Source organism: Nymphaea colorata, chromosome 11 (assembly GCF_008831285.2).
Source record: "Nymphaea colorata isolate Beijing-Zhang1983 chromosome 11, ASM883128v2, whole genome shotgun sequence".
NCBI lineage: Eukaryota > Viridiplantae > Streptophyta > Magnoliopsida > Nymphaeales > Nymphaeaceae > Nymphaea > Nymphaea colorata.
The window spans coordinates 6,201,179-6,273,267 of record NC_045148.1 but is presented as its reverse complement, the minus strand read 5'-3'; the positions used below and the strand labels follow the sequence as shown (position 1 = coordinate 6,273,267).

Here is a 72,089-nt window from a genome sequence, read left to right as displayed (position 1 = left end):
TACTTCGGGAGTTTGATTGAAGGGGATGAAATCACTTGAACAATTGAGTCATCCTTACCTAACATTCAAAGACGGTGATGCATCACCCAAGGGACCAGAAGACAGCACCTTATTTAGGCACTACCCACTACTCGGTCGAAATTGTATTATACTGTTTGCTCAACGTTCATTACATTGTCATTGTCAGCACATAGTTTTGTCATAACGCCTTGGTGAACTTTGATAGAGGGTGAGGTATGTCCATTATATATTTACTGAGCATAGGTACCGTGTCGGCCCACTTATCAAGCTTGTAAAACTTTACGAGTCATTTTTCAACATTCATTTGCCTTTATCTTCTTTCGAGCGATTCTTCTATCAACTTTTTAATCTTCAAAATATTGGCATTGAAGATGGTTTGTCATGTAGTTGCGAGTTCTGCTACTATTCTGGCTTTACTTATGGAACCGTTCGCAAGTTTTTATGAGTTATCTTTGCAAAGATCCGTGTGACTTTATAATCTGTTGAGTGTTCTTCCATCAACTTTTTTTCACTTTTGTTTCTTTTTTAGCACTTTTGTCTTTTTCCAACTCTGAGCATAATGCATCGTCCAGATGGTATTCATGTGTAGGTTGCTTACTTCCTTGGAATTTACAGGACTTTTTGAAGATGCAACTGAATTTTCTCTGATGACTGGAATTACAAGGAACCATTGTCACAGATATCGTTCTCTGGTAAGGTTTTTCTCGCACATTTTTTGGTAAAGATATTTTTTTGGGAACATTTCTCAGAAATATTGGGAAAATGAAAAAATTAAACATTAGGTAAAAACAAAATAAATGAGAAACTAACAAGAAAACATTAAAAAACAAAAGAAAATGATAAAACTAATGTTTTAAGTTTTTAACGATGAGGACAACAAATAATTTCATTTAAGTTTAAATATGAATCCATGATCAGAAAAAGGGGAAAATCGCAATAAATTTATTTTAGTTTTTCTCTTTTTTTAATATCATGATATTTTAAAGCATATCACGATATATGTAGCAATGAAGAAAACAAAAAGAAAAATAGCAAAAAAGCTCAAGGCGGAGACTCAAGGGCAGTGACCCTACTATTCTCTATAAGATACCCTACCATTCTCTTTAAATCTTATAGCAGACCCAACTTTTGTCAATAATCATCTTGACATGAGAATTCTTTTGGAGATTTTCTGTTCTTTTTACTTTCTTTGATGCGAGCAAAGTTGTCATGGTGGATTACAGCTTGAACTACCCTTGCGCGGATGGCTTCTCTTATGGTAGTAAACCTTCAAGCGCCATCCCCGTGATCTATGCATTTGCCTACTTTCGACACAAATGCGTGTGAGCCTCTCTGAGTCTTTCTAGGTGGCTGATCTTTTCTAGTGCATTGACCTCTTAAAGAATGGAAACAGAAATTTTAGATTTTTCTTGCCTTTCTTTTCGATGCATAAGCAATCTCGAATTAGGCAGATCTGACCAGATTATGCCCACAGAAATGCATGTGTTTTAACTATTGAGATCTTGACTTTGTGTAACTAAAAAGATTTTACTCCTCGAGAAGGTTGGCACAACGGTTGGGCCAAAAGCCAGTAGGTGGTCAGTTATTGTTTTGAACTCCCGTGGATCTTGACTTTCTGTAATTGAATAGGTTTTAATCCCCAAAAGGGTTGGCACAACATTCAAACCAGGGGTTGGTAGGCACTAGGTTCTCATTTTGAACTCTTGTGATGTGAATTTTTTGTGCTGGAAAAGGGTGACATCGAAATGCAAGTTGAAAACATGGATATGAAGGTTGAAGGATAGTGGGGGGGCATCATTTTGAGACATAGAAAGCAGCCCTCGACTTTAAGGGGAATTTTTTTTTTTTTTTGAGGGATAGGTATGTTTTGAGAGGATTAGGGTTTCGACAAGGGGTGGAGTCAGAAATTTTTCACGAGACAGGTTGAATTAAAGTTTTTAAGTTTTAATGGCCAAAATATCATTTTTCAAGATTTTTATATAAAACAAGTGAAATTATTGAAAATTTATATGTAAATTTTAAAAAGAAAAAATTGAGGTGGGGCCGAGGCCCAAGTGGGCCCTACCTTAGCTCCGCCCCTGGTTTCGACGTGGGATTTCCTTTTGCTCACCGGAAAACTAAAAAGGTTTTAATTCATGCCGTGCAAAAAGCTCTTGTTGGCATCATTCTTCCTTTTGCCTGTAAAGAAGGAAAAAAAGGGGTTGACGTGCTACAATGGCTTCTTCTTATGTTCTCTTCCTAAGGGAAGATTACTCGACAATGGTATTCTCCCTACGTCCTTGTGAAACAAGTGAATCCCTGCTATTTTCTTATGCCCCAAAGGAAAAAGGAGGATCTTTCCCTTTTTTTAATTAAACTTACGCCAAAAAAAAAACCTTTTTCTCAAATTAAAGCGCTTGCTGCTGACCTCCTTTTATATTTAAATTGGCACTGAATCAAAACCCTCAAGTAGTGCGAATTGGAAAGTGAAGTAATGATAAGATATACATAGTGCTGCAAATATTTAAGCCCCACAGTATTCTTTAGCTCAGTTTAACTTTCCACTGCCTCGTCCTTCATCATCGAATCCACTAAAAATGGTTCTTAATCCACTTGTTAAGAGTTGAAAAACACAATATCTTACTCAAAACAGGTGGCCTGCAATATTTTAAACCACAGAATATGGGTTTATCAATAACTAACTTGGCCTTCTTAAGTGGTTCTATTCTTCAACTATCATATCCAATACTGCCATCACTGTCATATTGGCGGGCCCTGTACACTCTCCATACAAAATTAAAGATAATCTTGAGAAAGGATACCACAACCTGGTGGTGAGCCTACTCCATCCATTGGGAACAATCAATCTTAACTGGTAGCTAGGATTACCCTCATAAACAGAAACAAAAGTAGAAATGACAGTAATTAAGATGCAAAACTTACGAGTCTACATATACTTGCAGAGATTCGTCGAGGCCTGCCAGTTGTTCTATCAGATCGATGAGTTTCTTGTTCAGATGTAATCCCTGGCAGAGATTAGATCATGTTCGATTTGAGTAGTAGTCTTAAAGAGGGTGAAATATAGTGAGGATGAATGGAAAACCACAAGCAAAAGGTTCAGAACAAGTGTTTGCCAATCTGATAAAGGACCGGTTTAGTTGGAATTCCCAGATGACCATATTCGGAAGATCAGGATTGGTTCATCGTCAGCTGTAGCTTGAAAAGAATATCAGAAGAATATTTGATTTAGCTAATCCAAGAATGACAGATCTCTGGTAGATCTCATTAAACTGAGAAAGATGCATCCAAAGTTGACTGTTAAATTGGGAAAAAGGCGTCACTTGATGGGCAATCAAGCTGCTGAGTAAGTATTGAAACAGGTGCAACGCAGTGTAACTCGAAAAAGAACAGCACTTTTTATTTTCTCTCTTTGTTCTCTCTGTCGTTGAATCTAAATCCAAACATGAAATCAACTACATAGTTTCAACCAATCTCAGGAACTGACAGACACTACTTGGATCCACTACATTCTTGTCTATTGATCAAGTCCAATCTCGGATCTTGCAAGAATCATCCCCTTGAATCGCCAAATTAAATGCAGAACACACAAAAAAAGATCTTATAACATCCAACACCAATGGTCCTGTCATGAAAGTGCCCAAAAGAATTTTGTGACCTAAAACATTGCATTTGGACATTAGAAAAAGCACGATCCAAAAGTAAATATATATTATATAGTCCTAGAAATCAACCATATTATTATTATCATCGTTATTATTAATGGAAGCAGAAGAAGGGCATGTGGGCATGGTGGCACACGTACAGATTGTTCTTTCAACTAAAATAATGAATAATGGATTCTCCAATCATGCCGCCATTCTTTATGGTGTGGATTCCACATTTGTCCACCACCCCCCACCTTCCACTACCGCAGATGGGGCCGCTCCTCCTCCTTCCTTTAATGTCGTCTTCATTATTATGTATACCATATGGTGTGCAGATAAAAGCAGTGAATCTGAGAGATTTCTGAGGAGGAATCATATTCCCTGTTGACTTGTGTGCAGGAAAAAATGATGTTCTTTTCAGTGTTCTCCGTAAGCCGTGAGGCTTTTGCTTTCTTCACAATGATTGGCCTTCATTTCATTAATTAGGAGTGCCGCAGAAAGGACGGGGAGCCCCTGTGAAATTAATTCGTATGCAGATGCCTTCTCTCTCTCTCTCTCTCTCTCTTTCTTTCTCTCTCTCTAGCTCTGTAGTTTTGCCTTGTACCTGTTTCGAGTTTGATCGAGGAAGAGAATCAGATTGGTAGTGTTCATTAGATTTAACGAGCGAGTGAACCTACAAAATTCTGCTGGTTTCACAGTGTTCTTTACCAAGAAACTCTTTAGTAATGCTCCTTCAATGTTTACACTTCACAACATTCGATTGGCTAATCAACCAAACCCTTTCTTGCCTTTCAACCAATCTAAATCCATGTAAATCTCTCTTGCTTTCTCTCCCCACTTGCATGAGCCTTTGGTATTCAGTTCCTGTCAAGGATCTATTTAAACAGAACAATCAGGCACTTTCAAAGGATGCTTTGAATATAACTATAAATGAACCATGAAAGTAATAAAGACTGTTGGAGGGAGACTTAAAAGGTTGGCAAAAAACACAGAAAAAAGAGAATTGATCACTAGACTGCAATTAAATCGATTACATTCGAGGCGTTCTAAGGGCTTGTTTTCGTTTGGTGCTTTACCAAGAAATTGTTGAGTTAGCCAAAAAGGGAAAAAATGTCTAATTTCTTTTTCATTTAAAAAGAAATAAACACAAAATGGCATTGAGAAAAAGAGAAAGATGGAGGCGACAAATTTAGTTCGGGGTCTTCGTCTCCCCTATCTCCACTAAGAAAGTATAAGCATTTCCTTGGTTGTGCCTTTTTTGGTTCTAATATGTGACAAAAAGAAAAAGCGTGATTGCCTTTTCCCAATAGGACGGGGAAGCACGACAAAATACAATGGAGGTTGGGAAAGCCAAGAAGCCATTATATACATTTATGTATACTGAATATTAGTGAATAAGATGAGTATTTCATTCTATCACGCCCAACTTTTTGTTTTCTTACCGTATAGTGCTTTCAGTGCTTCGGTGTGGCCCTCTCGCCGTGCTTCAATTTAAGCGTTGGAGACTCCTTTATGGCAGCATAAAGAGTTGATGCCCCCACCCGATCCATCGTGCCAACTCTCTTAGGAGCAAATGCTATGTAGACTAATTATTTGTTGATTTATCAACTTATGATGATTTACAAAGTGTTGTGTATAAAATTACTTTTCTAAAGAACATAGATGTCATCTACTCTTTGACTTAAAAAATAATTCCATATAGAATTTTATAAGCCCTTAGTTCATTTGATGAGCTTTGTAAGCAGTTCGCTAATTTGATGGGACGAAATCATTTGTTTGTCCAACAAAGGAAATGAATAATGCCATTTTAACTCGTATTCTAAGAGACAATCTACTCCTTCAAATATTCATTTGAAAGTTTATATATATATATATATATATATATATATATATATATATATTACTTTCAACTTTAATGGAATAGGAGTGATCACCAGCGCATTTTTGCTTTAAAAAAAAAGATCAACCAAGCAGACTAGGCCTATTTGCAAGTCCGCCCCTGCATGTCAAACTTATTTAGTGACTCATAAATCATCATTTGTTGAAGAAGCTGAAGCCCCTCCTCCCTTTCTACTCCGGGGTTGAGGTTAGGGTGAAATTAGGGTTACTACATTTAACTTGAAAATAGCGTCTGCTACCGTCTGCAATTCAAAGGAGTAGCGGCCATGCAAGTTGAACTAAGGATTAGGCTTTCACCAGCCTACCAGCCCGACTAGCTATACTACTCTCTCATATCATAAAAGACATATAGCTCTTTTTACAATTATGAATTTCATGAAGGTTTAAGATAAGGCTTTCCTTATGCTTTGAAAAAAAAACAATAGATTTGTAAGTCTAGACTATACTCTATGTAGAAATTGATATTCTTATTCTCTTTAGCTTTTATCACTTGTTTAAAAAAAAACTATTCTTCTGGTTAGAAATTTTTGGCGGAAAGCAATGCTTTGCATAAACTAAAGGACAATACCGTAGAATGCCAGCTTTATAAAGCCACTAACTTTTCATATTTAAATATGCATGTAAACTATTAAATTTATGTTTTACAATATATTTATCGTTAACTAACAATGAGGAACAATTGCATAAAATGTGAATGGTAATAAAGACTCAAATTTTTTTTCCTGAGAAAGAAAATTTGTTGGATGATCTTTAGTTGTAAATTAATGATGAACTTTTCCTGGACTGTAGCGTCTCTTCATGAATGCAATGTAACACATACACATACTAATCGGTAAAGAAAAGAGAGTTAGAGGTAAGTCGAGAGATAAAACTTCAATACAAATAACTCGAACAACTTTCTTCATTCTCTCATCATGCATCCATCAGTTCAATACAAAAGTTTGTCAGGCATATTTGATGGTGTGAGAAGAAAAAAAAAGTATTATTAGGTATGCTTGATTGAGAGAGAGAGAGAGAGAGAGAAGAGGGAGATGAATGGATGAATTGCAGACCATTTAAGTTGAGGACAGAAACTAGAGGCCATAAATTTTTGTTAAGAAATTAAAAATTTGAACATCTTGATATGTCTATAAACACAAAGCTAGTATAAATTTTCGTACACTTTAATTGAACTTCTTCATATTTCTAATGTTGTAAAAGCAATTAGTTTTTTTATTAATGAAAACCACATTTAAAATCAAAGAATGATTAACATCATATGTTTTTTCTGTCAAGTCACTCCTTATGTTCATAAAGTTAGATTATAAAAGCAAGTACTTCAAAAAAGCAATGTTAAACGGTTCGACTTTTGCCCCATCTAAGCGGTCATATATATATATATAAAAGAAGGAAAAGATAAATGAACAGTGATTGATGGACCCATGCCAACTTAATACCTACTCATTAAAAAGAGAGAGAGAATGTCATTAAAGGGTGAGGAGAGAAATCATACCATTCAAGAATATATTAGCATCAATTGGGCGCTATTTACTTACTATATATATATATATATATAAACACTGTGAATCTGATTCAATGTTCATCCTATATTACATATATATTTTCAAACAAACAATAGTTTTTAGAATAATTTCACATGAAACACTTGCTAGATATTTTTTATATCTGCTCTATTTTTTTTAAGCATGTTCATGGTAAAAGATTGTTACCGTCCAATACATCTACCCCCAAAAGTCAAAAGAGATTCCAGAAACACTGTGTTATATCATGAATTTCTCTCATTCTTGTAGACACATGCATGCTCTGTGGATTTGGGACATGACACTTGGTTGCCTGAGCAACAATAGAAAAGAAAAAATTAAATAGTTGTAAGTCGAAATGTCTAATCAAACTCAAGTGGTATACGGAAGATGAAGTTATCTTCCTTCTCAATCTGCGTCCGATCAAGAACCCTCTCTTTCTCTTTCTCTCTTCAGGGCACCGGCACAAGCAACACAAACCAGAAAACGACACTCAAAAACTTTTCTAGATGCCTAAACTTGACTTAGTTTCCCACCTTCACGACTTTGGTTCCTCCTAATCTGTCAAAATTGAAATATAAAACGGTGTTGGATCCAAGGATTCTTTCTGGATCCCAATGCACAATTAGCATTCAGAATTCCAGACCAGAGTATGCCAAGTTGGGGCGTAAAATGGTGCTAGATCCAAAGAAGTACGTATTTGATCCAACCAAGGCCATGTATTGCCAGCCATCTTTAGTCGGTTTATGGTGGGGATTGGGTTATTATATGAAATATCACGTAGCAAATTTAAGCTACGAAGACTGCATCTTCGTTCGTTGCAAGTGGGATCAGATCTGGATCCGGTGATCCAATTTTTCCGGTCAAACAGCGGACAGGGGAGCAGCTAGCCGTGTCTGGTGGGACGAGGCTTGACCCTGGTTTGGGGGAAGAAATCCAGGAGGAAGTTGCGAAGAATAAAAGAAAGAAAGAACTTGGTTAACTTACTGCTTGATTTGCAACCACGCTGGGTGTGGGCCCAACTGGATCTGAAATTTGGTAGCCTTGGATATGAGATCTGAGGCAGATTTTAAATCCTCTTTAACTTAAACCCACAGCTAAGTAGATTGATTAACCTGTCTCAAATCTGTGTTACATTGTGAAGACCACGGGATTTATGGTTTAAGGAGAAGAGGTCTGACCATTGACTCATGGTTTTAAAAACTGTGGTGGCTTGGATTTGAGATATGAGGCTATCAAATATAAGGGTTTGTGGTTTGGATTCTGTGGCTGCTGTCACTTTCTAGCATGTTATGTCTCAGGTCTTTGTAACAGTGCAAGCACGTATTTGAGTGTCATGGGCTCACTTTCTTCAGCCTATGCGGCCAGGCGATAGCTCGTCCGTCATCAGCCTAAAGGGCCAAAAGGTTGCGCAGATAACTTGAAAATAGCGAGTGCATGCGGAAATCAAATATTCCAAAGAAATGGAGGGATGTTCTTGCAATGGGCATAGATTGCATTTATCACAAAACCGATGTAAGCAATATTTGGTTTCCATGCGCACTCACTATTTTCAAGTTATCTACGCAACCTTTTGCCCCTTTAAGCTGACAGCGGACGAGCTATTCGCTGCGCCGCACAGGCTGAAGACAGTGAGCCCGTCATAGGTCTATCTAGACCTCGATGCAAGCTAGAACCTTAGAAAGAGTTTTTACTAAAGGTGGTTTCCCATACATAAAGGGGAAAAAAAAAACAACTATAAGAACTCACTTTGTTTAATGATCAAACTCTAGAATCCTGAAATGATTGGCATCAGTTTCTTAATCAAAGGTTTTCTTTGTTTAAGCATGCAGGGAATCTAAGACAGAAAACTAGTCCGCTTTGCCATTAAGCCACCTAAGATTTAATTGAAATTACAAAATCTCACAGTTTAGAAAGTTCTCATCATCCAACCACTTCTTTCATAACATGTATAACTAAATTGCAGCAACTAAATGTGAAGTATTCAAAAAATGAGTCTGCTTTTTAAAGCAAGTGTGTTCTATGAAATATCCCTCACATTAACACTTACTACTCAGAGTTACATCAAATCAGTTTCCAAACCTAACCGGCTATGAATATCTAAAAATTGACAAATTCAATCATGGGGGAACTAGACCAACGATGGCGTGAAGAATTATATGTCAACAATGACTAACATAAGATCAAGGTCATTGACAATAACTCATGATTCATGTGACTGCTATGGACCTACCCCTATAGCAATTGTTGTGATCCATTCAAAGGAAAGATGCATATTCATGTGAACTTTGGTTGGATGTAGGTAGGACCCATTAAATTTGTTTTTGAGCTGAAAGATGCATTTAAATATCATACTGTTGACCATTGAATAATATATATGAGGAAATAAGTGGTATGACTAAGACAACTTTGGTGCTTCTGAATTCAAAAGATAAAAAAAAACAGGCTTGTTTGTCACCTACTGTGAAGGGGGAGGGTTGGATTCTGCCAAACTTATGTTGCCTAAATCTTGGGGCGTGTTTGGATGCTATTGGCCTGAAAACCCGTGTGTACTGAATCCGATGTTGGACCCGCGGACCGGTCTATCTTTGTCACGCTACCAACCCGAAAAAGCTCTTTTACCGCCTCTAGGGCCTATAATTTGCCACCATGGATGCGAGAAAGGGAAAATCTTTCACACGAGAAGTGTGATGAAAAGCATGGAGAAGAAGAGGTGAGAAAAAGCAGGGCCACAACTCGCGAACTCACGGCATATTCAGCCCCTCTTCTCATGCCATTGTTTCTCGATTGAACTTTTCTTGGCAGCTCAGTGCTTTTTTATTGGTCGGCATTGGCGCGTGTCGGTTCTTGATCCGCCAATGGGTGGCCCTCGAATCATGTGCCACCACCTGGTTCAAATGCACCATAATTTAGGCATAATTAAGTAAGATATAAAGTCACTAGGCCGTGTTTGAATTCATAGAATCTGACTACAGAAGATCCTTTGCTTTCTAGTCCAATCCCCTATACAACTTTAAGATTCTTAGATTTTGTGGGCGTTCAAACCAGGATCTTAGATCTGAGGCCCTCGGAGGTCGGATCAAGTCTTGGATCCATACTTTTTTTTTTTGTTTATCTCGGTTCTATTGTTGAATATCTTAGAAAATCATGTTGTTTTTGTCCGGATCGTACCTATTCAACCAACCAGTTAAGATCTAAGCCCAACTTTGTCAACTATGCTTAACAAAAACAAATTACTGCCAAAAACGGTAGCGGAGCTATAGTGGGGCTGGTGTCGGCCAGTGCCTACACCAGGCCTTGAAAAATCTAGACCTGGTTTTGGGAGAGTTCGACTCAAAGTGCCCCTCGGCCAAAAAATATTCTCCGCTGCCGGTGCCCCGAACCGTCTAGGTCAAAAATGTACTGTTTGGATCGATCCATGCCCAATTCATACAACCATTCAAGCAAGCAAGAACACCAATCATACTGATAGGGTCTGTTCTTGAGAAAGTCTATAATGGCAGTTTGTCTCTTCTTCAAGAAAGAGAAGAACGAAAAGAAAAACTTGCAGACGAGGCGTTGAACAAGAGAAAATTAATAGGTCCCCCCTTTGCTTTAGCCCATTTAAGGCAAGAAAACGAAAGAGCAGGCCATGCACGTCTTCAACAAAGGCTGCCATGGCCAGCAAGGCCTTCTCCGCAAACGTATGGAGTAACTGAATTGGCGTATATGGAAGATAGTCTCTGTCTTTTTGCAGTACTTTCATATATTAATGTCCCCTTTCCATATTTATTAGGGACGGTAAGTTGGAAAAGGAAAATTAATACACACCATATTTGAACTCCTATAGTCATAGAAAAAACGTTTTTTTTTTTGAAAAAACTGCGAACAAAATATGGTAAATTAAATGGTCGTTTAAAACTAAAAAACGCATTTTTGAAAAAAACGTTAAAAAGCGAAAAAACGTGTTTTTAACTCGTTTTTTTGCATTTTTTCACTTTTTTTGCATTTTTTCATTTTTTTTTTCAGTTCTTTAATTGCCAAACAGACTTATTTTTTATTTGTTGCAAATCTACTTATCTTTTAATATCCTTGTTATTAGATTTTCACTTATTTTATTTTATTTTATTTTTAATTTTTTAAAATATCAAAAAATTTATCATATTTTTCCTGTTTGTTACAAAAGCGTCATATTATACACAAGAAAAATGTCGTTGTTTAAAACTTTAAGACTTTATTTGTGCCTATGATTTGAAGTATACTTAGCTAGTGTGATATGCATCCATATTTTTTGGTCTAAAAGTTGCAAAAAATAGAGATAACGTGCTTGTGTTATTTTTTTTTTCATTGTTACCATGGTGAGGCTTTTTAAGAACCATAGCAAAGGCACTGGAGTGATGGATGTAGCCAGGGCCGGAGGAAGGGGGTGGGCCGCCATGGCCCCACCCCAATTATTGGAAAAAATATATATATTGAAAAAAGTAAAAAATTTTAATTGTGCAATATATTTTTTAGATTCGGGTTTTAGTTTGACCCTACTACTTGCATCGGAGGTTGGACTGTTTGGCCCATGATATGCTTGTTTAACATCTTCAAATTGGTGGGTTTGGACTTAGTTTCTTGAAAAATAAGAAGAAAAGGAACGCCGAAAAATGGATCGAAATGGCGGTTGGACATTGATGGGATTAGCATGTGAGACTAGGTGGATTTCACTTCCCCTAATAGTAGCCCCGTGGGCATAGTATAGGTGGTGAGCTTGAAGGGTATTTAGACACACATTCTTAGTTTAATTCACATTAATGTTACTTCTCTCGACTGCAAATGGTGTCATGTGCGACACTTAAGTTAAAAAATGTACCATAAAGTCACCCAAGTCTCGAAGCAGCAGTTAACCCTGGAGACAAGAATGGCTTTCGCCTCTCTCGTACCACTTCCCCCATAATGCCTGTTGTTGGATAGGTGAACTTGGATAAATTACTCAATTACTAGATCTACATTAGATTTAGGATGAGACTAAGCCTAGATTTTGCCTATACCAAGACACTCAAAGCTATATGACTACCCCAGATTTTAGATTTGAAGGTTTTGGTTTTAAATCTATTGTTGTGACAAACTCTAGATTTTGAAAACCACGAATTTGAGATCTTCAACATCCATTGAATTTATGCATCTCAAGTCAAAAGGAAGAAGGGTCTGACTTGAGATCTGACTCTAATATTCAACAATTGCTAATATTCAACAATTGAAACTCAGAATGTCTATTCATGCATATTCTTGTCAGGTATCAAACGTTTATAATCTTAAAAAATTAATTAAAATATTACGTTTCGTGTAAACTTAAGGTAATCAATATTCTCCTAATAAAACTGAGCTCATAATTCCTTTTTTTCTTTTCTTTTGACTGAGGCTTGCCAATGATTGTAAGGAAGTATTTTTTATCCTCTTTCTTTTCCATCGACAGGCAAAATTTTAAAAAAGGAAACAAGTTTGTTGGCATAAGGTTAAAAGTGTTTTTGTACATGAAAAATGTATACGCATAACTTTTGCTTTTAGGTTGAAGACCATGGCAGCTTTTTCTTGATATTGTCCTTATAAAAACTTACCCGCCATTTTTTTAATTAAAGAAAAGGAAACTTTACCTGCAAGATACTTTGTCTATCGACAGGTTTTGACGTAACTTTTACCTTGCAAGACACTTTTTCATTAATGATGTCTTATCAACTTGACAATAGTTGCGTGTCCACGGAGGCAATAATTATCCTCGAAGCTTTCAAGCTATTAAAAGTAAATGAAAGTGCTTTAAGGCCTAACTTAGCTACACAATTGAACTCTATAAAGCTTATTAACGTATGTAACCTGGGTGCTTCGTTTCACCTGCGTCGACACGATGCGGGTGCTGGTGCGAGTGCGCACCTAAATTGGCCAACAAGAGTCGGGTGCGGTCAGACGCACCTGACTAAAATTGTCTTTTTCAAACTCGCACCCGACTCTCGTTTGACCCAAGTCGAGTGCGGTTAAAGGCGAGAAAGTCTAATTTGATCCAATTTTTAGGTTTTTTTTTTTAAAATTTTTAACTCTTCCCTCTTCTTCCACCTTTTCCTCTTCCTCCCTTCTTCTTCTTCTTCCCTCTTCCTCGACCTTCAAGCTTCATCCCTCTTCCTCCCTTGTTCTTCTTCTTTTTCTTCTTCTTCCCTCTTCCTCAACCTTCAAGCTTCATCCATCTTCGTCCATTCTTCTTCTTCTTCCATCTTCCTCGACCTTCATCCCTTCTTAATCTGAATCCCTCTTCTATACATCACATTTGGTGGTCGATGGAGCCGGCGAAGTCGTCGATTGCAGCCTCCCCTGCAGGGTGACCTCCATTCGATAAATTGTAATTTTGATATCGACAAATTGCAATTTTGATCTTGTTATTTAATAATTTCATGGTTTATAGACAATTTTTTGTCATATGCATTATATACATATTATTGTTATTATTATAATTTAATAATAATAATAATAATAATAAAATACTCTCGCCGCACTGCCGCACCTAAATTTTTTGAAATGTGCCGCGCCGGCACAAACACCCCCATCCATCCCGCACTCAGGTGACATAGTTATTAACTAAATCACATAAGTGTGGTTCTCATATTCGTTTCGCGTTATTTATACATCAAAACGGGTACTTGGATATAGTTGGATATTCTTTGAATTAAAATTAATCTAAACTACTTACATTTACTTGGTTTACTTTGCTCCTCACTCATCTTTCATTATGTTTTTTAGAGTTATTGGTCATTGACATGTACTTTTCTTATTTTTATCACTATTTTATTGAAATATTTTTTTTTCATCATGAAATTTTTATAGTATTTAGTATATATATACATATATTTTCTGCTATACCCATATACCCACATTTTTAAAGTTAGTGCACATAGTACCTGCATCTTTGTAACCATATTGAATTTATATCCGCACCCATGGGTGGTTAGGTGTCTGCAAGGCACGGACCCAGGTCTAGAATGGGCACTGTGCGGTATAAGATCTCATGGGTTGGCATGATCAGTGGCCCACATCAATCACATAGTAGCTCTAGCTCCACTAGCACTCCCACTCTTGTAACTTAACTTATAATTGCTGGTGTCACATTTGTGTTCATTTGACCACTCTAAGTCAAACAAGCACTTAGGACGTTCCAAAATTTGAATAACCAAAATTCGGCACCTTTCATTATCGCCTTCTACTTCGTTGTAGTCTAAACATCTACTACCAGAATTTGTCGCAAAGAACGTGGATGCATTGCGTCTACTAGATACAAATACGGTCATAAACGCTTGCATTTTTTGAAAATTAGGTACCGAGACCAAGTCCTTTTATACTAATAAATAAATAATTCTTTTGCCTGATCTGCTCATTATTGAAGTTTTCTTGGACTTTTTAAATTAAAGTGTACGGCGAAAGGAATTGGGAGATTTGTAAAAACCTTCGTTCCTTGGATGAATGCTCTCGTTTTGCAAAAAACTTGAAATCTTTGTTCTTCAAGCGGTTAACTGCCATTATGCTTAGAAATAAGAAAAATAAACGAAGTAAAAATTAGACATAAATTCACAAAAACCCAATAGTATATTTTGCTTTTGGAACTTTGATATGGTATTCCATAAGAAACGATATGGGCTACTGCCCATGACAATTGAGCGTGGTCAGGTATATGAAGAAATGACATAAATATCGATGCACAAGTTGAAGCATAGTAAAAGCAATAACTAAAACACCAAAACAAAGAAGTAAGTAGAAACTTCAAATTTCTTACTAAAACACCAAAACAAAGAATTAAGTAAAAACTTCAAATTTCTTGTGGGTTTGTGGTTCCCCCACTCACCCACCAACAAACACTAAAACTAGGTAAGCAAAGCATCCGCATGAATTACTAAGACCTATCATAAATAGGTTTATGCTTAAAATTGAAAATTTGGGCTTAAAATTGAATATCTTCAAGTTGAGAAAAATTACTAGGATGTATCACCAATAGATTTACACTTAAAATTGAATATCTTCAAGTTGACAAAAGTTAAAAAGTTCAATGTCCAAGATGCATATGCTGCTTAAAATAATTTATTAGGAATACGCTTAGTTGAAACTTGCTTATTTTATCAAAGTAACGGGAACAAATGCAAATATCCACTTAAAATACACTTTTTTTAGGATTTTCGGATTTTCCTTGTTTTAAGAAATAAAAAGAAAATAACATGAGTAACATAGAGAAACTCGAAAAAAAAGTTCATGTTCATCGAGGAGTCAGACTGCGATACTTTCAAAATCTAATGGATTTTTTTTTAATTTGTGCTTTTCTCGAGAAACCTTTGAACATCTAATAATAAATACCTAGAAAATTGCAGTAAAAAAAGATTACGTGAAGGGCATCCTATTATTAGTGAAGAAGACAGCCACTGGTTGCGTAAGCTGTCAACAAAGGAAGTCAAGAACGTCTTGATCACAGGCAAATGTTGTTGAACCATTTGTTTTTTCTCCCTTCCTCTTAAGTCTTGAATTCAGTGAATCTTCACGACCCAGGTGATAAAAAGTAGTCAACATGCTTTTTTCTATCAAATTCGGTACGTCTCTTTCCATCACGATTATTTTTGGCACTTTTTATTTGTTTTCTTATAAAACTAATCGTGCAAAAGATTCCAAATCTTCAAACAAAATTACCATTTTTTAAATGTAACTGAGATTTTATAGAAGTTTAAGAATTTTTAGCACTCATCTTTAATGTATAGAAAATAAGTTTTTTATGTTGATTTATATAGTTTGAAGCATGAGAATATGTACCTCAATATTAGTTCGTTTTCCAAACTGAAAAGACTCAGTGATTGAACAACCAGTTTAGCATTCAATTTATGTTGCTAATAACGTGTTTGACGCAGTGCGATCTTTAAGTTTAATCAAGAACATGTTCCTAATTAGAAAAGTTTTGAATATTTGAATTTGATTGATAAAATGTGATATTTTAAAAACAACAGAATAACGAATCACCACTAGTTATATATGCACCTTTTCTCTTCTCTTTTCTTTTTCTTTTTAATATTTAATATAGGTTATGTCCTCTCCTTGTCTTTTTTCGTTCACAATTAAAGATTGAAGGCGTGCCATTAATTAGAAATCAAGTTAAGAATGCATAGATATTTGAACGACGGCTTTTTCCAATATTAGAATATAAAAAATTATATATACTCATTCTAATTAAACAACAGTTTATTGTACCATAAATATTACCCGTTAAATTTAGTACTTTGGACCTCTCACTAGCCATTACAAAGTACTTGTGAATGCATGTGTGCTCGCGCCCGTGCTCTTGCGTTATGATGGAAGGAAGACGAAGCTTCTTTCTCTCTCTACAGGAGGGACAGTGGGTGTCGACATTGCTGTAAGCATGTGAAGGAGGAGGAGCGTGGTCCCAAAAGGAGGTGCAGAACAGAAGAAGAAGAAGAAGACGACGATCTCTCTTTCCATGTATAAAAAACGCCTTCCTCTTCCTGTTTTCTTTGCATGACCTTTCTTTGACCACCACTCTCCCCCCTCCTCTGTTTCTCTCTCTAGCCGGCAGAAACCCGTGGCGTCCGCCGACTGCAGCGCTACCCAGCGGCTTGCTTCCACATCTCCTTTTGGTTGACCTTCTGCTCTCACTCACTCACTCATTCACTCACTACATGAAATAGAGAGGCGGGATACCTGTGATAAAAATATTAAAAGGTGCGAGAGAGAAAAGGAAAAAGAAGAAGAAAATCGTCCTACCCATGATGCCAATCTTCTTTCCTGCCTAGGGTTTAGCGGTAGGGGTTGGTCCCTTACCCTCCTCCTCATGCTGGCCTCATTGTTGTTGCTTCTTTAACCACCACTCTTTCATTTACTGAAGAACAGGGAAAGCTGAAAACCCAGAAAGAAAAAGAGCAGATATTTTCACCCCCTTCCCTCTCCTTCTGCTTTTTATCCTCTGTACTTCTTGCTTTTCCATGATGAGTGACAAAGAAGAAGCGAAGAAAAGGACCCCTTTTTGTTTCAAAATTTTGAACTTCGTGCACTCCTCCTCTTTTGTGTCCACCATTGCTTCTGTTTGAAGAAATTGAGAGTCGATTCTTTGGTTCTCTTGTAGGCCTAGAAGAGTGAATCATAAAAGAGCTGAGGTTTTCGCAGAGGATGAGTTCCTCTTCTTCTGCTTCTTCTTATCGGATGTTCAGTTCTCTTTGTTGCTTTTCTTCTTCTTCTTCTTCTTCTTCTTCTTCTTCTTCTTCTTCTTCTTCTCCTCCTCCTCTCTAGAGTGGTGGTTGAAAGCTATTGCTTTTTTTTTTTTTTTTACGTTTCAGCTTGTTTTTGGTGGGTGGGTTTCGGGTTTTAATGAAGATGTGGACTGGTGTTTGGAGATGGGTGGTGGTGCTTCTCCTCTGCTCTTTGAGGACTGTAATGGTTTCTGGCGGAAACTGCAATGAAAACGATTCGAAGGCACTATTGGAGTTCGCAGGAAACATGACGAACAGCCGGATTTTGTCGAATTGGATCGCAGGATCGGATTGTTGCAGTTGGGAAGGTGTCTATTGCGCAGTCGAGGCGACTGCGAACTCCAGCAGGGTGGAGAGGCTGGTGTTGAGGGGGAGAGGCCTGAGTGGGACTATCTCATCATCACTGGGGCGATTGAATCGCCTGACTCATCTCGACCTTTCGGTGAACTTGCTAGGAGGTGAGGTGCCGCCGGAGATTTCAAACTTGGCAGAGTTGGAGTTCCTTGATCTCAGCTACAATGAGCTAAAGGGTTCCTTCTTCGGTTCCGCTGTAGGTGGCCTGGAGTCTGTCAGATGGATTAACATTTCCAGTAATCTCTTCAATGGTAGTCTCATTGATTCAACTCCCTTGTATCCGAAGCTCATCAGCTTTAATATCAGCAACAATTCATTCAGTGGGCCTATTGAAACCAACATTTGCAGTCGGTCAGCTGCTCTTCGTGATCTTGATTTCTCGAATAATCGTTTCGAAGGCAAGGTTCCAGAAGGCCTTGTCAATTGCACCTCTCTTATTCGGTTGCTCTTGAGCTCGAATTTCCTCTATGGCGAGCTCCCTGGCGATTTATTTAGCTTGTCAACATTGGAGGAATTGTCGATCCATAGTAACGACTTTTCTGGTGGTTTAAGCGACGGAATTGGCAATTTTGCGAGGCTTCGCTCATTGGAGATCTTCTCTAACCAATTCACTGGCCTTCTGCCTGATGTATTTGGAAATCTTACCAAACTAGAGCAGTTGATCGCGCATTCAAATCTGTTCTCTGGTCGATTACCGCTTTCTCTCGGCCTCTGTTCTTCAATGAGGACGCTTGACTTGCGGAATAATTCTCTTACAGGGATCATTGACGTCGACTTCACAGGTATGAGTCAACTCAGGTCCCTTGATCTGGCTACAAATAAGTTTGATGGTAGGCTTCCAACTAGCTTGTCGAACTGCAAAGAGTTGAAAACTTTGAGCATAGCCAAAAACAGTTTCTATGGCGAGGTTCCTGAAGAATTCGGGATGCTTCAATCTCTTTCTATTCTGTCCTTGTCCAACAATAGCTTCACAAACATCTCCAAGACGTTGAGGGTGCTGCAGAATTGCAGTAACCTAACTACTCTCATCCTGGCAAAAAATTTCAAAGAAGAAATGTTCCCTGATGATATAGAAGGATTTGAGAGACTAGTCGTTTTAGCAGTTGGGAATTGTGGCCTTCGAGGACGGGTGCCTGCATGGTTGCTTAAGTGCAGGAAATTGCAGGTATTGGATCTGTCTTGGAATGATTTCAATGGAGACATTCCCTCATGGATTGGTGAATTTGAGCACCTATTTTACTTGGATCTCTCGAACAATTCTCTTACAGGAGAAATACCCATAAGTTTAATACAACTTAGGAGCCTTGCTGGGACCTCTTCATCGTTCAATTCCAGCACATATATGAATATACCTCTTTATGTGAAGAGAAACCAAAGTGCCCATGGTATGCAATATAATCAGGTCTCAGGCTTGCCACCATCCATATATTTGAGTAACAATAGGCTCAATGGAACAATATGGCCTCAATTTGGCCAGTTGAGAGGCCTCCATGTCTTAGATCTGAGCAGGAACAACATTACAGGAACAATCCCTGAGTCCCTTTCGGACATGTGCAACATAGAGGTGCTGGACCTGTCTTTCAATGACCTTCATGGATCTATTCCTGTGTCCTTAAATAAGCTTACATTTCTATCCAAATTTAGTGTTGCTAATAATCACTTGTGTGGGCCAATTCCTACTGGTGGACAGCTCTTCAGCTTCTCCAAGTCAAGTTTTGAAGGCAACCCTTGTCTCTGTGATGGACCTTTAGCTCATTGTAATGAAACCAGCTTTGGAGAAGCAACATCTAGCCTGAACAACGGAGCTGGAAGAAAAAGCATTCTGGGAATCACAATAAGTATAGGAGTTGGAATTGCATTGCTTCTAGCAGTAGTCCTTTTTAACATGTCCAGGAATGAGGTAGTGAGCCAAATTGATGAGGAAGAGGATGCAGTTGGTCCTCCTCACATAACTTCTGATTATTTGGGTGAAAAATTAGTACGTCTTTTTCAAAACCCAGAAGGGAAAGAACTGACTGTCTGTGATCTTGTGAAAGCTACCAACAATTTTGACCAAGCAAACATTATTGGTTGTGGTGGATTTGGTCTTGTATACAAAGCAAACCTCCCAGATGGCACAAAAGCTGCAATCAAGAGGCTTTCAGGAGACTGTGGTCAGATGGAACGTGAGTTTCGGGCTGAAGTAGAAGCTCTGTCAAAAGCTCAGCACAAAAACCTTGTTTCTCTAAGGGGATACTGCAGATATGGTAATGACAGATTGCTGATATACTGCTACATGGAAAATGGGAGCTTGGACTATTGGTTGCATGAGAGGCTTGATGGAGGTTCACAACTGGACTGGGTGACTCGTCTGAGAATAGCCCAAGGCGCAGCTGAAGGTTTGGCTTACTTGCATAAAGCATGCGTACCTAATGTTGTCCATCGTGATGTGAAGTCGAGCAACATTCTCTTGAATGAGGAGTTTGTAGCTCATTTGGCTGATTTCGGTCTTTCAAGACTGCTAAAGCCATATGACACTCATGTCACAACAGATCTTGTGGGGACATTAGGATATATTCCTCCAGAATACAGTCAAACTATGACAGCTACGTTTAAAGGTGATGTCTACAGTTTCGGTGTTGTCATCTTGGAGCTACTTACTGGGAAAAGACCTGTGGACGTATGCAAATCCAAGGGTTGCCTGGACTTGGTTTCATGGGTCCGCCAAATGAAGATGGAGACAAAAGATGCTGATGTGTTTGAGCCATTGATATGGAAGAAAGAGCATGAAAATGAGTTGTTAATAGTACTTGATATTGCTTTCAAATGCATTAGTATCGATCCCAAGCAGAGGCCATCTATTGAGCAAGTCGTGTCATGGCTTAATGCTGTTGGTAAAAAAGATGAACCAATCAAGTAATGGATTTCAATTTTTCAACTTTGAGACGGTGTGGGCTTTTGGATTGCCCGTGCTGGGGAAACTTGGTTTTTTGGAGGGGCCAACGAGCAAAGCGCTGAAGGTCACAAAACTTCAATCGGGCAGTATTTTAACAGAAAATTTTGTTTTGGTTATGAAATTGTTGTCGGCTGTCCCCTTCAGAAATATGTAAGTGAATATGGGATTGTACACGGAATGTGCCTCAGGTTTCAGTTGTTCCATGTAAGTGAAATCTGATATAGGCTTATGAAGGCTGAAGAGATAAACATATGATGGTACCTCATGGTGATGATCCAACCACCATGGTTCAAAAGTTTCAAACCACAATCTACTAACCATCCAATCCTTGTATGTTGGTTTCTTAGATTATCTATCCATACAACTGTAGATCCATTTATCTGACTCCCGGAATGCTATTTACATAGTCTTGCCATGCTTACTGTGTGCATGTATCGACTTGCATTCACACATATAACCATTCAAGGTCCAAGTAAATTTTTGTTATAGCAGTAGTTCTCAGGTTCCAGCTTCTTGAAATATGTGCACTTGTGTTGCAAAATTCGTATTCTTGGAGATTTGCACTGTTTGTGATGCTTACTTTATGGAAGATGATTAGCAGAAAGCTTTACTACATAAATCATGTGGGGCTGCTGCTGTTCCAATCACTGTGCTGGTGCTTGAGCTTGATGAGTGACAGAACAAAGCTGGTTTTCTTTGCGATGCTGATTACTGAATGACTCAATTATCGATTTCCTTCTGCTCTTCTACTGCACATTTCTACTCCATTTTGAATACTAGATTTATCTGAGACAGCAAATTTGCGGTTTTAAGTTTCTTAATTTTCTGGGATGGAATATTGAAGCCTTTTTTTTGAAGTAAGCCTTTTTAATATTTATTTGAACCATTTTCCTGAACTTATTGCAGTTATCCAAATCGAAACACTCAGCCTGATTACTTCTTCTATGGGATCATGCATTTCTTATAACTAATTAATTTTCTGAATTAATTATGGTGAAATAATTTTTCTTTCTTCAGCATTAATGTATTCATTTTGGTTCTCCTCCCCCCACCCCCCATGGACTACAATCACAAATATTAGCAGCTGTCTTTTAAAATCATGCATTAATTGTGAGCTTCAAAAATTCAAAAGTCTGAGAATAATTTTATCTTTTTAAAAAAATAGTATTTAAAAAACTATCCCATGTTTTACCATGTTAGGTGATGAAAGCCTTTCCCGCTGTCCATATTTGAATATCTATTCATAATTCAACATGTTGAGATTTTCCTGGAATTTCAAACAAATTTTATAACATTACAAGTTTTGTTCTCACTGATTTTCTGAAGAATGAGACTTGTTACTATGAGTTATATTTGATGTACATGAGATTTCATAACCAAAAAGCAAAGCCTAGTCCTGGAGCCACTCTTGGTATTTTTTGCTTGCCATTTTGATGCATCTTAAGTTGGTTTTCATTTCTCCAGAGAAGACACCCACAATGACAGCAGTAAACCATGAGGAGTTACCTCTGACATGAACCTTGCCCCATAAACTGGGTTACATATTCACTGCAGCATGCTGATCCGCCATTACTAGCAATTCCAACCTCATGTTCCTGAGTTGCAAAGAACAATCCAAACTGAGGCAATTTTTCCAGATTGGCTCGCCCATTCATAAACAATGCTCCTCATTGAAGGGAACTTCACACTGAGGCTGCCATTTCATTGGTATTGACACTCTTAAGGAGACATATACAGCTTGGGGTCGGAAGCTGTTTGTGCTGTTACTCCCCTACACTAATTCTTCCAATGGGGTCACTACCAACTAACAAAGAGAGAGAGAGAGAGAGGTCTTGCTTCGATCTCTTCTATTCCATGTTGGCCTTCAGACTTGGACCGAGTCACTAGCGCACACCTTTTTAGATTTTTGGCTAAACGTCTGCTCTTCAGTGGCAATGCTGCTCTACAGGAAGCAAAGAAGTGACTAGAACTTCACTATTGTGCTTGTTTGTTTGCTGGTCATGTTATCGTCGGGACCTTTTCATGGCAAGCTGCTACATGAATTTTCAGATGCTGAGAAATAAATTACTGACAATAAAGGTTACTGAACTGCTTATATATAGATCACACTTTATTCATAGACACTGCAAAATTTACTTAACATTTATGTCATGGAAATGCCTAGAATTTACTTGGGGAGGAAGTGTGCAAATTTTGAAGCTAAACTGGGTAGAATTTATAGTTCTGCAAAATCTTTGTATTTTAGAAATCTCAAAAAACTGAAAGGGGTCGCTTCTCGAAGAATAATGTACTTTCCCGTTAACACATACTGAAAATAGATTATATGGTGAGAGAAATGGTAGATGTTTCATCCATATGGCCAAAAAAGAGCAGGAGAGTCATCTAACCATTAGTGCCATTTCCCACCAATGTTTCAATTTTGGGATCACACCAAAAACTTGAAATAGTTTCTGTTACACATATTTGACCCAATACTTATAGTATACAATATGATACTGTGTGCCTAGAAGATGCTTCAAGTTTAATACGAACACATGCTTGCTAATTAATAAGCAACAAAGATAAGCTGGCAAGTCCAGATCCGAACCGAAACCATGGGATGTGTTTGATTTGCAGAACATGTGCATTCGAGGAATATGTGTCTTCTAGGATCCATGCCCCGGACATGGGATTCATGCACACGAGTGTTTTTGCATCATAATGTCAAGTAGGGATGTCAATGGAAAGGATTTAAATCGGATGTAGTCTTTATCATGTCTGATTTATTGGATCTTCATATGTTTAGGTTCGAATATGAAAGAGAAAAATTGTCTGAAGTTGATTTTAAAATTTACAATCCAAATTCTATCTGTCTAAAGTTGCATTTGAATCTGAATCCAATTTCTCAACATGCAATGGACAACTGAATCAGAACTACATCATGACGTGTTAAGACCAAACATTATGGATGGGCCTTGGCGGACTCTTAGGCAATGCCGGTCCACTGGCCGAGGAGCACTAATTCATTAGCTTATATGCTTTTCGGGGCACCTATATATATACAATCAGATATCAAAGCATTAATGTAAAAGTAAGCAAACTTTGTGAGGCTGGTGTGGGCAACTGCCCACACAATCTGATCTCATTTTTTAAGGGTGTCATTCCCTATTCAAGCTGAAGCTGGAGTGAACGTACAATCATAAATGGAACAGGCAACCCAACATTGAAGTTTAGAAGAAACAAGAAGGTGATATATGGACTTAATGTGTTTGTTCATTTTTTTTTATATATAATTTCTATTGTATATTAACATTGTTTGTAATATATATCATAATATTATAATATGAGTCATATAAAAACAACCCAGATCTATTTTGCTTTAAACTGTGTAGTATATGTAGATTTTAGAGAAGTGCCTTCGAAGGATTTCCTCCGTTTTCAGGACCTATTATCCTTTTCAATTCGATATATGAGGTCCAATCACCCCGACCTTCATCAGTCTTTACAGGCCTTAATGTGCAGCTTTGGGTGCTCCTTCCCTATCCTCTCTTCAGAGGCCGATCAGTTATGTTCTCAAAAGTTTTGATTACTCTTTTGCAGCATTTTGGTCTCAACAATGACATGAATTTTGTTCCTGCCACCAGTGACAGAACGTGGCTAAACTGGGTCCTTAAACAGGTTGAGGGCAGGGCAAACAACTGGCTCGGCTTGGATCTTTTCATGACTATGCGTTATAGAAACAATTTTCTCCGAACTAATCTCACCCCTGATATTGTTGCTATATACAAGAATCTGTAAATTTTTGTTGCTTTGTATATTTGTATAGCAATTTTTTATTAATAAAATGGATGGAGGCTAGGGGTGTCAACAGATTGGATATACCCTTAATCATATCCGTTTTTTTGGATATTCTCATATTCGAATTCGAATTAGGACTCAAATACGAATAAAGAAAAGTCATATCCGAATCCGAAATCCAATTTTACAACCTGAATCCGAATTTTATATTCATATCTGAATCTAAATTTTAAACTGGATTTTACCAATTTTCAAAATGTAATAGAATTAGATGCCGGATATCTGACTAAAAATGAATCTGATCCAAATCCATATCTGAATCCGATCGGAATTTATGTATATTTGAATCCCAATTTGAATCCGATCAGATGTTATTTATTAAATTCAATTCCGATCCGATTTTTTAATCGGATATTTTTTTTTTTCATATCAAATTTTTTTTGTTCGGTTCGATCGGATATCCAATTTAAATAGATATATTGACATCTCTACTCGAGGCCCTATCCTCCAGCAGGGCTGAGTTTCGGAACTATCGTTTAACATTCAACTGATATTAACTTTCAGAAATATACCCTAGTAACTCATTTTTGTCATCCAAATGAGAACTAAGGTTTTTGCCTTTGTCACCCACAGGCACAAACCAGGTTTCAAAAAGTTGTTAAAAAATATATATTTTATAAAACCTAGTTTTTCAGGGTGTTATCCAATCATAGCCTAAGTTTCAAATAAAAAACCTAGGAAAACTGACACTTTTTGGGAATAGAGATGGTACAATTGAAACAAAATATATTTATGGATTAAAAAAAATATGGAAACATTTGTTGAAATAAACTAGATTTTTTAGGGAAAAAACCATGACACTTTAGTTGAATAATAAAAAAGTTTTACCATATTATAAAAGTGTTAAACGTATCAAAATATTATGGAATAGTGGGATGTGTCATACATCTAAAAATTAATAGACCAAATATTATATTCATTTTATGAATACTTAGCAAATTCATGCATGAACCACATAAACCATGTTAGATAGTATTAAACATGATTCACAAGTTCTTGAATGACAAAATAACGTAATATATATTAGTAAAAGCAAACAGTGACATGACTTTAAAGTGATGTTAGATTCCAACTGAGTTATCATCAAATGAGGCCAACAACATGATGTACATTTCTTAGGAGACCAAAAAAAAAATCATGTTATTAATGGAGGTGGTAATGAATCAACTTCCACTAAAGATAGCTAACTCTGACCTGGATCTCCTCAAATGACATCTGATCATGTTGTGAAGATTGCATATCATAATCAGAAGTTTGTTTCAGAAATGAGTCTACATGGTAAGAAATTTCAAAATCACAAACCATTCCATTGGACGCCTAGTCATCTGGTACAATTACCCAAGACATCTTATCCTCTGATACCAAATCTTGGACAACTAGGCCATCACAATGGGGAGCTAGGAATGGAAACTGATCATAACAGTTATAAAGAATCTTGCCATCTCCGGATGTAACTAGATTCAATTCTTTAAGTGGAATCACGACACTCAAGTTAAATAGCGTATCATACCTAGCGTATCATACCCCACTCAGGTCTCAAAGCAAATCAAACTTAGAAGATAGGAGAATGAGAGGACTTTTGGTCTTTTTCAAATGGTGGGTTGTCAACCTCTTACTCACCGAAAGTGTTTAACAGTCCGTCATCGGACAAAAGCGATGTGCTGATTGCTTTTCAATCTTCCACTTTCAACGGTGGAAAATGCACCAAGTCAATTGAACGTCATTGACATCAATGTACATCGCTCTTTTAATTAGAACCTAGTAATTTTTTTTTTGTTCATCCTTCTTTCCGCACATTTCTTTCTGTCCACTCTTTTCTTTCTTTCTACGTTACCCCTCCTTTTGAAAAACATCCAATAAATGTTTTAGCTTTTGAACAAACATGCCCCCAAGAGAGCGATAGTTTGTGGATCACGTTTGGATGTTAGATCTATTGAGATCCTAATTTAGATATATTATGGTGTAAGATTCAAATCTAGTAAAATAAATAAAGGATTACATCTGGTAGATTAATTATCTCTTTTATATGCAAGTATTTTCATGTAACGTATTCAAATCGAATTTCCTAACAAGCGACGGTGTCACGAATGTTACCCACTATTTTCTAATTAAATAAAATTCTTTCTATACTTTATATATGTATTATAAATAAAATTCCACCGCCACCCCTCCATTTCCGTTATTGTTATTTTTGGGAGAGTTATTGTTATCCTGCCATATTTTGTACTCAGCTTGGGCACAAATACAAATGTTGTGTTTCCTCTAAGAGAAATGTGTGGCCTGAATGCCGAACTGACACATCAGTTTTGTTTAAAGAGCTTTTTCAAATTTGTCCACTACTTGTAGCAACTGAACTTTCTTAGAAGTGTTTGATGACTTTAAATTTGAAATCATGAATTTGATATGGATCTGATGTGCGTTTATCAAACTATGACTTAGGTCAAACCTAAGGTTCATGCTTGAAGTCCTTATTTTGTTATTTTTGTATTAAAAAAAAGGTCAGATTTAAGATCTGAGGGAGAAGGATAAGATCTTAAATCCACGGTTCTCAAATTACGAGGATTTTAGATAGGGGAAATCAAATGCCCCCTAATGGTGCAGCTTAAACCACGTATTAGGCCCAATTGACCAATAGTTGTGCGCTGATAATTAAGGGTAATAGTTTCTTTCCTCTTAGCAGAAGTAAGCGTTCAACCAGAGTTTCAACAAAGACATCAAAAAATTATTGTGCTGTTTTTGGGTGTAAGGATTCATGATTTTAGGATTATCTCATCATATAGTGTGAGTAGGGCTGCACAACGAGCCGAGCCAACTCGGGCTCGACTCGAACTCACTCGAAAAAACTCGGCTCATGCTCGACTCATTTATAAACGAGTCGAGTTTGAGCTTACAAATGTACTCAAAACGATAAACGAGTCGAGTTTCAGGAACTCTGACTCGTTTATACTCAACTCGACTCACATACTCTATATAATATTACCAAAACTGGTTTATTGAATAACCAGTTTTAACTTTTGAGGGTGAAAGCAAATTTTCACAAGTTACATGAATTAATGCCCAAACGAGTTAAATGGGTTAAACGAGTCGAGTTCGAGCTCAATTTTATGTAGTCGAGCTCGAGCTTGCTATAAGGAGCTCGACTCGAGTTCGAGCCAAGCTCAAGTTTTTTGCATTGAGTCGAGCTTGAGCTCGGGCTCAGACTTGAATCATGAGCTGGCTTCTAGAATCCTCCCTTCGTATATCTTTGATTTGAATCTACCAGTGGGTAGCGCGAGTAGGCAACATAAGCCACAGAGGCACTCTTCATCAAATAGAAATCACCCCGCTTAGATCTTCCAGCAACCTGTAATAGGAATTCCATATATGCTTTTACTAGTCTCGACTGTTTACTGCTTCCTATATATTCATATCCTACTATGTGGGCTTAGGGTGTGACATTCATTCCAAACGCGTAGATCCCAATATATGAATTGTATGTGAGACATTCAAACTTAATCCAATTAATGGGCATGCCCTAGTAAGGCATTCAAATTCGATATGGGTACATACAATATGAGGATTTATAAATAGGTGCATTTTGCTGTGTATTTGCCTACAAGGCTTCGAACGACACTTGTCTTTGTGGAAAGAACAAGAAGAAAGGTTTACTTGATGAAGTGAACCGAAGTTTGCATATAATATTTCATAATAATATTAAGATTTAGCAAAAGGCACTTGGTTATTTTTTGGGAAGATGCATGCGTGGAAAGCTTAAACAATAGGTTCCCCGAGCATGGCATGATTTAGCAACCCAACTATGGGTTCAGTTAACCCCGACAGGTATAGTGTACTGGGTAGCAAGGTGATCTACTCAAAAAAAAGGTCAATAGTATGAAACATGTGGTCGCTCGCTATTACGACCCAGTGCACTATTCTCATGAACTGTAAAAAGGTCCGAAAGCATATTTTCTAAACCCAAGGGTAAGGGGCATAAGAGGGGGAGGGGAAGACAGCCGTTCTATGGACAAATAAATACTCAAAAAAAAAAAAAAAAGCTATGGATTCAGTTGATGGTTTGCAAGTAAAGATATGAGTTGTGACCAAAATATGTCACAAGCCAAGCAACCATGAACCACATTGTTATTTTTTCTTTGTGGACATGGACTCCAATAGACGAGCCACAGATATTATTTTGCCTTCTCTTTCTATTTTTCATTGATTCTTAGAAAGTTTGAGTTTCATGTCTCAGTTGCTAAAATAACTAGTTTTTCACGATAAGATCGCAACAAAACCTTCTCCTTCATGTGGAATTTTAAGACGGAGGATGTGAGAAGATGTTTGGTGAAAATTATCTTGGTTTGAGTGAGTATGAGTAGTATTTCATGATGTAAAAATCCCAATTAAATCTGATAAAACACCCTTTCAAATGGCACTGGATAACCTCAGCGTACATACATGAGGAGGTTGTTCACATAAAACCGTGTCTTTGCCTTGTCCAGGTTGTCAAACGGCAGGGGTCATGGCCCTCCTCTGAGGAGAAAAAAAAAAGAAAAAAAACTATCCTTATAATTTTCAAGATTTTAATTTAACCTTAAAAAATACAATTCAGCCCCACAAAAAAAATTTCTAACTTTGTCCCTGTGTGCATACTCTCTACCGAACTCATTCTGAAACCTTAATTCAGTGGTTGGGCTTGCGTCAAGTTATATGAGACAGCCTCAAGAGACTTGGGTTCCTGCTAGGGCTCGGCCCCTGGCCGGGCCGCCGGCAGGGGCCCGGGCCTGATGAGCCGACCCGTTAAATTAATTTTTTTTAAATTTTTTTAAATTTTAATAATATATTTATTACTAAAAATATATTTTATATTTAAAAAATATTTTATAATTAAAAAGTATTATTTTATTATAAGCGAGCCGGCATAGGACCGTCGAGCATTCCCGAATACCCACCTCTAGTCACGGCCCTACGTCCCACCACTTTATCTATTTAGTAGCCCATAAAAAAAAAAAAATTGGTTCTGCCCTTGCTTTGTCCATGTATGAAGCGTCATTTGTTGAAGGTGTCATTCAAACAACTCTACAGTTGTTGTAAGTCGATTTACGGCAGAATGTAGAAATGTGTGTTGTTCCTTTGCTCTCTTTCTCCCTGTTCTCCGCACCCGATTTGTAGGAGTCCTTGTAACTCAATTTATCGATCACAATGTACGATTTCAAACGACAGCCCTTCTAGCCTTTGTTCTAGATCTCGATGGTGCGGTACCTGCAGATCTAAATTCAGTTATAAAATTCGAAATTCTCTTACCATTTCTAATCTAAAGCAATCATTTTCATTGCCATTTCCGATTGTTTCATTTGGAAGACCATTGAACGAGTTTCTCTTCGATCACGTGAAATTGGAATGATATAGAGTAGATTAATGGTTAGTGCACAAAGATGATCCAAATAAAAGATGGTTACTTCCCAACTTTTTTAAGTGAGCAGCTGTCTGACAAAAAGCCGAAAGTTTCCAATTTTTACTGAACCCTTTATCCCTCAGAGAACAAGGGGTTTTGGGTAAGACTGGGCACCGGGCCAGGCCGCCGTCTAGTACTCGGTACCAGAATCTACTCGGGCCTAAGCCTAGGAAAAAGGGACCTAGGCCAGCCGGACTGGTTATCGGGTTGGCCCGAGTGGGCCCGATAAGCCCGATTTGTGAATAATAATTTTTTTAAATTTTTTTATTAATATATATATAATATTTTATTATAATTAATTATGTTTATATATTATTTATATTAAAAATATATTTTTAAATTTAATCAAGCAAAGCCCCGGCTCGGGTTGTTTGAGTCGGGTTGGGACCGGGCCCGGTTTTTGGATGTTGGGCCTGGCCGGCCCGATGTCCAGGCTTAGTTTTGGGGTATCCGCCTTACTACGATTCAACTTGCATGTTATAGACCCTATAAAATATAGGGCCTACTTTCTACCCTACCCTAAGCGACATGTCTGTTTCCACCTCTCCTTTTATGGTACCAGAGATAATTGGCTGCTTCCTCAAACCATAGCGTCAAACCCATTGAGGACTGTTACTTCCTAACTTCTCATTTGTTGAGATTAACAACTGGAGAGAAGCGGCCAAGGGTCGTTTGATTGAGAGAGGAATGAAAGTCGGTCATCGTTAATTTGAGGCCTCACATCACATGGTTTCCTTGTTGTTTGCCCATATTTACTCAACTGAGAAAATATATTTGGCTTCCGGAAAATTTTTTGAGAGAGAAATTAACTTGAAATGAAACAGGTGGCCCTGCGCCTTAATTTTAGGAGAATACCCATAAATTCTCTCCGTGAGTTCTGCCGAGTGGTGTCCAGCATATACGTGCTGCAAGGAGAAAACTAATTAAGGTCATCTCAAACTTCACATTTTTCAAAAGAGTTTGAAAATTTTAAGGCAAATTCATACTATCAAGCCTTTGCTTTGGGGTAAAGGATTTTGTGTCGAAGGCGATTTCTCAAGTAAACATTAAAAACAATAAATTTGCTTAAAAATAGATTATTAATCGTGAGTTCATACCACACCGCAGCCGTATCTTTCTCATTTCAGGCTTTGCTCTTTCCAAGTTTCAGGATCAGCACTCAATTAACAAAGTCAGGCTCTAGTTGGCCCAAATCCCTTGCCAATGGCCGAAACCCATCCCACCTAGTTACTAGGTTGGGCTTGATCATCAATTCTATGCCCATTGAGTACCTGGTTTAATGTCCGCACATATTTGAAATCCTTAATATTTCATATGTTAATATCCCAACAAACCTTTAGGGACACGCCAAGTGTTTTTAAGAGTGTCATCGACCACACATAAAGGGCTTTCAAGGAAGTTCTGCGATACAACAAGAGAGCCAATTGCTAGTGTCATATGTCGAGGAATATATATATATATATATATATATATATATAGTCAAGTCCGGCCCCAAATACCCTACTAGAGCCAGTTTGGCACAACGAATTTTTAAATCAGCCCGGCTTAGGTGTCAAATAACCAGCCCAACCCCGATCCATCACATGTCGGGTACCCAACTACCCATTGGGTACTCCCACCTTGCACACCCACCCTTACTCTCAACCTTGCCATTATGCACCTTCATATCCTCCCTTTTTTTTTTTTCTTTCTCTCTCTCTTTCTTTAAAATGCTAACATTAAAAAGAAAACTTAATGATGGCATAAAGGTCTCCAAACCCCAAACTCCAAAACAATGTTATTTATTTGAGAAAAAAAAAAGAGGGTTTAATAATGGTAGTACTACATCAGTTAAAGGCACATGACATATGTTTGCCTCGCTGATTTGAATTTAACAATGGAAAATGTAAACACTTATGTTTAAGTTATATTTGGAAATATTTTTTTATAGTTTTTTTATAAATAGTTTTTTTTTAAGTAAACCATGATGTATGACGTATATAATGAATCATGAACTTTCATAAGCAGCTAATTAATCGCAAATTTTCCAAATGTTTTTCTTTTAACGATTAGTTACAAATATATCGGATTTAAGCACTTTTGAGCAAACGCCGATGGATGAGAACTATTAGCTTCACACAAGATTTGTGAATAAGTAATTGCGTGATAATGAGTTTGCTTACTATGTACAAATTTTGCAGTACAAATTAAGCTGGACTAAGATTGGGGAAGCCAACAAACAGACAGATGTTTGTTCAACATCTGATGTGTGCTTGACCACCAAAACTTGGTGTAGAAAACATAAACAACTAATCCAATGGATGGCTGGATCATAAAGTCTGGCAAATGTTTCAGTTTCTGATGTAGAATCCAAATCTGGTTGGCTATTGTCTGATCATTCTGATGTTCTAATAGTTATATTCAAACAGAAGTTTCCCTCACATTTTTTGGTGATATTAACATCTTTCACCTAACAAGTGTCTACATTTTGAATCCAACGGACGTCCATGAATCCTTAATCACCTGCCTAAATTAGTTAGCACATCATCAAAATTGCTGTTTTTTCTATATTTCAATTTACAGGAAAAAAGAGTTCAGATCTTTATCTGATCTGGGTGCAAAAATGTACACCAGATCTGAATCTTATCGAAAATGACATGATATGTTCTTTAAGAATTCGGAGTAAGCAAGGCTAAAATCAGTTGATTATTAAGTAAGCCTGAACCTTAATTTAACGTCCACACCATAGTTGGCAAACTCTCCGAGCTGACTCGAAAATCGCCCGAGTCAGCTTGGATTGCCAACAATCCGTCCACGGCTCACCCTTGATTCGCCCTTGACTCGGCGCCCGATTTAGCTGCAACGAATTACATTTTGGTTATTTGAATACTCGACCAAGTCGACGAGCCAACTAGCTAACGTCAATCATATGCTGATCGAGTCAGAGTCACAGGTCTGCCAACTATGGCCCACAACAAGAGTTCAGACTCCTGCTGAATTTGTATTGGGCCATCAAGGGAAGAGTCCTAACAATCCCCAACCGGTTCCCTTAATTTCAGTCATCTCATTTACCAGTTCAGTTTGAGAGACCAAACATGACTGGATACCAGATGCATGGAAAAAGAAATCGAGGGATAATGTGCAAAAAGTATAGTGAAAGAATTGCTGATAATGTGCAGAAAGTATAGTGAAAGAATTGTTGCATGCCCTCCTTCTCCAGCCTCACCATTATCCCAACTGCTTCTCCTATCTTCATCCGTTAGGAGCTGTTTGGTAATAGTAACACAGTATTACTATACATGGGAGACAGAATAAAGGTATTGCTCGCATGGATCCTTGCCCCACCTCAATTTTTTTAAAAAAAATTATATGTAAATTTTATAAAATTTCACTTGTTTTTATATAAATTTTTTGAAAAATGACATTTCAGTTTTAGTCAAAATTTAAAAATTTTAATTCGGCCCTCCTCATAAAAAAATTTCTAGCTCCACCCTTTACTATACTATAAACCTGCCTCCTGACATTATAACAAATGTTTTATGAATCTGCTTCATTTTCTAAAAACTGTCAGTCTTAATATACCTTGAAATTGAAGAGATAAATAAACAATAGTTTTAATGTTCTATAATTAGGCAGCTTGAGGAAATAACAGTGTAAACGACCTTATATTTCTCCTTGAATTTACTTGCAAATGGCTGCTCATCCGCTGGCGTCCCACTTCCCACGGCAGCTCTCTGCTCACTGCTGGCGTCCACTACATGTCAATCAAACAATAGATAAAGAGTGCACGATAAGATTCTGAACCTGCCACCCCATGAATTGAAGAAAAAAATCCTGCATTAGTTTTGGCACGTGGACTCCATCAAACACGCTCTTGGACGCATTTCGATGGGCTGATATGCTCCAAAGTGATAACGTTGTTAGATTCGGATCTAACATGATCTGACTCGAAAAGGTATAAGAGAGAAAAATTAAAAGGGCGTTTGATAACTTTGCATTTAAGATTGGATGATTTGACTTAAGATGAACTCACTTAGGTGTATTTATTTTTAACAGGCTTAAGAATCATAGATTGAGATCCTTATTGGTTTTTAAGGCATAAACTTATGTTCTGATAATTTTTTTGTCAACTTTCTAACAAAAAGTGCATCCAAGATCTCGAGATCTAACATCACATGAGAGCGCCAGTGGAACAGAAAGTCTACCTCTTTAACCTAACCCCCTTCCTCTCTCTAGAGAGGACAGGGTTGGCTCCAAGTTCTAAAATCCGGTCCATCTCTCCGAGAACTAACCGGGGAGAGATATTGATTAGGGTCGCTCCAAGTTATGAACAGCACTGCACGTCTCAGGTACTCTCCCTCTCTCTCTCTCTCTACATCCAAAGCATCCTTTTACATTTTCAGGGCTCTTGTGATTCTTAACTTGTAATCGTCTCCGAAGAAGCATCTGCTCGATCTGTTTTTATCGAAAATAAGCGATGCCCGGTGTCGGTTTTCTCTAGTGCATGGATCAGAGGGGTCTTTCCTAAAGATCTCGACGTTGCACTCCTAGGAGAAGTTCGCAGAGTTTGAAGCACGGGAAGTCATATCTGGTAAAATGGCAGACCTGGCGACCATACCTAGTGACGTTGAAGCCCGCTTTAGTTCTTTGGAGCTAATTGGCAGAGGATCCTTTGGGGATGTATTCAAGGGGTATGTTCCTGATCTACTTTTTTCGTGACTCTCAGTAGATTGGTTGCTGGTTCAAGATGTTTCTCTTTGTTGAAATGACTGGTGATTGCTGCAACTTGAATTTTTTAGATTTCTAATTGTGCTTTCGACATCGACCGATGATCGCGGCCATGCAATTAATTGGAGTTTTAGGGTGGGCTTTTGAACACATTGCTGGTACCAAGTAGTAACAAAGTTTGTGTCTTTCAAAATTATGCGTTGATTAGGTTTGGGACAGTGGACCGTTCAGATTACATTGTGGGCTATTCATCTATAGCAACATCTGGGAGTGTGATTTTTTTCTTTGCAATGGAAATGGGCATTCTGTATTGACCATTCTGCGATCTAATAACTCTGTTTTGCGAGATATGGAACGTAGGCCCTGTTTTTAGAGCTTAGAAGTTGGAGCCCATAATCTATTCTTAAGCATGTTGTTATGATTAGTTGGGTATTTTAATCCCCAATCCTTAGGTCATGACCGCTACCGAAACTAATTGCAGGGCAAACGCAAGTCTGGTGATTCTGTATTCTTCTGAATAACAATGGCGTCTACGTGCATCATGAGAAATTGAAATTGATTGATCATGTAACAGAAAACCTTTCCCTGAATCTGCAAAACTAGACGATCCAAAATAAGAAGAAAGACCATGTGGGTGGGCAATGTTTCTTCCTAGAGACTCCAGTTTCCAAGTTGTCTTTTTGTTTACCTTTTTGCTGATAACTAAAAGTCCAAGGTGTGTTGTTAAAGGAAGGAGAAAAAGGCCTAGATAATGATTCCTTATGCACAAAATTGTGGCTATTTTTATCTTGGATAAAAATGTTGCTAGGGACACGTCTGAAGCTGAAGCATTGTAACACTCAAAAAACAAGGCATAAGCCTTAAGGTGTTAAACAATTAAAGTGTAAGCTTCATGATTAAATAGTAATAATATGATAAAAAACTAATAACTGAAAAACTACATGAATTAAATATGTGTGCTCCTTACCCACGAGCAATGTTGTAGAGTCCTTAATGTATTGTGTATTGGTCGGGCTGATAGTTAGTTATGGAACATAATGTAACAAAAAAGAATTGTAAATATATATTTTATGATGTTAAAAAATTGAAAGAGAACAATATAAAAAATAGGAAATAAAGAAAAATGTGTTTTTATAAAAAATATTTCACATGGATATCAATGAACGTTTATCAATTTAATATCACATGGTGTCATAAGACATCAAAAAGTAAGCTTAAAATTTTACACATTACAATCTAAATTTCTTCAATGGAAATAACACATAAAAATACAATTATTCATTGTCTTCATTCTCATTTTTCTTTGCTTCATCTCCTTAGAAGTCGACATCCTTCGTTAAGTATATAGGCTTCTCATCATCAATGTCCTGTGCTCCTTTGAAGTTGAACCACTTAAGATCTCCTCCTGAAATATAGTGGTTGGTGGTTCTCCAACCCATGAATCTTGTATACAGAGTGGTCCAAGCTGATAGGATTAATTGCACGTAGTGCTTTCTTGTTGAAGTTTTTTCTAATTGCTTAAGTAAATAAGAGAAAATTAATTAGTATATATATTATAAAACAAGTGTATACTAATGAGTCAACTTAAAAAACAAGTCTATATTAGCTTACTACAATTGTCCTAATCACAAAATATGTCAAATATAACCAAGGTCATTCAACCTTCCATATTCTGGTCTATTTCTTTTATTCTTGCGGATTTATTGGAAAATACTCTAATTCATCTACATCCGTTTGCACTACACGTCTAATTGAAGATTTTAGTCGTAGAACTTTTAAGGTCCGAATCACATACCTAAACACAAAGGAACACTATGACATAATAAATAAAATAATTAAATTATAATTATGAATAATCAATTGGACTTTTGTGTGTAATACTTGGACACATTGTTGTTCTGTTCCAAATGATTACACATCCTCCGATGTCACTTTGACAAGTATCATATACTTCCATCTCACAGTCAATGATGTCTTCTATGTTAGGCTTAATGACTAATGCCTTTGTAGTCTAAAAAACCCTTATTCACTTGTCTATCCATTTTAAGTGTTTCTAAATATTTTGCGGGATTTGAGAAACATGCTGCTGCATCGGAGGCATGATGAAATTGCCCAGTCTATATAGGCATATACAACTTTTTTGGTTGAGGTTTTCCTTGATAATCTTCCTCCTCTCCGCTTTTTCCATGGCTATGAATAAATGTGCCCCATCAGACCTCTCCTCACTGTCAATGAATTTTTATGTTTTAATTGATTTTCAATAACTTGGCACATGATTTCCTAAATTGATTTTGAATGCAATGTCCATGGCTTACCTCAACCTTATCTTATGAACACGTGGATACACAACCCAATCATCACTTGAGAACATCTCCCTCAAAGCATTTCTTTGTCTCACTATACTTTGTGTTGTCAAAATATTAGTTTGTGCATGGTGGATTAATTCACTTCTATGTGTTCATTTTCTCATCGCTCAATACGTGAACATAGATTATAAATGTATTTTTGTAATGTCTTGATTTTATTCAATAGTTAGTTCCATCTCATCCGTCTTGCAATGATCTTGAAACCTAACATTGATGTAATGAGTAGTATATGGAGTCCAAAAGAACGACTCACACTTTGAAGCCAATAATCTACCTGCATTCACGGCCACAAATATCATTCTCAGGTTTTTATCGGCAAGATTCTTTTCGGGTATTTTTCAGCAAAGTTGTTTTTCTTGGGAAATCTCTGAGTTTTTTTTGAAAAATAAAAAATCCAAATGGTTCCGTAAAAATACAAGAAACAAAAAACTAATAAGTATTGTATTGCATTTAATAGGTCATGTTAAATACTTAAGAGAAGAGAAAATAAAACAATTAAACAAAAGTTGAAAAAAAAAACAGAAAATGAAATAAAAAGTAAACAGAAAAATTGTGATAAAATTGCTTTAAAATCTTGATCAATTGATTTTTAGCGATTTTGTCAAAATATCGCGATAGCTTCCTGTGTTTTTCGTGTTTTCATTTTTCGTTAATGTCGTGATACTTTCGAAAATCTTGCGGTATTTGTAGCTACACCTGCATCTCTATAATTTGTTGCATTATCCTGTAATAAGCTGCGCAGTGTTTTCATGTCTTATTTCTTTCACAAGATTATAAAAAATATGAAAGAAAAATTCAATAGTCTTTAGATTATCTAATAGGTTAATAGATTTCAAAAATATAATACACTTGGGATAATATACAAGAAAATTTATCAATATTCTTGTCCTCATGCCTGTCCATCCATCTGCCATGACAGTTGACACCACATCCTTTATCACAATTCGTGACAATATATTTTTTCCTCTTTAAATTTGCATCAAATTCTTTCTCAACTGATGATAAAAGAACATTGTTTAACCAGGGATTATAGAAGTAATTGCATCTGCTATATGTTGAAAATAAACTGAGTTTTCCACATCAAATGGAAATTGAAATGCATGTATCATAAAAACATCTCTCAACTATATTATTTGCCTGTTCTACCAATTTTTTGGTAATCATAGCTGTCTGAAACATTAGGTTGAGAACCTTAGAGCAGCATGAGAAGGAAAAAGAACTTCGGATTGAGGCAAAACCGTTCAACTTGTCATTAGTTTTTCTACCATGAGGCCTACTGCTTTGGTCCAACTTTTCTCTTTCTGCTAGAACCGCCACCTGCATACATTACCCCTTTTCGTTTTGCTCTCAATACATCTGACCTTATATAGCATCAGTAGGATCAAAAGGAGGAAACTCAATATCTAAATCTGACACTCTCCAAAAAGGTTGCCACACCCTAGTCGACCCAGCTTGGATAATGAGTATGGCAGTGGCTTGGGTGTGGCAACTGACAATTTTTTGGTAATCATAGCTGTCTGAAACATTAGGTTGAGAACCTTAGAGCAGCATGAGAAGGAAAAAGAACTTCGGATTGAGGCAAAACCGTTCAACTTGTCATTAGTTTTTCTACCATGAGGCCTACTGCTTTGGTCCAACTTTTCTCTTTCTGCTAGAACCGCCACCTGCATACATTACCCCTTTTCGTTTTGCTCTCAATACATCTGACCTTATATAGCATCAGTAGGATCAAAAGGAGGAAACTCAATATCTAAATCTGACACTCTCCAAAAAGGTTGCCACACCCTAGTCGACCCAGCTTGGATAATGAGTATGGCAGTGGCTTGGGTGTGGCAACTGACAATTTCCTTTTTTTTTTCCCCAACTGAACAACTGATAGAATTTTGTTTCATATATATATATACATGTATATATATATATATATATATATATAAAATTCACCAGCACTCATGTTTTCTTGAAAAATGTTGAACCCACACCCCACGTCTATGTTACATAGCTCAATCTCATCCTCATTCTTCACTTCCCAGCTCCCAGGGCTCACCGCAGCCCATTTCTGCATCTTCCATATCTTCTTTTCTGATTTTTGGGCTTTTAGGGCATCAATTTGTTTATATACATTGGTATTGTACAACTTCTGCCAGACCTATACCTTTGCTTGGAACCACAATTTTACATGTCCTGGTTAAATGGTGATTTAACTAAGAGATTAATGTGGCAAATTCTTTTTCAAAATAGTTACAGCCAGTTGCAGCCAATTTTCTTCTTTCATTTGGCTGTACCATTGCCATGCTGGGTAATTTGAAACCATATCTTTGAAAACAATGGAAGTCTATGGCAAATATGAAGATTTTGTATCTTTCATGGTAGAAATAGGTTATCATGGATAAGGAGGAGGAAACCCTTCCTTTTTCATCCAGAAATCAATCTCCCACGTGCAATTCTAGCTCCCAATTGTATTTTCTTCATACTGACAAACACTCCTAAGAGTGTCTACAAGTCAAGCATGAAAGCGGTCTTACAACTCAAAACGCAAAAAAGAGTTTCAGGTTCCCCCCATTTTTCTGCCATTTCTATATCATATAGTACAGCGCAATATAGGTTGTTACACTGCTGTAATGTTATAAGGGTGTAACCTAATGTTTGGGCCAATTGTTACGTTACTTATCGTAAAGTATTGTATATATAACATTGCCCAACATAACTTGAGAATGTCACATAAACAAACAACCTAAGCACTATGAAGCACTTTACTTTGAGATGCAAATTTATTGTCAAAAGAAATGACTTGTAACATGTGAAATACATAATTTCAAGATAGCAGCATCAATATATATATATATATATATATATATAGAGAGAGAGAGAGAGAGAGAGGATGATGACTTTGGCTATCCGGAGTTGCCTAGCCATCTGACTGGGGCCGTTCAACTGAAGAGGATAGATGGTTGAGAGAAAAACAAGGAGAAAGAGGTGTGACAGTAAACTAATGCTAGAAGATGAAAATGTCCATTTGTTTTCTCTGTGTTTTTCTCTTAACCATCCATCATGTTGGATCGGATGACTGTGGCTAGATGGCTAGGTGACTCTGAAAAGCCAGAGTCACCATTCAATTTTCCTATATATATATATGTATATATAACAAAAAAATATGAATTCAAAAAAGAAAAGAAAAGAAAACAACGCATTCATGATTCAAAATTTATAGACTGTGAGAGAAGTCGGTTGCAGCAACACCGGTCACCCGGAGCCTCACTCGATTGAGGGCTCCTCATTTTACCATGTATAGACATGGTAACATATAAAAAACCATAAATTTTGGGTGAAAAAAGGACTCGGTCAAGTTTGACTGACTCTGACAATGGTTGGATGCGACCACAAGTATACCGTACTGACCTGTGTCTGGGTCACATTGAGTGACATACCGGTATCCATACCAGTGTTGTACCCAACTGACACAGGTATTGCACCATTTGAGCGGTACCTGTGTAACATAGGTTATCATGTTAAGATAAGGTTTGACAATTCACCAACATACAGGACATTGGAAACCACATCCCAACAAAGCTTTTAAATTTTGGCTTTTAAAATGAAATGGCAGGTCATGTGATGCACACCTTATAGTGAAATATGGGCTTGTCAGTGTGAGGTGCAAACTTCTTCATTCCAATGGTGCATTAGGGCATTTCAGTGTGTCGAAGATTTACCTTTCTTCTGAGGTGTCTTGCTTCACATTTTCAAGCTTAAGTACTTAACATCATTGACAAGGAACGGGGCAACCATGCATCCTAATAATTCAAACAAAAATTACAATGATGGTTGTACTGAATAAAGGGTGCAGAAGCGTAAGCACCATATGTGACTGATCACTTGGTCTAATAATTTAAGAGATAAGATTTGCTTTTAATTGATTAATTTTGACCTATTATGGTATATATGAAAAAATAAAAGGTCGAATAGGTCATTTACATTACTTTATCTCTTCTGAAAAACAAAAATCACATGACAAAAGCCTGATATTGTGATTCAATTTCCTTTCTTTTACTTCCGTTTCTGATGCAGTTTTTGTTCATGTGCTTGCTCTGGTTGGCCGTAGATTAAGTACGGGTTATCAAATAAATGCTTTCAATGGGGATGGTTGGTCAGATCTGCTGTTTGGGCTTGTTTTCTGATAGAATGGAAGCCAGAATCAAACAAGCACAACTTGGATTATATCTAACACACAAACACAGTCATTATGCTAATGATTAATGCCAAAGGCCCATCTGTTGCTTATCTTATGCAGATATTTGTGTTCTTTCTCTGCAGATTTTATTTTAGTTACCTTGCTGCTCTTCTTTGTTTTCTTATCTTCATCTTGATGCAATAATGTGATGGGTTCATGTAAGAGCTCAAGTTGATGAATGGGCTGTTTATTGCAGATTTGACAAGGAGTTAAATAAAGAGGTTGCCATTAAGGTTATCGATTTGGAAGAAGCGTGAGTTTTTTCATAGCTGATTTTTCTATTGTTTTAAATCCTCTTGCATTTGTATGGTTATGTATAAAGTTAGTTTCAGAATAATTACCTTGAGTTCAGTTCATTGTGACAAACTTCTGACAAACAGCTATAAAGATGACTAGACAAGAAATGTAGTCAAAAGTGGCCTAGGTGCCTCATGGGCACCTAAGTTGGGATACTTATTTGTAATTGTAAGGAGTTTGTTTTAAGGAACTTTCTCTCTTAATATGTTGTTTGAGTCACCCCACCTCCCTCCCCCTTTCTTTTATTTTGTGTTTGGGTTTTCGCGGGGTAGTTGGGGGGGGGGGGGATGAGGTGGAGTTTCAAACCACCGTTTTTTCCCATTTTTTCTCTCTTTTTTTTTTCCCCCTTTTCAGCGACTGGATTGACTAGTTCTGCTGCCTATGTAGTGGTTAGGCCTTATCTGGTTTCTGGATTTGTCCAACTTAGTAATTTTAACTACATAAGATAAGACAAACACCATCGTATGATTTCTTGCATGTTAAAATTGCTTCAAGGTGTCTATTTTATGTTCATGAATGAAGTTAATGAACGCTATCAAATTCTCATGCTAGAGTAGCATATATGTGCTGATCAGAGGCTCTCAAATTTTACTTTTCGCAAATAGGAAGTCACATGTAGAACGTCTTCCTTGCCTCTTTCAAACAGTAGCCTATTTGTGCATCGGCTTACTTAATATACTTTTAGAAGAAAAACTCCATACATGATGAAAAATTAAAAAATGTTCCTGGGTATGTGACACTAGCCACCAAAAGTTGTAATATGACAAATCAGTAACCTAATCAAACCTAAAGTAATTAGATTTCTTTCAATTGTCAATCTTTTGCATTATAAAAGGAAAAAAGGTCAAACATATCTCAAGGAAATTTTTTTACTAGGTTGTCTCAATAAATGAAAATATGGCCTGTTCTTCTGCCTCCAATACTTTACCTGTCCTATGAAGATTGAATCCATATGTGGACATCTAGAGATGAGCAAGAAAATTACAGCTATAGAGAGGATGAAAAGTTACTACTCTTTAAGCTTAGCAGTGTATGATATAGCTAATCATATGCTGTTGGAGCAAAAAACCTTCTGTTTGGGAATTTGTACTTTGGTTGCTTCTAACATTTCAATTTCCTCTATATTATGCAGAGAGGATGAAATCGACGACATACAAAAGGTAAATGCTTGGACAATGGACACTCTTATGCTTATATATCCAATGTTGGGTTGTGATTTATTTGTATCAGTTTCCTTTGGCAGGAGATATCAGTTCTATCACAATGTCGTTCACCTTATATTACTGATTACTATGGTTCATACCTTCATCAAACAAAACTATGGATAGTTATGGAGTACATGGCTGGTGGCTCTGTGTCAGACCTGGTACGTTATTTAAATTAAGATAACTTGTGATTCTTTATAATCAATTTTAGGATCTACTTTGCAGCAAAAGAGCAATTATCTTTTTTATTTCAGTATAAAATTTCACATTTAGCTTTCATTGTTTATTTAAAGTGATGTAGTTGATGAAGTCTTTTTTTCCCAGCAAGTAATTACTCTCTGCATCTCTCTCTCGGTCCCTCTGCCCTCCCCCCACAAAAATACAGAGTCTGAGAGTACCTCATTGCTGCACACCAGTTTGCTAACGAAGTCGTTCTTTTAAAAATTAATATTTACAAGAGTGCACATGATAAAAGTCTAACTTGAAAGACAGAAACACATCCAAATAAGTTACTATATGAAAACTGGATGAATTCCTTCAGGCTTTAAGGGACTCCCTCAAGCACGTCATGTACTACTTGCTCATGAGAAAATTATGCCCCAACCTTGACGTTTCTGTAGTAAAATGTCTGTCAATTTTAGTTCCAGGCTTCCAGCAACCTGTCTATTTGTTAAACTTTAACCAATTGGAGCGGTTGTGCTTGTCATAAAACATATCATTTTGGTGATAGTGCTACTGTCAAAGCTTCTAAACTTGCACTAAATAGGGGAATGATGTACTATGTTCCCAAATACTTGTTATTTTTATAAATATATGATCTTGAAAATGGTGTTCTCGTGCTCAATTTCTGTGTGATTGGCCGACCTAGTTAAGCTTTTGGTCCTGCTTATCTGTGAGATGAATGTTCAAACATGTTCCATCATCAAACCAACTTTCTTTGCTGTTAAGGTTTCTGCTGTGTCAGTGTAACCAATGATTGGCTATGTCACATGGGTGTGGGTGCAGGTGAATAAGGGTGTTGTTGAAGGTATGAGTGCAGTTTAATTTTAAAAGGCTTGGGTGCAGGAATGCAGCTATATGATCAAATTTCATTGAATCCCTGTATCAGAAAGAAGATATGATTGAGTTGACTGCACACTGCTTTGACCATTTCCAGGGGCTGTGTATCTAGATGTGCCCATGTTCATGCCCATGCCCATCCATGTTGACACTGGTGCATTACCCTTATAGGACTGTCTACATGGCATAGATGATAGTCTTTCATGTTTTTTTTTTTTGGTAGGTCATTTTTGTAATATTTGTGCTAGCCTTTACAAATAATAAAGTTCTGTTGGAGCATCTATGGAGTTGCACTGGGGGAATCCATGAAAGAACATGATTGTGTAACCACATATGCTCCACATGATTTTGCTGATCAAGGTTAATTGCATATGAGATATCTGGTCCTTTCATGTTGAGTTCCTCTAGAGCTCTAGCCCATACCACCAGCTTCTCCTTCTTATTCTTTTAATGGTTGTCCATCCTTTAATACCCTTGTATTCATTGGACAAGGCACTTCATAGTTTTTCATTGCTGAAATTGTGTTCTTACAGCTCCAAACAGGCCCTCCATTGGATGAAATGTCTATAGCATGCATTTTACGCGATCTGCTACATGCTATCGAGTATCTTCACAATGAAGGGAAGATTCATAGGGATATCAAAGGTTGCTCTATTTTCTGTACTTGAGTGTGCTACTTTCTCTTTTAGTAGTTTTTGATTGTTTAACTATTGAAGGTACAATTTTAATGGTGTGAACTGCAATTTACAGCTGCAAACATCTTGCTGACAGAGAATGGAGATGTGAAGGTGCTGCTAATGATTGAATAACTTCACTGGCTTTTTAATAATGCATCTTGCTTTATTCATTATCCTTTAGGTAATAAAACTTTGTCTTCCTAACTTTGACAGGTTGCTGACTTTGGTGTTTCTGCTCAGTTAACACGTACAGTTTCTAGGAGAAAGGTCATATACTTTTCTTTCTGATGGGTTATTATTTTTCTTTTTATTTACCACCTGCCTTTTCCATTAATGCCCTTCAGAGAATCAATATTATGCATAAGTGAAATGCATTTTGTTAAGTCTAATGCAAGCAATCTCTACTGTGGGTATGCAAGACCATATTGTTACCAAGAGGATGTAATTTTAACACAAAGGAAAATGAACACCCTTTTGAAATTACACAGAACAGTAAAAGCTATGCTGCAAAAGTGATGCTGTTAAGGTGTGTAACTGCTTTGAAAAGACAATTTAAATAGTAAATATATGGTCACATGCTAATATAGGCGTTATTGGTTTGTTATCTCCATTTCCGTACAGTTCATTCTCAATTCTTCTAACTGTTAAGTTACCTTTTGTCTTCACTTTATTTGTCTTCATGATTTAAAAATGAACAGACTGTTTTTTTATTTTATTTTATTTTAAACATTAGAATGAAGGTTTACTACAACATTCAAGATGTGTTTGTGAACATATATGTGCACCATCAATCACTGAAGCCTGTAGTGCATTGTCAATCAAACTCACAAATGATATTCCTACTGGTCTGGACTTGTCTTATTTTCTGAAAGGTCTTGAATTTTGAACACAAAATATTATCTTGGTCTTGACATCTAAGATAATAAAAAGCATTTTGAGTTCATTGGAGCTTTTCGGTTATTTTTTTCCTACCTTTGTAACAAATATTGCTGCCTCTTTTTTTGAGGCTTTAAAAATAAGAAAAAAGTGAAAAGTTGTGATATTTTGAAATAAATACCAAAATGAGAATATCACATTTTTAACAATATTTTGAATTTTTATCAATGCGCTTGTAAGAAAATCAATATATATAACTCAAAAATCTCGTAATATGTATAACTTATTATTATTAACCTTTCCTTGAGAAAAACAAACTTTCTGATTAGTATCTGAGAAAAAACTTTGCTGATAAAAATGCAACAATGATATTTGTCACTCTGTTTATACTTCGTTAGGCATTGATTCAAAGATATAATTTTTATTTTTTACTTGTTTATTCCTTCATACAAGTGAATGTTTTTTTGTTCTTCATGCAACTTGACCTGCCCATGCATGTTTATTTCAGTTTTAGGCAATATTCTTTTAAGCTAGATATAAAAGTTTTGGGACGGATCAGTGAAAATTTCACCCTTTTGTATGAACTGTTTTTCTTGAGTATTAGGGTTGTTTGATTTCCATATATATATATATATATATATATATATATATATATATATATATAGACACACACATAACATATATTTCCTATTATACTTTATGGCAATTTAATTAATAAATATAATATATGACAGGTTTGTCTTACATTTGGTAATCATTTATCTTTGAGCCTGCTACAGATGGTCATATAGTCATTGTTTCAATATAATCACTTTTTGCATTCAGTTGCTTAAGTTTGTCTTCACATTGAATGCTGTGCAGACTTTTGTTGGAACACCCTTTTGGATGGCTCCAGAGGTTATTCAAAATTCAGAGGGTTACAATGAGAAGGTAAGTTGAATATTTTAGGTGCCTTTGCTTGCTTATTGTTCAAGTTCATTTTTTTTGTGAATATTAACTAAATTAATATTTGATGTACTTCAGGCAGATATATGGTCCTTGGGAATAACTGCAATAGAGATGGCCAGAGGAGAGCCTCCTTTGGCAGACCTTCATCCAATGAGGGTTCTTTTTATGATACCTAGAGAAAATCCACCTCAGGTGTCTTTTCTTAGGCTAGCTTATGTTCATTATTTGTACAGAGATGTGCTTGTGTTATTATTTATTATTTGTACAGAAATGTGCTTGTGCTATTATTTATTATTTGTGAATTTCTTCTTTTGGGAATGTGCAGCTGGATGAGCACTTCTCAAGGCCGATGAAAGAGTTTGTCTCCTTGTGCTTGAAAAAGGTCCCAGCCGAGGTTAGTAACAACTAATAACGTGCTCATTTAGTTGCTTGTTCACAGTTGACTTTGGGAGTCCAGTCATAACTTGTTGAATAATTCATTCATGGTACTTACTATTGCTGTTTACTTTGGAATATCTTCCATGAACCATGGAAGCAGTGCATCTAGAACGATATGTGAATTAATGCCAAAATCAATGTGAAGATGCATTGCTGAGGCTAAAAAAGGAGTCTGGTCTATTTTCTCTGTAAGGCAACACACGTTTATGACAACAGCTTGACCATCCTTTTGCTTGTTATTGATAAGGTGTTGTTCAGGTTGCTGTCTGAACAACTTTGAGAAAAGTGTGCAAACTGACCAAGTAATTGCACTATTCAACAATTTTTACTCATCACTGAAACTCTTTTCCAATTCCAGAGCAGCCTTCAAATGCTTACTATAGAAGCTGCAAGTCTACTTCTGGTAGTTTGAATGGTGTTGACGTGAGATCTGGAAAATGTATAATCTGTATTGGTTGGATCCAAATTTTAAAATAAGAAACTAGTTGTAGCATTAAGTACGAAAGCTGAAAAAGTTTTAAAAGAATCTTCGAAGTTCGAACTATTTGTTTAAAAAAAAATTAAAGAAAAAGCTTTAGATAGAGCTACAATATCACATATCAAATAACTTTTATCTGCATAAAACAGAAAATAGAAAATATATATGACATAGTTAACCAAGGCATTAAAAATTAAACTCTACTGGTCTAGTCTGTGTTATGTAGACAAATATAAAGCAAAATATGAGTTTTAATGTTTATGTCTTACACTTTTACTCATTAATGATAAAAAAAAAGACATTTTGATTTTACTTCTGATGGTGGAGAGAGCATGGTATGCAAGGAAATCATTGAACCTGCCTCTTTCATGCACAGAATCAGCCAAATCAACAACCTGTCTAATTCTATATTATTAAGATACATAGGTGTATCTCTAGATGCACCTGATATGGGATTATATATCCCCAAAAATATTTCCAAGTATGTAATATGTATAATATCAGTCTTATGTAATGTAGACTGTTGAAGGTGGTACCGTGCTGGTACTTACATCGACTTGCTAACATTAACTGTCATCTATTACAAGTGCAGTCAACCAAATATGTAGTCAGTAGTATACAGTATAGTTAATGGGGTTTAACCAGTGATGTTTGTCGTGGGTATTTTTCGGTGAAGCTGAAAATCTTGGGAAAAATTAGACAATTTTTTTAAAAAGAAAGAGTCCTGAAAATTAGGAAAAATAAAATAAATGAGAAAACTAACAAGAAAACATAAAGAAATAACTTAATAAAATGATAAAAATGATGTTGTTTTAGCAATGATAGAAACAAAGGTAAATAAGTTAACATTTTTAAACTTTAAAGCAAAAATAACGTAAAAATAACGAGTAAAAAATACGGTAAGAATGCAAATAATTCATTTTGGAATTCTTTTTCAGCAAAAAAAGATGAGTGTTTTTTGTTTTTTAACGTTTTTGTTGGTCTTTTTCGAAGATGATGGGTTTTCTATGACTGGTATACACATTAGATTAGACTTTGACTTGTGTTTCAAGTTGTAAACATATCTCACATTTGGATTCATGCATGTGTATGCATGCATAAAGCATACTCAAATTTGTTGAGATTGATTTACACTCATATTTGGACTTTTATCTGTATCTGCACAAGTGCACATGCACCCACGAGACGTAGATATCAGGCTTCTCTGTAGTTAAAATGTGTATGATATGATATGTAATGTATATGAAAAATTGGATCTTAAGAGTCAAGGACATGGGAAGCTCAATTTATGTGTTCAATTTTGTGGTTCCGAAACAAAGATCTATTCCCCTTATAATATCTAGTATAGATGAAACAGGACATTTCCCAAAGAGCTGATTAGGCATTTAAGAATTTGGCACCCAGAGAGTGCTTCACCTATTTTACTGTGTAGACTAAAGATGTGCGACTCTACGCATCTATGGATTCAGTTAGCGCAATTAGAATGAGTGATCTTTGTTTTATATTGTTATTATTTCTAATTTCTAGACAATATATTCCACTGGAGCTGTTTGACTGCACCAGAAATTTTGTATTAAACAACATTTTGCAAGAGAAAACATGAATAGAACAGACATAAACACAGCAAATCCAAGATCATGACCTGTGTTGCCAACCAAATCATCCTAGTCGGTAGGCTCACATGGGTGCTGCAAATTGGCTGCCACACCTAAGTGGGATGTGCAGAGAGTGCATTATGAGGGCAACTGTTAATAATTGATGGTCATTACCCTTTGTGCTGCACTTCAAATGCATATGTTTCTGTTATTTTTGTTATATATATATATTATATATATCATTGTCACAAATATCAGTATTCTTTTCTGGGAAACAGTGAAATAAGAAAAAAATGAAAAAATCGCGATATATATATAATTGTGTGGGTGGTGGTGTATTTGTATACGTGTGCATGTAGGTGTATTTGTGTCTGTTTATCTGCTTATCTATATATGTTAATGTGTAACAGGTTGTTTCTCTACAATTTTCTTTATTTATTTTTTTCCTGTCTTGGTGCCTTGACTGCTTATGTCCAACTTCCAATGTTGGCAACTAACTTCATACAAAAAAGGAAAAAGGAAATGGAGAAATTCCATGAGCATGAGCACTAAGCTTGTATTTTCTTGTGAGGAACAAGTAAAGAAGAGCACAAAACATGCGTACTATGTGACACGGGTACGTGGAATTGCCCCATGCACCCACTCCCGTACGTGGTATGCGGAAGCGGGTACAACTAAGCTATGGGGTACGGGTTGGATTGAGTCTGGGTCAGACCCGATCCAAACCATAAAAATCGTTTGGTTTTACTTATGAAGCAAAAGTCGAGCTCTGCAGGAGAGCTCGACTTACCTGCGTTTTCTTCAACCCTTGTCTACAGCAGCGATGAGTGGCGGCGACAATGATGTCTGGTGGTGACCGGTGGCAGCCAAGTATACAACTTAGGGTTTCATTTTGTTGATTTGGGGGTATTTGTTTTTTTGATTTGGGGATGTTTTTGTTTGAAGATTGAACGGTAAAACCGTCGATCTTTCCATTTTTTCATATTTGTTTGATTTTACGTGTCTAATGTTCATCTATTGCTGGCTATTTTGGCTGCCTATCTGTTGCCTTGCCTGCCATTTATTTGTTGTTGTGCTGGCTATCTGTCGGGTATTGAAGATTATCTTCAATCTTCATCAAACCAACTGTTGCTGCCGAGTGCTGATCAGCCAAGCTTAGGCGCAAGCCTAAAAATTGGGATGTGAATGTTGAGGACTTTAACTTAGAAGAAGACAATGAACTTGAAGTTGTTAAGTGTTAATTCAAGATTCGAAGAACCTTCTATTCCATCAACATCTTCTAATGTGGAAGAAGAGGAGGACGAGTTGGGCATCGACTAGAATGATGATAATAATAGTGTTCTTATGATAAACAATGTTTTGTTTGAGACTTTCTTATGAGATTATAAGTGTGAACTATTATTATTTTTTTTAATTTTATCATTTTTTGAGAATATAAAATTTGTCGTACTTGCGTACCCACAATTTTTAAAATTGCCGTGTCCGAACCCGTACCGCCGTACCCGTACCTTACCCGCACCCAGGTGACATAGCATGCATATAAAAAACAAAAATGGATACTACTATGGTGTTGGTGACTATGCCAATGGTCCCACTAGGATGCTGATGACATTAGATAACTATGTTCCATTGGCTTACAGAATGTGAGGACTCCCAAAAGTAAAGGTAGAGCATGAGCCCAAAGTTTTGGGGACAAAACTTCTTTCCTCCCTTAACTGGTAAAAATCATTTGCCTAATGAAGGATCTCCTTGGCAAAAGAATTGCCTATTATAATCTTTTACTATGTTTTGGCAAAATAAGTGAGGCCTACAAGCGTAGGCAAAAGTTTTGTCAAAAAGGAAAATCTTCGAGTGCAATCAAACATCGCCTTCATGATTTTGAAATAATTATTTTCGAAGCATATGAACATGAAAAGATAGCGAAAGTACATACTTGTTGTATACATGACTAAGCAGGTAGTTGTATATCTGTTGATTTCATTTGAGCTTCTTGTTATACAGTTTACATTTTATGAGGTCCGTGACTTGCAATTTTCAGATTGATCAGATTGGATATCCATGTGATGTAGAACGAAAGCCAGTTCCATATGCTTCACTTGATTTGTTGACAGTTTTTGTTTTCTATTACAGAGGCCTAGTGCGAAAGAACTTCTGAAGCATCGATTTATCCGAAATGCAAGGAAAAGTCCAAAACTGTTGGAAAGAATTAGGTGCACTATTTAGCTTGTAGAATTCAAAAGTTGTTGTTCAACTTGTTCTCTAGATGCTTATATTGAATATTTTTTTGTCAGGGAACGTCCAAAAATCCTGGTTAAAGAGGGTATTGGATCTCAGATGAATGACTATAAAGTTGAAGATGCTAGTACGGTCCGGATACCGAAAGGTGTAAGAGATGAAGATGCCGCACGAGCCAGGTGCCTTAAAATGCTGTGAATATTTGCTCTACATGTTCCATTGTATCTGGAAGCTGATTTTCAATGGCTACTATTATTTGTTTTAGCCCTGGAAAGATTCCCAAAGATGATGGTTGGGATTTCAGCATGGGCAGTAACCAGGGTACAGGAACTATTCGTAGTGCTGTAAAGCCACCTCAGGCTGCTGCACCACGAGATAAAAAGTCAGAAACAACATATGGCCATGGTCTTCCAAGAAAACATTCAGAGAAAGATGGTTTGTGGCCTTCCCCATCTGGCAGTAGTGTACAAGAGCCATTGTCTAACACTTCTCAGGAGGGGGATTCAAAAAGTTACACTGACGCTGAAAGAGAAGACTTCTCTCTAGAGGATGTAGGCCCTCTCTCTCTCTCTCTCTCTCTCTCTATATATATATATATATATATATATATATATATATATATATATATACACACACACATACATACATACATATATATGCTTGTCAATCATTTATTTTCCTGATGATGAAACACAAAACAAACACTTGCAGGACAAATTGTCAGTGAGCAGCTCTGGCACAATGATAGTTCGGACTCCAAGAACAAAATCTCCATCATCATTCAATAGTCCCATGTCTGTGGTATGGTCTATTTGCTTCTGAATGGAGTGGATATGTGACCTTAGATTCACCTTTTTCACTAGGCTAGGCCAGTCCAAGTCAAAAAATGTCAGAGAATTTTTTTTTTGCCTCTTCCTTTTCCCTTCTCCTTCTTTTCCCCCCCTTTTTTTTCTTGTTCTTTTCTTCCTTTTTCCTCTTTTTTCCCTTCATTTACTGTTGTCGTCCCACCTAGGCACCACCATTCTTTTTGAAGGTCCACTGCATAGGCCTGCCTTGCCCTTTTGACTACTAAATATGTGACAATGTTGTAGTCTTCAATTATGCATTTTTGACTACCAATTCTGCAGCAAAACAGCCAGAATATGCTGGATGATGATATTGGAAGTGGCACAATTGTCATCCGTGTTCAGCATGATGAGATGGAATCTTCATCTAGAACTCCTAAGTCCAGATTAGGCATTCAAGAGAAAACATCAAATGCATCAATGGAGGATAGTGCCACAAATCTTGCAGAGGTGGGCACTGTCTTCTCCCTTCAGTTCATGTTATTCAGTTATGGAATTCTTGAAAGTGGTTCCTGATCTTATGCTGGATGGCATCATTAAGGCTAAAGCGGCACTGCAAGCAGGGAGAAGGGGAAATGCTCGGGACAGATTGGGACGGGGAAAGCTCAATGCTGATGCTCAAGAAACAAAACTAGGAGGCTGGGCACCAAGGCCAAATTCCACTAGGTTCCACTGCTATTCTTCTCTATTCTGTTGTCAACATTACTCTTGATTTTTCTAATTTGATTATGATGTTCCCCTAAATAAAAAAACTTCTTATGCAGAAGTTCTCTTGAAAGCTTGGATGCACCTAAATCAGAACTTCAATTGCGTCGATCAAGTGATGAAAATGTGAAGAAAATGCCTCTTCCAGTAGTTTCATCACCAGCACTGTCTTCGTTGCTAATTCCTGCTTTGAAAGAGGTAAGCTTGGAATCATACATTCTCTCCTCTATGGGTCAGAAAATACTTGCTGATGTTCATTTCCTTTTGGACCCCACTAATGGTTTTCTCAAACTCACTGTAGTTGAATTAATTTATTTATTTCCTCGTGTTTGCACGGATTCTCCTTTATTGGAGAGAAAGTTGCTGTAGTAGGAAGCTTTGTGCCTTCTTTCACTCATTCTTTGAGTTGGTCTTGTTCATTTATCACAGACGTTGAGATATGGGATCCCAAATGCAATAGTATGTTGCCCATTTAATGGACCCAGAACAGATTTCATAAAGATCTCTCGACACTATAACTGAGGTCACAATCCTATTAAGTACAACTTATTCGAAATCCAAGCAGGTGACCAAGCTGCATTATGAATCAAGGAGCCAAAATAGATCCACAGTCAAGGAGATCAAAGGTGTATGTTGGAAGCTTTGTATCTGAGAGATTAAATGTTTGAATATGAAGTATATTTAAGGTGTAGACAATGATCTTCTGATGCTAAGGTTTGGAAATAAATTTCTATCTAGCAAATTCTCATTGTTGATCCAGATCTAGTTAGATCTTTAATCCAGAGGGCACCCAGCTCTTGATAGCAGCCAAGATTCAAGTATTTACATGTGGACAAGGATCTACACTGTTGAGCCCCAAAGCTGATATAATCTGTTTAGGGTTTTGGGACTTAAAGCAAAACCTGATTATCTATCCGAGCTCCAAAAACAAAATTTACTTAAGGATCTTCCAGTGCTGTGGAAAGGATACAGATTAGGCAAAATGATGCAAATGCTTCAAATTATCAAATGGTTCATGGATTCAGAATGATGAATGATTCGAAACTCTATTTGGAGTGATTTTGACTCTTGACTTTCTGGGTCTCGGTGACTCAGCCTGGTTTTGGCAACTTCCCTTTTGCATAAAGTATAAATAGTGTTTTAATTCATTGTGATATTGAGATAATATATGTGACATAATAATGTATATGTATATTTAAAATGCTGTGTTGGTAATATATTTACTACAGTACTTACATACATACAGACATACATGCATACATGGACAATTAATGTCATTTACAGCAATTAGCGTATTTATGTAATGCACACTCACAATATATGCTTGGATGGCTCAGATAAACCAACCTGTGACTTGGCTATCAATTGCTGGTTTTTTAAAAACTTAGCCAAGTCAATCTCCAAGGGGGTTGACGCAATGAATAGGGGATGGGTTGGTAGGTGGTAGTCTTTGTTTTAAGCTGACGTCAACTTTTGATGGAAAAAAAAGGAGGGCAGGGGGTTGGGCACCAATATGCAAGTCGAAGCATAGTGTGGGCATCACTCCAAGGGACCGAAAACAAAACTTAGTACCCTTTGGGGAAAGGGGAAGGGTGGGGCTTTGTCTCTGTTGTTGGACAATATGGTGAAATACTCCTCGGCATGCTCACTCAAGGTACAAATATTGTCATAGAGGAACTGATTGGGCGATAAAGCAATCCTCACATATTGGCCCTGAAGGAACAACTTAACACTTGATTAATGTTTACTTAATTTTAATAATATAGAGGCCGATGTAGGGCTGTAGGCTGAAACGGGACTGCTTTAAGATATGTAAACTCTTGGAAAGTACCAGTTGCTATCCTTTGTGAGGATAATGCTATATAATGAGTAAGAAGGATGAAGCAAAGATGAATTTAGTGCAACAACCATGCGATTAACAATCTCATTAATCACAGTAATATGTGATCATGCATGCAAGTGAATATAATTAAATTAATGGGTTGGACATATCCCATGAGCAATGTGATTTTAATCTCTTCAGGCAGATCTGGTAGAGAACTTTGAATCAATTTACATCGTATTGTGGTTCGATACAAGTCTCGTAATTGAATCTAACCTGTGACTTGGCTGTCAATTCCAGGTTGGGGACCAAATCACCAAGTCAGCCAAGTCAACCAAGTTGACTTGGCTAAGTTTTTAAAAAACACTTCAATTCATCAAAACGATTCATGGTCAGCTTACCTGGTGAAGCTCTGAGATAAAATCTATTCAAGTATGCAAGTGCTTAAAATCATCGAAATGATTCAAGAATTAAAAATGGCGCAAATGCTTCAAATCGTGAAAAGGATTTGATAAAGAGAGAGAGAGAGAGAGAGAGAGAGAGAGAGATAGTGCTTCTCTTTATATGTTGTTTATCTCGTGTCTTCTATTATTCAGCATTCTCAAAGTTTCTTTTTGATTTGTGTCTGATTACATAAGTAAAGAAATGAGTATCTTTCTTTTTCATGCTTAGAAGGGAGGGTAGAATGGCACATGGCCAGTTTGGTTTAGATACACTTATCTAAGATTCAGATCTGGCCCATATGATTGAGAAAAGAGAAGGAATTGATATTAGGTAGTGGTCTGGCTCATAAAATGGAAAAGAAAAAGGAAAAATGAAGCTAGATTTAGGTGCTAAACCTGCTTACCCTATAGCACTAGAGGGTTAGCAAGAAACCAAATGTCTATGTAGCTAAGGAGAATGGAGATGAGGAAGAAGCAGCGGTGTTCATCTCAAAACAATTATACATACAGAGGTTATCTGGTTTGTTAAGCATTGGGTTCGTAACCTGATCAGATTTCAACTACTCATCTTTCTCTCCCTTTAAGGCCAGTGTAGTTTTTTTCTGGAATATTCTCGGGGACTGAGTCTTCCACCATGAACAAGCCCAGAAACAGAGTGCTTACATTTGTAAGGGACTGGTTACAGGACTGATACGTGGGATACACTCTTTGTTCTCTTAAGAAACAGTTACCAAAGTGTAGCTTGTTACTGGAAAAATTTTAGTGTTGCATGTTGTTTTGGGTCTAAGCTGTCTAGTTTTGCAAGTATGCTGACAATTGTAGTTAGTGGCTGTCTAAATCTAGTAGAAATTACAAGATCATCTTGCTTTATGTCTGCAGGCTGCTGGTGAAGAATCAGCAGGATCTATTGCATGTGCTGTATCTGATTCACTAACATATCTTGAACACCATATTCCTGGTTCATGTGAAGTTCTTGTCTGCAAGTTGCTTCAACAGCTCAGAAGGTATTCTGCTTTTTTCCTTGCCTTGGAGATACTTTTGTGGCATTTGGATTTGTTTCTGTTGCTTAAGTTTGTAGATGAACTACTTTATTTTATTTTTCATGTTCACTCAACAGGTCAGAGGACTCCTCTATAAAGGGTCTCCAAGAATTGGCAGCTAGCATGTTTTCAAAGAGCATTACGGAACCAGAGAGCATTGCGAAAAACGAACAATTGAAATCAGAGGACAGGAAGATGTCTGATCTTTCAGACAAAACAAATTTAAGCCCACTAGGAAAGTTTCTTCTGTCAAGGTAGGACGCTACCCCCTTTTCTTATTTTTCTTTTCATGACCTTGAGCTCTAAAAGTTCCAGGTCACCATCCTAAGCTCTGATTTGGCACAGGTGGCAGGGGCAGGTTTCACGAGACCTGAAGTCAGTATAGTGGGAGTATTTTGAATTTTTTGGTTCTGCTGCCCTTTGTATGCTTTGTATGTTATATTCATTTTGATGTACATATCATTTTGGTTCTGCATAGCAGCGTGTTGTCTTTTTTGATTTTTCACTATGTTTTCACTCTGATGGGATTTCATATACCTATCATTTTAAATTCAATACGAGCTTATCTTTTTACGATAGAAAGTTTCTGTTTGATTATAAATGGCAGATCTAATGTTCTCTCACCCTCTTCTCCACGATCAATGGCCATCTTTTTTTGCCGGCTGCTGAGATGATCTGATCAGCATCAACATAGTTTACTTCTACTGTCCACTAAGTCACATGGGTACTTCACTAAGATCCATGTACACGTGTCGCCTTAACCGTACCCAAAGTGGGTACTTGAACACACTTGGGTACTTTTTATATTTGAAACTGACATAAACTGTTTAGTTTGACATGATTAATTTTTTCCAGCTTAGTTTTCATTTTATTTTTAGAGTTATTGTTCATTAACATGTAATGTTTTTATTTAAATCACTTGTTCATTTAAATGTTGCTTTCATTTCAATTTTTTTGTTTTATTTTGCATTACATTATATATATATATATATATATATATATATATATATATATATATATATATATATATCATGTTCAACGTACCTATATTTTTTAAAGTTGTCATGTCCATACCCGTACCCATGTGACTTAGACTGTCCATAATCAGAGTTTTTCCCTTGCTTTTTTCTGGATGCAACCGTTTTCTTTGTTATATTGCCGCAGTTTGAATGTCCATAAGCTCAAGTGGGCAGACTTGGGGTGTGTTGGAGGCGCATCTCCAGTTTGAACCCGCAGGGGGCTATGGGCAATGGGTCCCACCTCTAAGTTAAAGTATGTGATGATCTTGTCACTGATATCAACACAGCTTTGAACCCTGTGGGCAAGTGAGAAGGGGCTTTTTCTCTCGGCCAAGCGGTGGGGTAACCCACTCGCTCACCTGGGTTTGGTTTGGGTGGCCACTATTTGTCATTCATTTGGATGATATGAGGCTAGAGTTTGACCTGTTCAAAGTTGTTCATTTTGATGTGTAAGCTGTGAATATCCAAATCCGAGAGATTCTGATTATAAATTGGATTACATATATAGAACTTCTGAAAACCGATCAACACCTTTAAGGTTTTTCTTCAGTGATAGCCATGTTACTCTTGAGATTTAGAATTTACAGCAAATTCCACCTTCAATGAAAAGTAAAACCCCATTACGGTGCATGTACCCTGCAAAAGTGAGAGGAAGTGTGGTCGTTCGAAGCACAAGAGCTGGAATGTTCCCAAAAGATGGTTGGCGTGGCGCTGAAAATTTCTTTCGGCGGGTTTGTTTTTACTGAGATCTTCGTTTAAAACTCACCAAGGGACTATCCTTTGCAGTAAAGTGGAATCTCACCACAGGACAAGTGGAATATCATATGCAGGCTGGAACTCGAGACTTGACACTCAAGATACCGCTGGGGCGTTAAACGTGTCTCTAGTGAGATTCATGAATCTAAAAACAGGATAAGTTGGGCAGACATTGTGCGGTCATGTAAAGCCACCCAAAGATCTGTGTTGGTGGATTCTTCCGTATGCTTGACAAAGCCTACTCTGTAGATCGACGGCATGCCTTTGATTTTCCATTTCTTCGCAATATGGTATCCTCGCTCTCCATTTTGATTCTATTTGCTGCCATTTATAGTGCAAGCTATGGTGCTTATCATGAAGAAACCCGTGACATTATAATTCGTTGTCACAGCCATGCCATTGGTGTTCAGTTTCATGGATGTTGAGGATGCTCGAACTGTATGGCCAAGGATTTCACAGGCTAGATTATCAAGTTTAAGGGAAGATAAAATAATTAATAAGCAAATAAAGAGGCAAAACCAACATGAAAACTCATCAAAACAAACATAAGGAATTAATGAAGAAAGGTTTTCTCGATTACTTGTTGATGATCAAATAAGTGCAGATTAAACGACTCACTGATAGCAAGAAAAACACCCAGCATATTAAGCTATTTACCTCTTTCAACTTAAAAGTTCCAAAGTGATCTAATAAGTTGGCACGTTACTGAGGAAACAGAATGGTGCTTGACGTTTATAACCGTATTAACTCGCATTGGGTCAAACCCAAAAAGAAAATCAGGTCCGTCCTTTTACTGCCCCTTCTAGGTCAAATGGGAAACTACAACCTTCTTCGAGTGCATCTAGTGAATTCATCCTCTCTGTACCGTTCCAATTTTATGTCCATTTGTATGCTTTTAGAAATTAAACAGTTGGTTAAGCGTCTCCTTGTTGGCTTCTTTACTGTTCTTCTCGTTTGCATCCACGCAACTCTCACGAAAACCGACTGCCCATCTGGGTTGGATACTTCCTTTACCAGATCCATCTTAAACGGATCCTTTATAATCGGGCTGGGTTCAATCTCAAACGCTATTTTAATTCGATTAATGCAACTTAGCAGAACGAGCATTTGCATTTTACGACCGGCAGCAAAGCAGCTCACCGAAACAGGGTTTGAGTTTCAAATCCATAAAGTCACAGTCACACTTAAATGTGCTGCTCTTTTGAACTGTAAATGGTGGTAATTGCTACTCCCAAGTTGGAGGGTACAAGTCCCCTCAGTACCTAAAGCAGCCTGGACAGCAGGAGTGCAGGGAAGGGGGATGGTCTTGACCTCTCATCTAATATTTTCTCAGTTACTATTGTGAGATTTTCTCGGAACAAATGTTCTTTGTCTAGGCCCAATGTTCAAGGGAGAATTACATTGTCTGTTTATGGATAATCTTCTTGTACAAAAATAACATATAAAATAAAGATAAGAAAATTTTAACATGGAGCGATATTTGTTATTTAGCCACGGAAGACCATTGCCCTTAGAATTCATAGTTCAAGTCCCTCATATTTATGGGGAATTTTACAACTGATTGAATGAAATGCTCCTACAAAAGCTGTTACAATTCACACGATGGTAACTCTTCTCTCCTACCATAAAAATTTTCTTTGTGGTTTATAATAATCCTTAATAAATTTCAACATTATCATCCGTTCAAATTCTTTCATTCATCTGGCTTGATCTTTTATATCTTTTATTGAAGTTTCTCATCTCATGATTGATGCCATCACCATCCTCGACATTATTTCTTTCACTTCTAAGTTGGAAAACAAATCCAACATAATCAAAACTTGCACACATTGGCTGGAAATTGCGTCCGTCTTTTCTTCAGCAGCATTGCTTCTTAAAATTCCCAGCCTCTTCACCATAACAACGTCCAGGAAAATAGACTTATAGTTAATGAGAAAAAAATTTGCATGTCTATTCATCTTAAAGACGTAAAAATGAAACTCGGTCTAATTGAATACATGCTATTGCAGGAGATTCAAAGATGTTTTCATTTTTCGAGGCCATGCCCGTGCTAGTTTCTTTTCGTTAGCATGGTTCATGTTTTTGCCCTGCTTTTGCTGTTGTTTTCTGATTGATTAGTATTCTTTGATTCTTGACTGTATCATATTCTTGCTGAAATAAAGGTAGGAGGCCCACCCTCCAGCAGGCGGTTTGCGGGAATTCACAGGAGATTCAAACACGTAGTTTTCAATTTTTGAGGACGTGCCCGTGCTTTATTAAGAGAATTTTCCTTGTTCTATCTCCGATTTATCGTCGCAGGCGAACAACATTGTGACTCGGTAGACTTCAAAATTGTCTTATAGGGTTCCTCAATACCATTATTCCTGATATGATAAAAGTACGATTGATAGCTGCAAACTATGCAAACGAGATAGCAACAAATGGTCATCGATGGATTGATAAGATAATTTAAAAATAAAGAAAAATTAACCACCTATTACTCCGTTGACATAGATTAGAACTGGACAAAATGCTAGGTCCCCCACCAATCTGATATTTCCTCACAGTTTCAAATCGAGGAAATGAAGACATCAACACCCAAAACTGTATAGAGACCCTGTGACGACCTTCATACAATCAAAGAAAAATATGGCCCAAGAACAAAAGAACAGATGCTATGACCACAAACTACCAAACTGATTCTGCTGAAAGAATCTAGTGCAGATTACAACGGAGAGAAATCAATCAGTGGTTTTGAGCATGTGGAAGGATGTACTGTTCACACCTTCATCTGATGTATTACTAACCCATTCTATGAAACATGAAATAGAAAACTGGATTACATAAAGTTATAAACAGTTAGCTTTTCAGCCAATGAAGTCCTAGAATGGCTCGTTAACAAATTCAAGAATACAGGATGAATAACTGAGCCATGGACTTCACATTGGCATTAACCACTAGCAGACACGTTGAGAACCACAGAGAGAAGTCCATACTCTGACACTCCAGTAATTACAGAAATAGATAGACCTTATACCGTTGCTTTGCAGATCAACAGTTAACCACACTCTTGTGATTCGAAAACAGAAGCCTTCATGAAGACATGCATCCTTAATAAATAATGACCCATTCTACTACTAAGTTTTTCTTTGTGCTACACAAGTGGAAGCAGAATACACCAGCCTTTCCTGAACTATATGCCAGTGGATTACACAATCACACTACATCTCCACTAACGACCTTAGTACTTACTAGTCAAAAACAGGACTATTTTGACTAGCATTGCCACCTAGGTGCCCAAGCCCAAAAAAGTTATGAATTTCTTCTCCTGTTTTCTCACTCTTCTTTTACCTTTTTCATATTCTTTTCTAATGCTTTCTCTGCTTTTTCTTCTTTTTCTTATTCTCCTTCACCTTCTTCTTCCTCCTGTCTTTTTTCCCTTCATATACTGTTGTTTCTGGCCAGCCAAGCTGGCCGTCCAGGTGCCACTCAGGCCTTTTTGGAGGGCCATTGCCTAGGCTTGCCTAGCACTTTTGGCTACTGAGATTGTGAGAGATTGTAATCAAGCTGTTGATGCCCATGTTGAGCCACCTATGGCTCATCAATTATCCAACTTTCAGTCCCTCTTCATAAGGGAAGACAGGCCAATTGGCATTAGATTTTATTTTTGGGAACAAAAGGAAATCAATTATTGCAGCCACCCTGACAAGCAACAATAATGGCATTGAAAAAATAACCTTGGACAGAAACAATAGCAGAAATAGTAGCATTTTCACATCAATATGTACATAATAAACTGGCAATACTTGTAAAACAATGACGAACATCAAGCCTTACATTCCAACTCATGTGGGCATAGCTTTTCATGGCATGATTTTCAGAACCTTGCAGAGTTGCTGGAAGAAATCATAAAATTTGTGATGTAGGTTAACAGAATCTTCCATGTGTTGCATGTTTGTTGGCTTCAATATTAACCTTAAAACCAAAGGCATCTTATAACTTTTTGGTGCCTCTGACACAGACCCAACCATCCATCTCTGTTATAGACATGTTCTCCAAGAAGGTAGAATAACATTCTTCAATCTGTGGAAGCTGTAAAGGTTCAGGTTGTGAGACAAAAACCAAGAGGAAAGGAAAATTGGATCATCTAAATTACATGTGAAAGCCTTTTTTAAAAAACGAAGGGCAATAAAAGCAATATAAGAGACTAGCCATAGGAGTAAAAAGGAAGAACCTGCTCCACCAAGAAACCGGAGATTCCAACAGTGCCTCCTGACTTTGCATACGAGGTAATTTTTTCTGCCAACTCCAAGAGCGGATTTAGAATTATATTTGCCACAACGATATCATATTGCACATTACGTTGAATGAAATTAACAATATAAGGATTCCCCTTTTTATCCCTTTCATGCATGCTATCAATTAAGGAAGGAGGAACTTTGCAAGTTGTCAAGTACAACTGCAACTTGTCTGGTCCAATATTATTCAAGGTTGCATTCTGTGATGCTGACAGTATTGCCTGAGGATCTACATCAACTCCAAGAGAATAAGCAGCTCCAAGCTGCAATAACCAGGATGGCAAAGTAAACTTACTATAAAGGATTTATAGGATCACAAAGAACATAAAGATGCTTATCATCAACAGAGTAAACAGATAAAAAAATTAATCTAGAATTTTGTTATGTTGCATGTTAAACATCCCATAAACATTGTCACACGGGTACGTGGGCTTTGCCCACGTACCCATACTGGTACAGCAGTATGGCGGTGGTACGGTTCAGATTGGTTCTGAGTTGGAACTGATCCAAACCAATTTCAAATGGCATGATGCCTCTTCCTCCTTCTTCCTTACCTTCATACAACATATTTACGGCAAAAATGGCATCTGTTTCTTATATTTATGTTACTTTTTTTTGCTGATTTCATGTATATAATTAATTAAAAATATATAACTATCGCTGTACCGCCGTACCAAGATTGGTGAAAACACGGTACCCGTACTCGCTTCACCATACCCGTACTAGCACTCGTACCCGTACCTATGTGACGTAACCCATAAACAACAGAATGTGAAATAATTATAAGATATAATGGGCCATAGATATATCTGGTCACACACACACACACACAGATATATATATATATGTATATATATATATGTATATATATGTATATATATATATGTATATATATATATATATATATGTATATATATATATATATATATATATATATATATATATAGAGAGAGAGAGAGAGAGAGAATATGACATCTAGGGCGTCATCGGGCTTTCCTGGCCACCTGAATTTTTCTTTTTAAAATATTCAATTATATGGAAGCATTCAGAAAGTCTAATAGTACAGAACTAGGACAAAGAAAATGTAAAAACACAATATGCGGACAGGATTTTTACAAAATGAATTTATTTAAAGCCCTTACATTTGTCTGTCCATAAAATCCAGCGCATAAATTCGTTTTCTGTGACATGGTTGGGTTTGAACGTAAACAACTTCAATTGGCCCGGAAAGTTCTAGATGTCATAGCCTAGGGATATAAATCCAAGAGAGGGAGAGTGTTTTCAGGAACTATGTTAATCTAATAAAGATATTAAATATGAGACAAGCAAAATGATTCCGGAATTCCTCCAGCATCACATTTTTGTTTTATTTTGGCTCAAAAGGATCCCTCAGCCATGTGGCGCCTTTAGTCACCTTTATACTAGAGATGACAATGGATTGGATTCAGGCTGGATGTACTGTCTATTAGATTCAGTTTTGTCGGATATTTGCATATTCAGGTTCAAATATGAAAGAAGCAAAAGGCAGACAATTTCCAAATTTGATGTTTAAACCTGCAGCTGAATCCAATTCAAATTCCAACATTGATGGCAGATCCAATACATCTGAAAATCTGATCCCGCATTGGATAACAAAGTTAGGATCTGATTTCAAAAGTTGATTAGATTTTGATATACAAAAATTAACTGGGCAAAGGCAACATCCATTATCCAATCAGATAATAAATCAGTATCTTAATCCAATTGAATGTTATTTTCCAAAATGATATCAGATCTGATTTCTTATAAGGATTTCAAAGCGTTTAATACTCGACTGATTTTAAGTGGTTCATTTGGATATCCAATCTGAATCTGATCCATCAACATCACAATCTTATACCAAAAATTTGGAGAGGAAACTACCTATTTTGGAAACCATTTATTCATTACACTGAAAGGGAGAGTATCCTATAATGCTATTAACAATAAAATACGAAAACATAGAAAGAACAATATTTACCTTGATAGCTGAAATACCAAGTACCCCAGAACCAGTGCCATAGTCCAAGACATTTTCTCCACCTGCCACCACCTCATTCAACAGCAACAAGCATAATTTTGTTGTAGGATGCTCTCCTGTACCAAATGCCAATCCTGGATTCAGAATAATATTGGTTGCATGAACATCCTGTAATAAAACAGTAGGTCGTTCATCAAATCTACATAAGATTTAGAGCATTTTTTTACCTAATCTAATTATTCTTTGATGCTTCTGACAGCAGACAGATATGTCATTGCCTTTTCGCACATAATCAATATTTTACTTTCATTTGAGTATTGATAGTGCATGTACAAAATTATATCCCACATATTTACAACTGAAACCAGGCAAAAGGGTGATACAACTAACTGCTAAAACTTAAAAAAAATAACCATAAAAGAGGAAAACATGAAGGCAAATGAACAATAAAAAAGAACAGCTTTCCAGATGTAAATTACTTGTCTCAAATTGGCTTGAATTAGGACCTCCAACAGGGAGTGTTAACACTTTTCAGTTTCATTTTCAGTGACTTTAGAATATAACGTGGGGCCATAATGCCATATAAATATCACAAAATAACAAACTTCAACAACGGTCTCCTTATGATTTGGCTTGTGAAATCAATTTTTGATTTTTTAAATTTATTTATAAGAACAAATCTGTCAAAGAAATTACCAAAACATCATTGTGAAGAAATATCATTCTCAGACCACTCCACCTACCTTACCAAAAGCACTCCCTCAACACCCCTCCCCCTCCTCCCAATTTTTAACATAATCAAATTGAATTTGAAAGTAAGCTCATAAGTTGCTGATTGAAAAAAAAAAAACAAAACAAAACAAAAAAAGCAAAATAGAAGCAACAATAAGAATAAATTTTGCATTAAGCTAGTCCACTCAATGTGTTTCACAAGGGTTCACGCCCGATATTTCTTTTCTGTTCCTGGAGACTTTATATGTTTTTTTAAAGAAGCACTCACTTTTATGAGTCACAATTTATATGCTGATGAAAGACAGGCCTATATGCTTGACCATGTCAGAGGAAACGGTTCAACCATCTTTTACATCCAAAAGACATAATCTTGGTCCATTGGTGTCAAAAGATAAGAGAATATGCTAAAGAAACAAAAAGTAGCTCACTCTGTCAAGTATAGCATCTCCGTGTATTAAATTTTACTAACAATATGAACCATATCTGCGATATCATTCATGTGATGCAAAACAGTCCAAATTGTCAGAAATAATAAAAAGTGGACAAAAATATAGACAAACAACAGCCCAAAACAAGAGTTCATGCACTTATTCAACATATAAGATGACCAGTCATTACTCATTAGTACAGCACCAATGGCAATCATTTTTTGCATTTAGCATGTCAAGCATGTAGAAGATCTTCTCCTCCCAGGGCATTATATGCATCACAAGTCACAAGTTTTCAGAGAATAACCAATCCATAGCTGGCAAACCCATGAATTAAACTTGATTTGGGTAATTACATGGTCATGGGTCAGCAAGTTGAGTCAATGACTCGTATTGGCCAGGTCATATATTTTTTAGTACTTTATTACACATCGATGAATAAGTTGAACACATTTATAAAGTAACAACTACCAAGTAAATGTAATCAAACAAATACAGTTTATGGACACAAGTACACAGCTACAAAATACTAACAGCCAAAACGACATCTTAAATTAGTTTATTTCTGACAAACAACAACAGTTTATTTCTTAAAATAATAGTTAGAAATTGGTGCTGAATGAAACAGTCTAGAATTGAGAAGTCCCGTGCCCATTCAACTGATCAGCCAATTCATGACCAACTCCTTTAGCATTTGCAGGGGCGGAGGGAAGGGGGGGCCAGCAGGGGCCCCGGCCCCCCTATTTAAAAAAAAAATAAGAATTAAAAAAAATATATTCATCTTATATAAAAATTTTGAAAAATTATATTTCGGCCCCTGTCAAAATTTTGAAACTATAATTCCTCCCTCCTCATGAAAAATTCCTCGTTCCGCCCCTGAGGATTTGGTTGCATTTGGGTTAATACTTTGACTCTTGTCCCAGTCGCTTGGCAATCCGACGAGTCAACTTGCAGGGTTTGCCAACTATGAACCAACCTGAAATAGTAGCAAAAGTCCCATGACTGCTTGTCAAATCAACCACAAAGTGGCACCCGAACTTGGTTCATGGATTCTTCGTATTATTTAATCAACACAATGTCAAATGGCATGATCCATAACCATCCAACAGTAGGGTACTATAGGAATTAATTCTCTGAGACTACAGAACTGATTGTGGGTTAGTATAAGTCCAGGCCTCCAAAAATTTGTGTTCATGAGGACATAAGAGCTTTTCAAGTGGATCATCATGCAAGCACTTGATAATCCATCTGATAAATTGCAGCCTCCAAAGTGATTCTGTCTTCAGGGAAAATAACACAACTCCTAGAATGCCCTCATGTCAACATAGTGTAACCTAAATAACATTCTGTTCACAATATATTTCCCTTGTAGTTCCATTGTGGCATCATCTACTCCATCTAAAGACAATTCCTTGTTAGCTGACACTAAAAATGAACAAACAAGATAAAAATAATAAATAAACAATCTGCTAAAGAGCATAAGATAAAATAAAGAAAACTACGAAATTCAGTATCTCAGATCTTGTCTGTCATGCTATTAAGATGCAAACAAGGTCCAATGAACTTGAGAGAAAAGGCCTACATGGGTATCCTGCTTACCTGAGGACCTGTCCACTGAGGGATGACCCAGAACGAGTCTGTAATCTTTACAGGGTGAAAAGTCTCCTGAAATAAGTCAAATAGAAACAAGATCACCAACAACAAGAGTACAAATGTGTCTAGGTTCCATCTGATATTTTATATAGGCTACAATATAACGTTTTGGCTTATTACACGAGGATAAATACATCAAGTCAAGAGACCTCATCGTTCCCCAAATGGTATAAACCCCAAGGCTAGTACCCTGGTCCTAGGGCCTCGGATGCATTGGCTTGTGTAGGGGTTGACTACATACACTTGGTATTACTGCTTAATCTAAAATCCTGAAAAGTGCAAGGTACATCTAGACCTAGCAAGACAGCTCTCTTGATTAATAAACTCGAATTGAACAACTATAAATTTCCCACAGATATTAATAGATAAAGGATGGCTTCATCATACTGTACAAAGGTTACAAAATTAATAGATCAACATCATAGAACATTATATCAGAATATAGACGGCAACAATTGGTATAATTTAAATGGTGTTTCTGCTCTGAATACTGTCTACACTGACCGAACTGGATGAAACTAAGTTTAAGTAGAATCAATATGGCCTAGCATCAAAATCAGAATTTATGCTAGGTCATCAAAGATACACATGGAAGAGCACCTCAAAATTTTTTATCCAATCACGTTGTTCACACTTTTTGACTTCAAAACTTGGAACCTCCTTCATCCCTATAGAACTGGATGCAAGTGAGATGCACTTGTTGACAGCTTCACCATCTGTGAATATTGATGTTATCAACACCTGCAGATACAAAGGCGATCATCATATGGAAGGATGCAAGTCGAGAGAATAGAGAACGAGGCATACCTTAGTTGTTTTATTCATACTAGTTAGCCAGATTAACTGCTCTACAAGTAAAAATTACATTATAGCTAATAGCTTCAGAGTACTGACATATATGAAAAAGGAACTACTATAGGATGATAGGTAACAGATTACAGTGATCAACATCCACAAGACAGATGACAATCCACATTTTTGTCAACAATGACTAGAGGTGCAACTATGAATATGCAATAGCTAGAGATGTTACGAACACTTCGAAAATCACCAGCTAATAATATAGGCAAAACTAAAATTGTGACACACACACACACACACATATATATATATATAGGTGTATCTACGTACATATGTATGAAAGATCACCACAAGATTAAGCAAACAAATTTAAGGCATTCCAAGTTTCTTGAGAGAACTCCTTATGTTATAAACATATGCCTCTGTTTTTATCTTTTATATTTTTGACAGAATTGTATGACTATTTCTTTACATCTTGCAAGGAAAATGGTAAAAGCTTATTATTTCATTTTTTTTTCTGTTTTTTTTTTAACATTTAAAAATTTTCAAGATTTTCCTGATAACACATTTTGAGACAAACTCCCAACAAAAAATTTGCTGATAATGACATTTAGGATCACCATTTTAATATCTCAAATAGCTTCCTATGTCACATAGGTGTGGGATGTGGGGCACAGGCATATAATATATATATATATATATATATATATATATATATATATATATATATATATATATATAATTGTCCACAAACAATAAGACTAATAAGTAACAACTAACAATCAACATGCTATAACTTTATGAATGAACAAAAGGAAGCAATTTGACTTAAGATTTTCTTATACATTTCTAAAGTAAAGGGCGCTAACGTAGCAAATAACCTTGCCTATCAAATATATAAAAACACAAAAAAGAAAAAATGCACGTTCTATATCAGTTACATAAACTTTCATCTATACAACCATGCCGGACATGTCCATGTTGCACTAAACGAAGACCCATAATGCTAAGTATTTGTTATGATGTGAAAATTACTGCGTCAGGAAACATCAGTTTGCAACATTCATGAGGGACCCACCTTGTCAAGGTTTGCAGAATCATCTACGTCGAGATTTTCAGAATCATCGGCATCTTCAATGCTGGAAGAACTTGCTCCAAAGCATAAGAGAGCTTCTGACAACATATCCTGCCAGAAAGCTTGACCTTGCCTTAACCATGAACTCATAGAAATAATTATCAAATTCGTAACATCATTGTAAACATATAAATGCCAGAGAGAGAAAGCAAACCAGTATACATAGCAAGGAAAATTTTAAACTTCAAAGGAACAGAGAACAATTTAATCGAAATCATATAAAATACTGGCACAGCCTTAACTTTGATCGCCAACTTCCCTCCAACCTAAGTCATCAACGTGTTGAGGTCTCAGTATCTGGTTGGAAAGACAAAATTTTTTCCCCTTCCCTCCGCCAACGTGGCTCTGGACTTTTGTCTGAGGAATCATTCTTCTACGTTTAAAACTTTAAATGAAACCCTTCGAAAGTGGAAGAAACAGTTCCTTTCTGTCTCTGCAAGGTCGACAACATCGGGGTGGGTTGCTAGGGCAGACGGAAGACTGGACAACTTCTCACTTGTCAGTCGGTTCCCTTTCTATTCATGATTGTACCGTCCGGAGGCATTCCTGGTTAAACTGACTGGCTTGCAGCCTAAGGGGTTAAGCAAGTAAGAACTTGTAAGAAATTAAGAAGAGAACCGATAAATGATATCAACGACCATTAAGAACAAAGTGACACGGGGAGTCGGGATTCCTGTAGCTGGGAAATACGCTCATGTCCAATGGGGGATCTCTAACCAACTCCGTTTTCCTTCAGAAAACCAAGATACCCATTTTCATCGATCTCGTAACTCTGATTAAGTACACAAGAACATATATATACATTTTAAAGTACCATATTCGAGGATGACTCCACAAGAACTGAAGTCAGAAGCTTCTGACTTGGTTCTCTTCAAGGCTTCTAAGTTGGACGACCAACATCGAATTTTAGTACGTCAATGTTTACTTCATATGTACATTATTAATCAAGCACTTATAGCAAAACAGAGCCAAGTTATTGTTCGGTTGTCTAGTACATGATGGTGAAGCAACTCACTGCAAACTCCCTACTGCATTGAATGCGAACGGAGAAGTAAGAAGAGGTTGAAGGTTCCTCTTCAATTGAAGGCATCGACGTTGGTCCGTAGCAAAAATGCCTCCCTCGAAATAACCTTGCTGGGCGTAAGCCAGAGACGAAGAAACTACCACCAAAGCAGCCAAATTTGTGGTCGGTCTTCCTTCTGTTGTCATTTTCCTCGTCACGGTGAAGTGCGAGAGTATGGGCGTTGAAGAGAAGAATGGCAGAGGAAGGAAGGCCATGAGAGCAGCAAGCATGTGGGAGACAGACCGCTCTGGTCCGAACGGGACAATATCCATATAGCCTTGAATGATTGAGCAAGCGGGAGAATTTCATCATCTTTTAGGTTTGGGCGGAGAAAATGGAAGGCGCAGAGCGGGACGGAGGCCGCCGCCGTCGCGATTCATCCGAATATGACCTCCAAAATACCACCATGGATTCGGATTTCTATTCTCGTCTGTATTTTTTTCATCGTAATTTGCTGATAAAGTGTCAAATGTGAGGTCGAAAACCATTGAATATTGGGAAGGATATTTATGCTATTTCGATTCCCGCTCAACCTACGCGATACAGCCGTACCTAGAAACCCTCGCTGAGTGCGAGGGAACGATGAAGCTTATAACAGAGCACAAGGGCGACGACCACCTGGACAGAACAGCAGCTGAGTGAGGACGAGAGGTGGAGGCAGTCGTGGGCCTGGCAGTCACTAGGGATGGGAGAGGGCGCGAGTCCAGGCTGGAACAAGCATCGAGCCACGGATCTCTGAGTCCACTAGGGTGTTTGACCTATGCTGATCCGGATTGGGTACGGTCAGTGATCCGAGTGTATTCAGTAGGAATCAGTTATTCGGATATTTTCTAGACTATGACATAATAGGTTAAGTTTGTTATATATATATATATATATATATATATATATATATATATATATATGTATAGAAAAAATCAAATCTACCATATGAATGTTGCTACATCGTTAGAAATTAATTCATCATTGAATGTACGATGAACCATTGGTCAAAGCATTATGAACTGTTGCAACATTACAAACCATTAATAATGCTCCTGCTCCTATGGTGGCTGGTTTTCAATGGTTGATCTTTTTAACTTTTGGCATCTGACATCCGAGCTATGACATATTTGAACTTACATGTATACATGTAGAATCCTTGGTTTTCCCTATCCAGGTTTGAATGGAGAAATCCTTCAACCTTTTATTGAATACTGTCCGATGCATTGCATCAAACGACCGTGTAACCAAGATTGTTTTTAACAATACAAAACAAAAAAACCATCTGACCATAGAACTAGCCTGCCAATTTTAATATATATATATATTCTCCAGGCGAATGGTGAGTCATTATTTTTGATGAAGGGGATTGAGAGAAAGAGAAAGAGAGAGAGCACTTAGTCAAGGGGCAACAAATAATTGACAATAAAATGAAGTCTATAATAAATATCGCATGTATGTGTCACCAAAGGACGAGTTTTTTTTTTTTTTTTTGAGAAGTAAAATAGTACATATATAAAATTTGATGTTTGCTATATTTTAGGTGAGACAATCTACTGCTGCTTGACTAGGATGCTTAAAACTAGGCAGTTCAACAAATAGTTTGTTCAAATTCCTATTGAAATGAGTTCTTAACATCCAATTGTCCTATATCTAGTGTGTAGACAAGGCGATTGTGAAGATAATGCAAATGACTGCTGGCTTGGTTTGAGGAGAAAAATTTTTCCAAGAATTTTTTTTACACTTGGAATTTGGTTAAGTTGTGAGCAAGTAACCTTAATTGCTTATACTGGTTTTTGCCTGCCATCCTCTTGAGTCTGCTTTAGAAACCCATTGAGTCCCAACTACATTCATATCCAATTTATGAATTGCCAAAGTCCAAGCTAGTTTCGAGTTGACGGTAAGTTGATAGGAGAGATCTACAAAATATAATTAAAAACATTACGCTCAATAGTTCAATGAGACATAAACCCATAGAAACCAATTTTGATTTTGATTAATTTCTTATATCAAATTAAAACATCTAGAGAATTTGATTAAAGAAATTATTGGGAAATGGATCTTAGCCTTTTCTTTTGTGTTGTCATCAACCTCCAATGAGGACCACCCAAATGATTTCATTACTAAAAGGAAAATCAAGATCCTATTGTATTTCAAGATGGGGAAATTTTTTTTTCAGTGGTCTAATTTTGCCCTTTTTCTTAATTTGCAAAAATAGTCTTTCTAGAATGGTAATTTTTTCTTGTTTCCAAGGAAATGAGGATAAACAAAATAGTTTGAAAAAAAAAAAAAAAAAATCTGTAGTTTATTGAGATGGGTGTGGGCTGTCAACGTTTAAGTACCTCTTTACGTGAAAACGCCTTCTCTTTTAGGAATATTAAATGGTTTTTGAGTGGTCTAA

The 72,089-nt window shown here is 36.9% G+C and overlaps 3 protein-coding genes across 8 annotated transcripts; 2 read left to right on the top strand and 1 right to left on the bottom strand.

Annotated features, from left to right (window-relative positions):
• The first annotated feature begins 16,361 nt into the window (after nucleotides 1-16,361).
• On the top strand, nucleotides 16,362-21,108 carry LOC116264227 (phytosulfokine receptor 2-like). 2 transcript variants are annotated; one of them, XM_031644330.2, is made up of 2 exons: nucleotides 16,362-16,561; nucleotides 17,413-21,108. In XM_031644330.2, the coding sequence occupies exon 2, from the start codon at nucleotides 17,444-17,446 to the stop codon at nucleotides 20,576-20,578; it is 3,135 nt and encodes a 1,044-aa protein (XP_031500190.1). In that variant the 5' UTR covers nucleotides 16,362-16,561; nucleotides 17,413-17,443; the 3' UTR covers nucleotides 20,579-21,108. The 2 variants fall into 2 exon arrangements, with proteins under 2 accessions (XP_031500190.1, XP_031500189.1); XM_031644329.2 differs by having other exon boundaries at nucleotides 16,363-16,561; nucleotides 16,649-21,108.
• Nucleotides 21,109-34,050: 12,942 nt separating this feature from the next.
• Nucleotides 34,051-56,425, top strand: LOC116264894 (uncharacterized). 3 transcript variants are annotated; one of them, XM_050080650.1, is made up of 21 exons: nucleotides 34,051-34,210; nucleotides 34,363-34,552; nucleotides 41,377-41,433; nucleotides 42,610-42,637; nucleotides 42,721-42,843; nucleotides 44,275-44,386; nucleotides 44,492-44,529; nucleotides 44,632-44,685; nucleotides 46,156-46,224; nucleotides 46,318-46,434; nucleotides 46,568-46,636; nucleotides 50,884-50,963; nucleotides 51,045-51,167; nucleotides 51,254-51,539; nucleotides 51,700-51,789; nucleotides 52,116-52,283; nucleotides 52,375-52,499; nucleotides 52,598-52,736; nucleotides 55,683-55,807; nucleotides 55,921-56,097; nucleotides 56,189-56,425. In XM_050080650.1, the coding sequence occupies exons 2-21, from the start codon at nucleotides 34,458-34,460 to the stop codon at nucleotides 56,226-56,228; spliced, it is 2,115 nt and encodes a 704-aa protein (XP_049936607.1). In that variant the 5' UTR covers nucleotides 34,051-34,210; nucleotides 34,363-34,457; the 3' UTR covers nucleotides 56,229-56,425. The 3 variants fall into 3 exon arrangements, with proteins under 3 accessions (XP_049936607.1, XP_031501206.1, XP_049936608.1); XM_031645346.2 differs by having other exon boundaries at nucleotides 34,061-34,210; nucleotides 34,302-34,552; XM_050080651.1 differs by lacking the exon at nucleotides 34,051-34,210 and having other exon boundaries at nucleotides 34,217-34,552; nucleotides 52,601-52,736.
• Nucleotides 56,426-61,300: 4,875 nt separating this feature from the next.
• LOC116264841 (uncharacterized) lies at nucleotides 61,301-70,305 on the bottom strand. Of its 3 annotated transcripts, none has more exons than XM_031645263.2 (7): nucleotides 69,659-70,305; nucleotides 68,587-68,694; nucleotides 67,308-67,448; nucleotides 66,654-66,719; nucleotides 63,895-64,062; nucleotides 61,832-62,158; nucleotides 61,301-61,680 (listed from the first exon to the last, which is right to left on the bottom strand). In XM_031645263.2, exons 1-7 carry the CDS (start codon nucleotides 70,016-70,018, stop codon nucleotides 61,591-61,593), a joined length of 1,260 nt encoding a protein of 419 aa, XP_031501123.1. In that variant the 5' UTR covers nucleotides 70,019-70,305; the 3' UTR covers nucleotides 61,301-61,590. The 3 variants fall into 3 exon arrangements, with proteins under 3 accessions (XP_031501123.1, XP_031501124.1, XP_031501122.1); XM_031645264.2 differs by having other exon boundaries at nucleotides 61,301-61,689; nucleotides 68,587-68,716; nucleotides 69,659-70,292; XM_031645262.2 differs by having other exon boundaries at nucleotides 61,301-61,689; nucleotides 69,659-70,278.
• Between the last annotated feature and the right edge of the window lie 1,784 nt (nucleotides 70,306-72,089).

Bases quoted from the DNA above. Each gene is read 5' to 3' on its own strand.
- LOC116264894 (XM_050080650.1), top strand. From the start codon at position 34,458: ATGGCAGACCTGGCGACCATACCTAGTGACGTTGAAGCCCGCTTTAGT. The intron at 52,284-52,374 runs GTGGGCACTGTC...GGCATCATTAAG, and splicing joins GTGCCACAAATCTTGCAGAG to GCTAAAGCGGCACTGCAAGC. The intron at 56,098-56,188 runs GTAGGACGCTAC...GATTTGGCACAG, and splicing joins GGAAAGTTTCTTCTGTCAAG to GTGGCAGGGGCAGGTTTCAC.
- LOC116264841 (XM_031645262.2), bottom strand. From the start codon at position 70,018: ATGATGAAATTCTCCCGCTTGCTCAATCATTCAAGGCTATATGGATAT. The intron at 62,159-63,894 runs GTAAATATTGTT...TGGTTATTGCAG, and splicing joins TTGGTATTTCAGCTATCAAG to CTTGGAGCTGCTTATTCTCT. The intron at 61,690-61,831 runs GTTCTTCCTTTT...GAACCTTTACAG, and splicing joins CCGGTTTCTTGGTGGAGCAG to CTTCCACAGATTGAAGAATG.
- LOC116264227 (XM_031644330.2), top strand. From the start codon at position 17,444: ATGAAGATGTGGACTGGTGTTTGGAGATGGGTGGTGGTGCTTCTCCTC.